At 44.9% G+C, this 69,579-nt stretch overlaps 2 protein-coding genes and 1 long non-coding RNA gene across 5 annotated transcripts in view; 2 read left to right on the forward strand and 1 right to left on the reverse strand.

The window, feature by feature from the left end:
• The window catches only part of LOC308578263, a 20,424-nt gene extending 14,607 nt beyond the window's left edge, over positions 1–5,817 (reverse strand). The window contains exon 1 of one of the 3 annotated variants that reach the window (XR_014003845.1): positions 5,740–5,817. This is a non-coding gene — a long non-coding RNA (uncharacterized lncRNA). Of the gene's footprint in view, positions 1–4,536; positions 4,590–4,774; positions 4,905–5,739 lie in introns of those variants that run through there. The other 2 variants (XR_014003846.1, XR_014003847.1) reach the window with 2 other exon arrangements.
• A 24,290-nt stretch (positions 5,818–30,107) lies between these two features.
• Positions 30,108–54,678, forward strand: LOC308578171 (proliferation marker protein Ki-67-like; the record flags this gene model as incomplete). Its single annotated transcript, XM_081178428.1, has 12 exons — positions 30,108–30,220; positions 31,844–31,925; positions 32,024–32,139; positions 33,790–33,859; positions 35,646–35,724; positions 36,565–37,860; positions 41,652–41,881; positions 44,359–44,977; positions 45,728–45,858; positions 47,657–47,849; positions 53,331–54,431; positions 54,662–54,678. Exons 1-12 carry the CDS (start codon positions 30,129–30,131, stop codon positions 54,676–54,678), a joined length of 4,026 nt encoding a protein of 1,341 aa, XP_081034554.1. The 5' UTR covers positions 30,108–30,128.
• A 1,574-nt stretch (positions 54,679–56,252) lies between these two features.
• Positions 56,253–60,079, forward strand: LOC308578330 (uncharacterized protein). Its single transcript, XM_081178606.1, has 2 exons — positions 56,253–57,242; positions 59,703–60,079. Exons 1-2 carry the CDS (start codon positions 56,345–56,347, stop codon positions 59,837–59,839), a joined length of 1,035 nt encoding a protein of 344 aa, XP_081034732.1. The 5' UTR covers positions 56,253–56,344; the 3' UTR covers positions 59,840–60,079.
• The last annotated feature ends 9,500 nt before the right edge of the window (positions 60,080–69,579 follow it).

A 69,579-nucleotide genomic window follows, 5' to 3' on the forward strand; every position in this document is an offset into this window, starting at 1 on the left:
AGCGAATGCAGGGAGGAGGCAGGCAGGAAAAGCCCTCAAGAGCCCCACACAAGCTTCGCGCGGCTCTTGCGGGCTTTTCCCCAAGAGGGAGAAGGGACTGACGCCGCCAGTCAGTCCCTTCTCCCTCCTCTAGAAAAGCCTTGCACAACCTCTCCAGCCGGGGGGAGGCTTCGCAAGGCTAAAGAGGAAGCCAGGGCAGCGAGCGCGATGCATCCCGTTCGCTGCCCTGGCTTCCTCTTTAGACTTGCGCGCCTCTCCAGCGGGGGTGGTGGGGGTGGGAGGCTTCGCAAGGCTAAAGAGGAGCCAGGGCAGCGAGCGCGATCCATCCCGTTCGCTGCCTGGCTTCCCCTTTAGACTTGCGCGCCTCTCCGGGGGTGGGGGTGGGGAGGAAGCCAGGCAGCGAACGGGATGGATCGCGCTCGCTGCCTGGCTTCCCCTTTAGACTTGCGCGCCTCTCCGGGGGTGGGGGGGGGTGGGAGGCTTCGCATGTCTAAAGGGGAAGCCAGGGCAGCGAGCGCGATCCATCCCGTTCGCTGCCTGGCTTCCCCTTTAGACTTGCGCGCCTCTCCGGGGGTGGGGGGTGGGTGGGAGGAAGCCAGGCAGCGAACGGGATGGATCGCGCTCGCTGCCTGGCTTCCCCTTTAGACTTGCGCGCCTCTCCGGGGGTGGGGGGGGGGTGGGAGGCTTCGCATGTCTAAAGGGGAAGCCAGGGCAGCGAGCGCGATCCATCCCGTTCGCTGCCTGGCTTCCCCTTTAGACTTGCGCGCCTCTCCGGGGGTGGGGGGGGGGTGGGAGGAAGCCAGGCAGCGAACGGGATGGATCGCGCTCGCTGCCTGGCTTCCCCTTTAGACTTGCGCGCCTCTCCGGGGGTGGGGGGGGGTGGGAGGCTTCGCATGTCTAAAGGGGAAGCCAGGGCAGCGAGCGCGATCCATCCCGTTCGCTGCCTGGCTTCCCCTTTGGACTTGCGCGCCTCTCCGGGGGTGGGGGGTGGTGGGAGGAAGCCAGGGCAGCGAGCGCGATCCATCCCGTTCACTGCCCTGGCTTCCTCTTTAGCCTTGCGTGCCTCTCCAGCCGCAAGAGATCTACCAGAGGTAGATCTTAACCCTTGCCTCACCTGGGAGCTTCTCTGGGCAGGAATTCCCTCAGCTTAAGTGAGGTGGGGGAAGTGTGGCAAGTAGGGGGGTACCTACCTAGACACTGAAGCCACATGTCTCTCAGATGAAAATTGGGAGTGGGCATTGTGTGAAGTGCTCTGATGGTGTTTCCTGCTTGGCAGGGGGTTGGACTCGATGGCCCTTGTGGTCTATTCCAATTCTATGATTCTATGATTCTAAGTGGCTGTGGATCTCCTGCTGCAGAACTGTAGGACTGTATAGAGTTGGGAGGGCCACCTGAGGGTCATCTAGCCCAGCCCCCTCACAATGTAGGAATCACAGCTAAAGAACGCCAGGCAGATGGTCCCCCAACCGCTGCTTAAAAGCCTCCAGTGGTGGAGACCCCAAACACCTTCCGAGGTCATAGAATTGCAAGGTTGGAAGGGAACCCCAGGAGTCATCTAGTCCAGCCCCGGTGGACAGCGGGCGCAATCCATCCCGTTGCACAAGACTAAAGATGCTGTGCAAGGCTAAAGAGGAAGCCAGGGCAGTGGGTGCCTGCCCTGGACTGCCTTGTCTTCTTCTTTAGCCGCGCTGGAGAGGTTTAGCTCCTGGCTGGAGAGGTTGCGCGGCTATGGATCCCGTGCGCTGTCTTGGCTTCTTTGCTCTTTGGGGCTGGTGGGGGAACCCGGGCTTCCCCCGCAGCCCCAAGAAGCTCTGGGTGAAGCAGACAGGCTGCGCACAGCCTGTCCGTTGCTCTTTGTGGCTGGGGGGAGGGATAATATTTTTTTCCTTGATTTCCCCCTCTAAAAACTAGGTGCGTCCTGTGGTCCGGTGCGTCCAATAGAGCGAAAAATACGGTACCTCATTCTCGAGATACTGAAAATATGTGAAAATATAATTCAGATAATTACAATTGTATGGTCAAAATGATTTGTTCCTACATGCTGGAGTGGTCGGACTAGGATCTGGGAGACCAGGGCTGGTATCCCCACTCAGCCATGAAGCTCACAAAGTGACCTTGGGCCAGTCACTGCCTCTCAGTAAAACTTACTACATAGGGTAGCTGTGGGTATTAAATGAGGAGGAGGAGAACCATGTATGTCAACTTGAGCTCCATGGAGAAAGAGATGGAATAGAAATGCAATAAATAAAATAAAATATCCTATTGTGATGTCCCTTATAACTGGCTCAAAGGTGCAACTTCCAAAAGCATGTTAAAGAGCAACTCTACCATGATAAAATGATGTACATTGTCAGCTATTTACTCAATTACTGTACACCCTTGCACATGACACAGTAGTAATTCCAGAATGGTGTATTTGTATAACTGGGACTGAAAAGTTATACTATTTTGAAAATAACTAGGTTTTACTAAGTTGACCACTCAAACTTTACATATTGTAATCTAATGGCAAATTGACACTGCAATCCTAACCATGTTTCGTCAGAGGTTAGTCCAATGGGAACTGGATTCAGTGGGGCTTAGCTTACTCTCAAGTAAATGGGGTCAGGATGGCCTAAGCTGGATCGTGCCAGTAGCTTTGCCACTTCAGAGTAATTTAATTCCAAAGTGAAGCTAACATTAACAAAGCTGTTTACACTGAACTACAACACATTTGAAGTGACTAAACATCATAGCCACATGAAAACAGCAAATGAGGCAAACTATAAAAATTACAAAAGCAAAGCACAAATGTCAAGAGATTTTGCTTTTTGAAAGATCTAAATATTAAAATGTTATGCCCTGCAGCAGAAAAGAAAGTATGACCTTGCTGAGCCTTTGCTTCCTTTGTGTATATATTCTGCTCACAAAAACTTTATTAACTTGATACTAGACCATATATTCTACAAAGGCAAACTACTGGAAGTAAGTTAATATGCAGCATATAAATTGCAACGTATATGCTATTAATTTTCAGTATCAACTACTTTTACACAAAAATATATATAATTCACACATATATCACCTCCTTACTAAATCATCAATATACAAACACCCAGAGGTGTACACAGGGTCCCTTGTGCCCTCCCCTGAAAAAAATAGCCTTATCGCAATACCACATTAGAAATTACTAGATTTCACATGACTCAAGTACTCAAAATGTCTGGAGTGAGGGTGAGGCGAGGCGAGGCAAGGAAGTTCCTTATAAGTCCTGTGGGGTTCAGTGGGGTTTACTCCCAGGTACCCTTAATTAAATATGCAGAAAAAATTAGCATACGGCACGTGGGAGGGAAAACAGCACTTCTGCAGACCATGCATACAGTTTCTGTGTAACAAGTGTACAATATTATACATTACTGGCCATGGGTGGAGTATCCTGTTTTCTCTCCTCAACACTCAAAGACATTTAGGTGTACACATACACTGTACATACTCATTTTGTTTCATTCATGTGTACAGAGTTTAGAATCTATAACTATCTCAATCACCTTTTAAATTTTAAAGCAGTTTTCCTCATCTGCTTTTGATTTTCACTTTTCCACTTTTTTGAATCTGATGACATAATGGAAAGTGGAAGTGGAAGCAGCTCAGACAAGACTAATGTAAGACGATACAGATATGAAATCAAAATGACTGCAGGTTTTATTCAGATTGAGGTTGGGGAGAAACCCTCCTCCAGGAAGCCTAATTGGGAGGGAGGATTGGTTTCTCTGTATATAATATAAATGTAAGAACGTTATCAAACAGCCCCCACTGGAGGCTTGCAGTGCCACATCACAAACCTGGATTTGAATGAAGTCAGGGCAGTATAGAGGAGCAAATGTGAAGGCAAGCTGCACAACAGCAGCATGGGAGTGAGGAAGGGAGGCACACTGAGAGGCAGAAAGCAGTGGTTTAAAGTTGTGGAAGTTTGAGTAAAGCAGAGATGGAGAAAATTGGGAAGAAAATGGTAACTTTCAACACCAGCAGAAATTTTAGTAAATTAGGGGTGGAAGGTTTAAAGCAGCCACTCCCCTCCACCCCTTTCAGTGTTTTCTCCCTTCTTGTTATCCTGAAACTTATCCCTTTTGCATTCCTCAGCTGTCTCATTTGAGAGAGATAAAGGATGTGGAGTCCTCAAATATTCTATAGTATTTTTTTGCAATGTATTTCACTCCTGGTTCTGCATGAAGTTCCAGATTTGATGTAGCAACTTAGAACAGATATTTTATTAGCAAGCACCCAAAATATACACAACATCCATCAACTGAGTCATCAACCTTCTCAAACTCAACAACCTAACTCACAAAATTCTGCTCATATTAAAAAAAGAAATGTGATGAAATTAGAACAGCCAGCCCAAAGGTTCAAGAGGCCCTACTCCTTGGACCAGAAACTAAGAAACAAAAATCTTTGCATTAAGACTCTTTTGAGATGGACATTTCTTCTATTTTGGTGGAAAGCGTACGAGTATGCTATTTATAAAATACTTTTTCTTTCAGCACCACTTTCACTTACTGCATCAGAAGGAGCTTCCCAATTTAGATAAATATTGAAACTAAGTAACAAAGGAGTCCACTTCCCATTCACTTCCCATTCATATATTGTCCAGGGAAACAAGAGGCTACTTTGTAAAAGAAAAAGAAAAGAAAACAGAAAAGAAAAAGTCAAACCAGCACACAAAGGCACAGGAAAATACTGTAATTATATTAAGCACCGGTATTTGATGGTAGCAGGAAGGATTATATATCTATACCTTTAGAAATTCAGAAGACTCCCATGCATCCCCTGTTGCATAAATGTAGAAAGCATTTCTTTATAAATGTAGAATGTATTTATACGTACTCTTCTTTCTGAGCTAAAATTTCAAATATTTGAAATAAACCAGGTATGTTTTAGACGTATCTCTTTGTAAGTAAAAGTAGCTAATTTTTTCTGACGTGTCGTTTACGTATGATTGAAAAGCTGCAGGAGTTCACCATGGAGTTCACCACTGCAGCGATCTTGCACAAAAAAAATGCGGGGAGGCACGGACGCGGGGGTGAAGATGCGAACAAGTGTACAGTGGGACTGCATAGGAGAAAGGGTTTTTCAGAAATGGGAGTTGGGATGGTGAAAAGCAAGCTTTAGCAGTTGCATGGGCTTGGGACGGGCTGCGTACAAAAGAGATGCTAAACTGGAGAACTTGAGGGTTACTTGTGTGGAACTGCAATTGTCAAATCCTGTATCATAGGATCCAACTCCTAGGGACCGAGGGGTCTTCTCCCCCCGTAAAACATTTGACGGCTGTCCCCCCCCCCAGTTGATGGGCATGTGCGTGCCCGCGTCATGTGCTGAGCGGGGCTTGCTTGGCCCCCCAATATTTCAGTCAAGTTGCCACACCCCTGTCATGTGTAGTCACGTGGGTGCCCCCCATCCTCCATTAATTTAGGGGGCGTGTCTGCCTTGGCAAGTTTTTCCATTTTCAAAAAAAGAAAATAGGGTAGGGGGAATAATAATAATAATAATAATAATAATAATAATAATAATACCGTAATAATGTATTACTTATACCCCGCCCATCTGGCTGGGTTTCCCCAGCCACTCTGGGCGGCTTCCAACAAAACACTAAAATTTCTTTTTCTTAAAATTCAATCATTGTACTTGGAAGTTCTTCAGCTACTTCATAAGCACTCAAAGTTGTCATTATATCCCCCCTGTTGTGCTATTTTTAAGCAGCACCTCAGAACAGAGGAGGAACGGCACCCTCATAAGCACGCCCATTGAGAAGACTTGAGTTCAGAGGCGCTTACTCGCAGGTAAGCGGCATTACGGCTGTCGTTGCGCCATATTTATGCTTCCGCAGAAACCATTCGGAAGTAGTCCCCACGCAGCCCGCTCCCCCCCGCCCCCCAGAAAGCTCATTTCAGTGTGGGAGTGGTGGTGGGGTAAGGAACATTCTTATATTTTATCGGTCTTCCAGGGCAGGGGACAACTAAGTTAAAAGAAAAGGCGGCAAAGTTTTGCGTGGCGGAGAGATACAGACCTGGAGTGAGGAGAGTTTTACGTCGGAGTTACGGACGTGACGACGTCAGAGCGGGGATTTCAATTAAGTGGGGAGTTAGGCGCTCGCGCGCACGCGGGTTTGTTACTCGGTTTGGACTGTTAGGGGGGAGAGAAGGGGAGAGCGAGAGGGTCCTGCGTATCCTCGTTGGCGGAGGACGCGCGCGCAGGTAAGGGACGTTCAGCCCGTGTGGGGAACGGGGGGGGGGCACGACCCAGACTCTTATTGCGGGGGGGGGGGAGAGAGAAGTTGGCAATGGGGGAAGGAGCATTCGCTGCCCACGGTGCTAAGGCTTGTTTGGGGGCGAGCGGTTGTGCCGGCAAAGCGAGTGAGTTGGCCCAACGGCCTCTTCTTTTTTAGAAGCGTCCCCTCTGTGCTGTTCGTAGGAGAGAGAGGCGTTGGGGGAAATGAGGGTGTCATTGAGGGGAATCAGTGAGATTTGGCGGCAGGGGCCCCTTTACCTTTACCTTTAGTTTTTCCCCTTAGAGCCTTCACAGCCAAGGCCGGATTTAGGTTTGATGAGGCGTTAAGCTACTGACGATAATGGGGCCCTTTATATGTCCAGCTGTCCTTTGTCAACAACAAATTGTCGCTGTTTTTTTGTGTTGAATATATGCTACATGGTAATTTATGGACCTAATAGGTATCTAAAGCCATTTGCTACTGTTGCTGTATATAGGTTGTATTTCATTTGTGTTGTTTTATGGAAAAAGGTAAAAGGCGGATCTACACGGATCCTCGTGAATTCATATGATTTTTTCATTCAAATTAAATAAAACCACCATGATACTGTAGACCATGTCTTACTCTGTAGAAAGCATCAAAAAAATCACGCATCCACTGTTTTGGGGGGGGGCGCAGGGGCGCAAAAACATGGTTAAAAAACACGGATCCTCATGGATCCTCATGATTTTTCCACTAGATCAGCCCACAGTCACCATCAGATCAAAGATCATGGCCATGGGCACAGCATCCACCACAAAAATCACGGATCCACGGCTTCCTAGCAAAACCGTGGCCCAAAAACGTGGTTTTGAAGCACGGATCTTCATGGATCTACACGCTTTTTGCATCGGCCCAACCCAAACTCACCGTCAAATCACATATCATAGTCAGGGGCACAGCCTACACCACAAATAACTCGGATCCACGCCTGCCTGGCCATGCCCCGGCCCAAAAACGTGGTTCCGAAGCACGGATCCTCATGAATCCTCATTATTTTTGCACTAGATCAGCCCAAAGTCACCATCAGATCAAACATCATGACCAGCAGCACAGCATGCAACACAAAAATCACGGATCCACGACTTCCTGGCGAAACCGTGGCCCAAAAACTTGGTTCCGAACCACGGATCCTCATGGATCTTCACACTTTTTGCATTGGGCCACTCCAAACTCACCATCAAATCACACATCATTCCCAGGGGCACAACCTGCCCCACAAAAATTACGGATCCATGGCTTCCTGGCCACTCCGTGGCCCAAAAACGTGGTTTTGAAGCACGGATCCTCATGGATCCTCACCCTTTTTGCACTATATCAGCCCAAAGTCACCGTCAAATCACACATGATTTCCAGGGGCACAGCCTGCACCACAAAAATCACGGATCCACGGCTTCCTGACCATACCGTGGCCCAAAAACGTGGTTTTGAAGCACGGATCCTCATGGATCCTCACGCTTTTTGCATTGGGCTGCCCCAAACTCACCGTCAAATCACACATGATGTCCGGAGGCACAGCCTGCCCCATAAAAATCACGGATCCACGGCTTCCTGGCCACTCCATGGCCCAAAAACGTGGTTTTCAAGCACGGATCCTCATGGATCCCACGCTTTTTGCATTGGGCTACCCCAAACTCACCTTCAAATCACACATCATTCCCAGGGGCACAGCTTACACCACAAAAATCACGGATCCACGGCTTCCTGGCCACTCCATGGCCCAAAAACTTGGTTTTCAAGCACGGATCCTCATGGATCCTCACCCTTTTTGCACTATATCAGCCCAAAGTCACCGTCAAATCACACATGATTTCCAGGGGCACAGCCTGCACCACAAAAATCACGGATCCACGGCTTCCTGACCATGTTGTTGTTGTTTAGTCGTTTAGTCGTGTCCGACTCTTCGTGACCCCATGGACCAGAGCACGCCAGGCACTTCTGTCCTCCACTGCCTCCCGCAGTTTGATCAAACTCATGCTGGTAGCTTCAAGAACACCATCCAACCATCTCATTCTCTGTCGTCCCCTTCTCCTTGTGCCCTCCATCTTTCCCAACATCAGGGTCTTTTCCAGGGAGTCTTCTCTTCTCATGAGGTGGCCAAAGTATTGGAGCCTCAGCTTCACGATCTGTCCTTCCAGTGAGCGCTCAGGGCTGATTTCCTTCAGAATGGAGAGGTTGGATCTTCTTGCAGTCCATGGGACTCTCAAGAGTCTCCTCCAGCACCATAATTCAAAAGCATCAATTCTTCGGCGATCAGCCTTCTTTATGGTCCAGCTCTCACTTCCATACATCACTACTGGGAAAACCATGGCTTTTACTATACGGACCTTTGTTGGCAAGGTGATGTCTCTGCTTTTTAAGATGTTGTCTAGGTTTGCCATCGCCTTTCTCCCAAGGAGCAGGCGTCTTTTAATTTCGTGGCTGCTGTCACCATCTGCTGTGATCATGGAGCCCAAGAAAGTAAAATCTCTCACTGCCTCCATTTCTTCCCCATCTATTTGCCAGGAGGTGATGGGCCCAGTGGCCATGATCTTCGTTTTTTTGATGTTGAGCTTCAGACCATATTTTGTGCTCTCCTCTTTCACCCTCATTAAAAGGTTCTTTAATTCCTCTTCACTTTCTGCCATCAAGGTTGTGTCATCTGCATATCTGAGGTTGTTGATATTTCTTCCGGCAATCTTAATTCCGGCTTGGGATTCATCCAGCCCAGCCTTTCGCATGATGAATTCTGCATATAAGTTAAATAAGCAGGGAGACAATATACAGCCTTGCCGTACTCCTTTCCCAATTTGGAACCAATCAGTTGTTCCATATCCAGTTCTAACTGTAGCTTCTTGTCCCACATAGAGATTTCGCAGGAGACAGATGAGGTGATCAGGCACTCCCATTTCTTTAAGAACTTGCCATAGTTTGCTGTGGTCAACACAGTCAAAGGCTTTTGCATAGTCAATGAAGCAGAAGTAGATGTCTTTCTGGAACTCTCTAGCTTTCTCCATAATCCAGCGCATGTTTGCAATTTGGTCTCTGGTTCCTCTGCCTCTTCTAAATCCAGCTTGCACTTCTGGGAGTTCTCGGTCCACATACTGCTTGAGCCTTCCTTGTAGAATTTTAAGCATAACCTTGCTAGCATGTGAAATGAGTGAAATTGTGCGGTAGTTGGAGCATTCTTTGGCACTTCCCTTCTTTGGGATTGGGATGTAGACTGATCTTCTCCAATCCTCTGGCCACTGCTGAGTTTTCCAAACTTGCTGGCATATTGAGTGTAGCACCTTAACAGCATCATCTTTTAAAATTTTAAACAGTTCAGCTGGAATACCATCACTTCCACTGGCCTTGTTATTTGCAGTGCTTTCTAAGGCCCATTTGACTTCACTCTCCAGGATGTCTGGCTCAAGGTCAGCAACCACACTATCTGGGGTGTACGAGACATCCATATCTTTCTGGTATAATTCCTCTGTGTATTCTTGCCACCTCTTCTTGATGTCTTCTGCGTCAGTTAGATCTTTACCACTTTTGTCCTTTATTATGGTAATCTTTGTACGAAATGTTCCTTTCATATTTCCGATTTTCTTGAACAGATCTCTGGTTCTTCCCATTCTGTTGCTTTCCTCTATTTCTTTGCATTGCTCGTTTAAGAAGGCCTTCTTGTCTCTCCTTGCTATTCTTTGGAAGTCTGCATTCAATTTCCTGTATCTTTCACTATCTCCCTCGCATTTTGCTTGCCTTCTCTCCCCCGCTATTTGTAAGGCCTCATTGGACAGCCACTTTGCTTTCTTGCATTTCTTTTTCATTGGGCTGGTTTTAGTTGCTGCCTCCTGTATAATGTTGCGAGCCTCCACCCATAGTTCTTCAGGCACTCTGTCCAGCAAATCTAAATCCTTAAACCTGTTCCTCACTTCCACTGTGTATTCATAAGGGATTTGGTTTAGATTGTATCTTACCTGTCCAGTGGTTTTTCCTACTTTCTTCAGTTTAAGCTTGAATTTTGCTATAAGGAGCTGATGATCTGAGCCACAGTCAGCTCCAGGTCTTGTTTTTGCTGACTGTATAGAGCTTCTCCATCTTTGGCTGCAGAGAATATAATCAATCTGATTTCGATGTTGCCCATCTGGGGATGTCCATGTGTAGAGTCGTCTCTTGTGTTGTTGGAAAAGCGTGTTTGTGATGACCAGCTTATTCTCTTGGCAGAACTCTATTAGCCTTTGCCCTGCTTCGTTTTGATCTCCAAGGCCAAACTTGCCTGTTGTTCCTTTTATCTCTTGATTCCCTACTTTAGCATTCCAATCCCCTATAATGAGCAGAACATCCTTCTTTGGTGTCACTTCTATAAGGTCTTGTAAGTCTTCATAGAATTGGTCAATTTCAGTTTCTTCAGCACCAGTAGTTGGTGCATAAACTTGGATTACTGTGATGTTAAAAGGTCTGCCTTGGATTCGTATCGAGATCATTCTATCATTTTTGAGACTGCATCCCAGTACAGCTTTCGCCACTCTTTTGTTGACTATGAGGGCCACTCCATTTCTCTTACGGGTTTCTTGCCCACAGTAGTAGATATGATAGTCATCCGAACTGAATTCGCCCATTCCCGTCCATTTTAGCTCACTGATGCCCAGGATGTCAATATTTATTCTCCCCATCTCATTTTTGACCACATCCAACTTACCCAGGTTCATGGTTCTTACATTCCAGGTTCCTATGCAATATTTTTCTTTACAGCATTGGACTTTCCTTTCGCTTCCATGCATATCCGCAACTGAGCGTCCTTTCGGCTTTGGCCCAGCCGCTTCATCAGCTCTGGATCTATTTGTACTTGTCCTCCGCTCTTCCCCAGTAGCATGTTGGACGCCTTCCGACCTGAGGGGCTCATCTTCCAGCGTCATAACTTTTATATGCCTGTTGTCTTTGTCCATGGAGTTTTCTTGGCAGGGATACTGGAGTGGCTTGCCGGTTCCTACTCCAGGTGGATCACGTTTGGTCAAAACTCTCCACTATGACCTGTTCATCTTGGGTGCCCTGCTCGGCGTAGTTCATAGCTTCTCTGAGTTCTTCAAGCCCCTTCGCCACGGCAAGGCAGTGATCCATGAAGGGGTTCCTGACCATACCGTGGCCCAAAAACGTGGTTTTGAAGCACGGATCCTCATGGATCCTAACGCTTTTTTCATTGGGCCAACCCAAACTCACCGCCAAATCACATATCATAGTCAGGGGCACAGCCTACACAACAAAAATCACGGATTCCCAGTTATCTGGCAACACCATGGACCAAAAACATGGTTTCGAAGCACGGATCCACATGGATCATCATTATTTTTGCACTAGATCAGCCCAAAGTCACCATCAGATCAAACATCATGTCCAGGGGCACAACATCCACCACAAAATTCACGGATCCACGGCTTCCTGGCCATACCGTGGCCCAAAAACGTGGTTTTGAAGCACGGATCCTCATGGATCATCACACTTTTTGCTTTGGGCCAACCCAAACTCACTGTCAAATCACACATCATGTCTAGGGGCACAGCCTGCACAACAAAAAACTCAGATCCACGGCTTCCTGGCCATATTGTGGACCAAAAAAGGTGGTTTTGAAGCACGGATCCTCATGGATCCTCACGCTTTTTGCACTAGATCAGCCCAAACTCACCATCAAATCACACATCATGGCCAGGGGCACATCCTGCACCACAAAAATCACGGATCCATGGCTTCCTGGCCACTCCATGGCTCAAAAACATGGTTTTGAAGCACAGATCCTCATGGATCATCACCCTTTTTGCATTGGGGAACCCCAAACTCACCCTTTATTCACATATCTTGTACATAACCACAGATCTGAACACAAACATCATGGTTCTACTGCTTCATGGCCCTGGCCAGATGCTACCCTGGATATATTGGCCAATTTTTAGGTGGGTGTGCTGGGATGGAGGAAACGGAGTCGGCTGAATCTCTATCCTTTAAGGATGGGCGTCCAATGGCTGGGCCAGAATGATTTCAGTTTGTTTTGCCAGCTCCCAGGTCTTCATGGGGCGCAATAGTCACCTGTAGCTGCCATCAGGAGTCCTGGTGTGATCCTGGATGCTTCTGTCTCTATGGAGGCATTGGTCACAAATGTAGCCAAACTGGAATTTTTGAATCTATATCAGGTTAGGAGATCGGTACCGTACCTGTCCCTTTCCAACGTAGCCATGGTGATCCATGCAGTAGTCACCTGCAGACTAGACTACTTTAACTTGCTGTACACCTGAGCCGGGGAGTGCAGGGTATAAATGTGATAGAGAGAGAGAGAGGGTGAGAGAGATAGATATGCAGGGCTACCCTTGAGACTGCTCCAGAAACTCCAAATGGTCTAAAATGCAGATGCATGAGTTCTTACTTGGACTTTGTGGAGAGCCCACATTCAGTTGGTTGTTCATCAGCTGGATTGGCTCCAGGTGGAGTATCGAATCAGGTTCAATGTTTTGGTGCTAATCTTTAAAGCCCTAAACAGTCTGTGACCTTTCTTATCTGTGGGAATTATCTTCCAATACACCCCCCATGAGTGTGACGCTCATCTAACAGCAACCTACTGGTGGTCCCTGGCCCAAAACATATCCAGCTGTCCTCAACCAGAGCCAGAGCCTTTTTGGTGGAACGCTTTGTCTAATGAGAACCAGGGCTCAGTGCAATCTATCTCAGTTCTCTCACTTGTCATGGTGAGTGGGCTTGCACATTCCTATGACCCTTGTGAGTGAAGCCATTGGGAATCTCGTACTCCCAGCAGGGTCACCCAAGGTGGTAAGGTCAAAGAAAATTAAATATGCTCAGAGTCCTGTAGTGATTTCATGCTCTTTATTGCAGCTTGTAAAACAGTGATTGAATTTCCCCCAAAACCTCAGGCTTTTATATACATTATTTACACAATGAGTCCCGTCTGACTAGCTGATTCTGCTTCCCTCCTGGAGCCTGATTGGTCTTTTCCTGCAAGCCAATCAGTTCTTGCATTCTAGGAACCTACTTGCCTATTGTTCTAGGATCCAAGCTTAGTACATAACAGGGAAGGAGTTAGACAAAGAATGATCCAAGAAGTCCTCAACGGCAGAACAGGCGGGTGATAACAAGCAGTGTGTTACAACGGCTCTGAAGGCGGATGAAGGCTGCAGCAGATAGGATCCACCAGTTTGTCATGACTACTCATGCCATCAGAACAGAGCCCTACTGCGAAGACTGTGCGTTGGTCAGCGTGCACTAATCTACACACATAAAACAAATTCACGCACAGGCGTCTTCCAAAAACCAAACCCAACCTCCCCAAACCCTCCCCCCATGGCCATCACTAAATGGCTACGGGGGCAGGAATGTGAAGCCCCTAGTCATGAACCGACACATGGGCGGTCAGCCGTTCTGACTCAAGGAATGAGGCCGTTGAGCAGCTCAGCAGCTGTATCCATGACTGAGCAGCCCTTTTTAGGATCCACTATGCTCACCCCGAAAAGGGGAAGGGGCTGGAAACGGTGCCCTAAACATAGTATGCCTCCCTTTTTCCCTGACTGGATTACCACGCCCAGGTGGAATCTCTTTTCCCATAGTTTGAATCCATTATTCTGCATCCTAGTCTCTAGAACAGCAGAAAACAAGCTTGCTCCCTCTTCAACATGACATCCCTTCAAATATTTAAACATGGATATCATGTCACTCCTTAATCTTCTCTTCTCTAGATTAAACAAATCCAGCTCCCCAAGTCTCTCCTCATAGGGCTTGAATTCCAGACCTTTTACATTTTGGTCACCCTCCTCTGGACATGCTCCAACTTGACAATATCCTTCTTCAACTGGACACAGTATTTCAGGTGTGGTCTGACCAACCAACCAGAATAGTGTGGTAGCATTCCTTCACTTGATCTAGACACTATACTCCTATTGATGCAGCCCAGAATTGTATTGGCATTCTTAGCTGCCACATCACACTGTTGACTCATATTCAGCTTGTGGTCGACTAAGACTCCCAGATCCCTTTCACAGGTACTGTTGTCAAGCCAAGTGTCCCCCACCTGTGCATTTCATTTTTTCTATCCAGGTGCAGTACCTTACATTTCTCCCTATTGAACTCCATATTGTTGGTTTTGGCCCAGCTCTCTAGGCTATTCAGGTCATTTTGAATTCTGACCATGTCCTCTGGTGTATTAGCAACCCCTTCCCAGTTTGCAGTCATTTGCAAATTTGATTAGCACACCCTCTATTCCATCATCCAAATCATTTATAAAAATAGTGAATAGCACCAGGCCCAGGACAGAACCTTGTGGAACCCCAGTAGTCATTTTTTTCCAGGATGAAGGTGAGCCACTGATGAGCACTCTTTGGGTTCAGCCCATCAACCAATTACAAATCCACCTAACAGTAGCTTTGTCTAGCCCACATTTTACTAGTTGTTTTGCAATAATATCATGGGGGACCTTTTCAAAGGCCTTACTGAAGTCAAGGTAAGCTGGTACAAGGGAAAGCAGGATTGTAATTACCGTAAAAATTACTGATTACTTTGGATCAGCAGTTTCAACCTAACCCGCTATGTGGGGAGAGCCACGTGTTCCTTTGGAAGGCAAGTGGAATACAGTGTGATATACTGACAGCTGTTTTAAAAGATGTAACTGTGACTTAAAATCCAGTATCAGGGGAAAAAACAAAAATAGATGGTCCCTGTGTGGATAGTCATGTTTGCATGATGGGGCCACCTCCAGTGACCATGTGGCCTGATATAAGAGGGTTCTAAAATCAGTCCTGAAAGTAGACTGATTGAGAATGACACACGCATAGCTTTTGCTCTGCCATTAACAAGGTGAGCTGAAGCAAATTCTTGCCTCCCTTTGGGCTTAGCAATATTTCCTACAGCATTCTTGTTGAAGGGCATTGGAGAGTTAGGTGAGGGTCACTTTTCTGTTTTTTCATCAAGCTCCCAGACAAGAATGCTACAGCATCAGCCCCAAACACTCAGTCTCATAACAAAAAATACTCAACGGAGTTAGGGCTGAGGGTAGGGGAAGTACAATTATGATCTTTCCAGTCCTCTAGAAGCTGACCCTTTTGGTCATTTTGGTCATGGAGCCAAATATCTGTTTCCAAGTTTAAAGAGTCTAAACAAGTAAAGAACAAGCTTGCCCTTTACATGCAAAAGCCCTGAAATTCAGCCCATTGGGCAATGATAGGCTGGGAGGAGGGAGGTAAGGACTAGCACCTTCTCTGCCCTCCACCTCCAACAGCTACACCTGAAAGTTTCATGATGGGGTTCGATTTGAGAAGCTGAATGTTTATAAAGGCACTTAGCCAATTTCTGCCACGGAAATTCTGAACAGAAACACTCTGCAGGTTCAGCCCCCAAAAGAAACTGCTCTATGGTCTCTGTGTTGGGAAATGGGAACAGATCTTGCTCATCACCAACCTTCCCTCCACAAATCAGTATCACTATGAGGCTGAACTGAACAGCTTGCTCCAGAGTTTTAAGAGATACGTTTCTGTGGTGTAGTAGTTAAGAGCGGTGGACTCTAATCTGGTGAGCTGGGTTCGCTTCCCCGCTCCTCCACATGCAGCTGCTGGGTGACCTTGGGCCAGTCACACTTCTCTCTGAACTCTCTCAGCCCCACCTACCTCACAAGGTGTCTGTTGTGGGGGTGGAAGGGAAAGGAGATTTTTAGCCACTTTGAGACTCCTTCAAGTAGAGAAAAGCAGGATATAAAAACTAACTCCATAAGTAAGAATTCTATGGAAAAGGACCATCCCTGCCATGATGATGAAAACTATATGTTTGGATTTTGCTGTATTATACCAACCTGTGGAATATGACAGTTCGCAGTTTCAAAATCTATTTGGCCACAGTGGATTGACAGTCTGGACACACAAAAACCTCTGGAAGATCTTTTGAATCAATGCCTATGCGAAAGCAGTGGTACCAGTCCTTGCAGTTTCCTTCACAGTAAGCCATAGTTAGGTCACCACTGGGCCTCCTGCACCCTTCCTTCAAGAAACATAGTGACCAGCAGCCTTCAAACAAGGATATCTGAGCAATAGGCTAGTGTATCCTTCCATCCCTCTGGGCATGATCGAGACACAGTAATGTAACTCTCGTTCAAGATTTGTCTCTTCTTGGGAGGAACAGCATCAATTTCCACTTGAAAATATTTGTCTTGTCCTTCAAAATAGGTTTTCCCACAGTACTGTATTATTTCTTTTGCAATCCAGGGTCTAATGGCAGCCATATCCTTTTGTATGAACTGTAATTGGGCAGCAGAAGCAATCAGATGGGCAATGGTACATGTGAAAGGACCGTAGTCACTGGAATTACGGTACCTTGCCTGGGTATATCAGTTGGTGCAAAAAATGATCAGCTGCAAAACTATAGGGATATTTTGAATCCATCTCATACAGACATGCTAAGAAGGATGTTATTGCATCAATCACAGAGTGGTTCAATCCATGTTTGGAATCTAGATAGAGCATGGTCTTCCTTTTAAAAATGATTACTATCAGTTTCCAGTGGACTTCTCTGTCATTTACTGGAATAATCAAAACATCTTTCTTTAGCACTCCAAATCTCAAACAGTTCTTCAGAGCTTGCACTGGCAATCTTTGACATATCTGCATGAAGTGGCAAGTACGGTAAGTGGGAAAATTGTTCCATTGTGACCTAGCTCTTTGGCCATGATCACCCTGGAGGCAAGAAAGGCATCTATTATGCGATCATTTATCCAGTTTGATCCTTTCAGTGTGTTTATGTCATAGTCATACACACAGATGTTGCCAACTGAACCCAAGTCCCATGGTTTGTAGACTGAGTGTGGGGAAGGTACAGTTGTGCCATGGGGGAACTGATGTACAAATCAGTGATTTGTCCAAACACTTCTCACTTTGTGTTGAGAATATGGGGCTGCTATCAAAATAATCAATATTGGTCACTGTCAAATCCTCTTTCCCACCTTTTGGCGTGGAGGTCATCTGAGGCTGAGTGCTTTCCAGGTGTCTCATAGTCAGTTGGTGATCTTAAGGAGTCAACCCCCTCAGCAGCCTGCACTGAATCAGATGCTGGAGCTACTGTTATCTTTTCCTGCAGTCTGGGGAACTTTCTTCCCGATCTACTCTTCTGTCTTTTATTTCACTTCAACTGTGTGAGCTGCAACTGGCAAGGCTTCCCTGGTTCTGGTGGCATGCCGATAGATTTTGTGGCAGCTATAATATGGTAACAAGTCCTGGATGATGTCCTGTACGGACTGTGCATGCATGGCTGCCCGTATGGTCGCCAGGAGAGCGGCTGCCCATACAGCCTGTACGGCCGCCGTGAGAGGAGCTGCCTGTACGGACGCTACGCGAGCAGCAGCCTGTACAGTCACCGTGAGAGCAGCTGCCCGTATGGCCCATACGGTCGCTGCGAGAGGGGCTGCCTGTACAGTTGCCGCAAGAGCGGCAGCCAGTACAGCGACCTTACTGTCACTCTCCCCCCAGCATGGCACCCTGGGGCACCATCACCCCGCTGCCCCTTCATATGCCCCTGTAGTCAATCAAATGTACTATGAACAATCTGAAGTCATGCTGGGCACAATTCACCACTAATCCTGTTCTTTTTCTAAAAACACGTGGTGGACTCCAGGAAAGCTGTCAGCAGGCAACATGATTCCCATGGGCACCACGTTGGAAACCCCCTATTTCAAAGTTTGCACTGACAAAATCTGTTCTCAAAAAAACTTGCAGTTAAACCTCCATTTATAATTACTACCCCTGCAAAGCAACCAACTTTTGTCCCAAAACCATTTGTAGCTGAATTGACGCAAGACAGGTGATTGTTTTTCATGGTTACTTTGGTGGTCTCCATCTAGTTGGTTTGATAATTTACATTCACAGGTAAGATCATCACAATCTCTGCCTTGGACATTCTTGAGGTTTAGCAGTGTCAAAAATTTCCAGGTGCAGTTCTTCACAGTGGAAGCTATGAATATGAATGTCATTTTATTTCAATGTTCTTGCTAATGCAGAACCATTTCAGATAGCGTTTGTATTTCGGTCATTCCATAGACATTGGTGTGATCTTACAATATAATTTGGTGGAGTCCATTTAACAATCATGCCGATCCATGAGGATTAAAGTATTTAATATAGTGTTTGTTCCTTGGCTGTGCTCTGTGGTTTTTGTGGTTCGTTCTGTGGTCATATACATCAGGTGTGATTTGATAGTGATTTCAGGGTGACCAAACATAAAAAAACCCTAAGGATCCATGGGGATCTGTGCTTCATGAGAATCTTTTTACAGCATGGCAGTGCCCCAAAGTGATCTGGCCATGAGCAGCATAGGTGGTTGGGTAATGAATATGGGGCGACCCAGAGAACTGTGGAGCCGTAAATTTTAAAAATATATATATATTCAATTTTATAAGGATAAGGAAGTACAGAAAGGGAAACGGGGGAGGGGATAGATAGATAGATAGATAGATAGATTAGAAATTTAAAAGACCTATAAAGATTATCAAATCCTACAAAGTACTACTACTACTACTACTACTACAAATATATTTGTACCCTGCCCATCTGGCTGGGTTTCCCCAGCCACTCTGGGTGGCTTCCCAAAAAATGAAATAAAAATACATTAAAAAGTCACACATTAAAAACGTCCCTAAACAGGGCTGCCTTCAGATGTCTTCTAAAAGTCTGGTGGCTGCCTTGACATCTGGTGGGAGGGCGTTCCACAGGGCGGGCGCCACCACCAAGAAGGTCCTCTGCCTGGTTCCCTGTAGCTTTGCTTCTTTCAGTGAGGGAACTGCCAGAAGGCCCTCGGTGCTGGACCTCAGTGTCCGGGCTGAACGATGGGGGTGGAGATGCTCCTTCAGGTATACTGGGCCGAGGCCGTTTAGGGCTTTAAAGGTCAGCACCAACACTTTGAATTGTGCTCAGAAATGTACTGGGAGCCAATGTAAGTCTTTCAGGACATGTGTTATATGGTCTTGGTGACCACTCCCAGTCACCAGACTAGCTGCTGCGTTCTGGATTAGTTGTAGTTTCTGGGTCACCTTCAAAGGTAGCCCCACGTAGAGGACATTGCAGTAGTCCAAGCGGAAGATAACAAGAGCATGCACCACTCTAGTGAGGCAGTCTCCGGGCAGGTAGGGTCTCAGCCTGCGTACCAGATGGAGCTGGTAGACAGCTGCCCTGGATACAGAATTGACCTGTGCGTCCATGGACAGCTGTGAGTCCAAAATGACTCCCAGGCTGTGCACCTGGCCCTTCAGGGGCACAGTTACCCCATTCTGGACCAGGGAGTCCTTCACACCAGCCCACCCCCTGTCCCCCAAGAACAGAACTTCATTATTGTCAGGATTCAACCTCAATCCACTAGCTGCCATCCATCCTCCAACCGCCTCCAAGCACTCACACAGGACCTTCACCACCTTCACTGGTTCTGAGTTGAAAGAGAGGTAGAGTTGGGTATCATCCACATATTGATGGACACCAAGCCCAAACTCCCTGATGATCTCTCCCAGCAGCTTCCTGTAGATGTTAAAAAGCATGGAGGGGAGGACGGAACCCCGAGGCACCCCACAAGTAAGTCTGAACACTCATCCCCCACCACAACTTTCTGGACACAGCCCAGGAGGAAGGAGCAGAACCACTGTATAACAGTGCCCTCAGCTCCCAGCTCCTCTAGACGGTCCAGAAGGATGTTATGATCGATTGTCGCGACCAAGGCAGTTTCAGTCCCATGAGGAGACGTGAATCCCAATTGGAAGGGATCCAAATGGTCTGCATCCTCCAGGCGTGCCTGGAGTTGTTCAGCAACCACCCGCTCAATCACCTTGCCCAAGAATGGAAGATTTGAGGCTGGGCGATAGTTGGCCATACTGGCCGGGTCTGAATATGTTTTTTTAAGAAGCGGTTTAATGACCGCCTCTTTCAGCTGGTCTGGGAATGCCCCCTCACAGAGGGAAGCATTCACCACCCCGCAGAGCCCATTGCCCAGCCCTTCCCGGCTTGCTTTTATTAGCCAGGATGGGCAAGGATCAAGGAGACAGGTGGTTGGTTTCACGCATCCAAGCAGCCTGTCCACATTCTCGGGGGTAACGGATTGAAATTGATTCCATGCAACTTGACCAGACAGGGCTCTAGCACTCGCTCGCCCTGACCCTGCTCCCACGGTGGTGTCTACCTCCTTCCGAATATGAGCAACTTTATCTGCATAAAAATTTGAAAAATCGTTGCAGGAGGTCTTGGGGTCTTTACAAGGCCCCGGTGGTAAAGGTGGTTCCATTAAATTGCAAACCACCTGAAAGAGTCTCCTGCTACTATTTTCTGTAGATGCTATAGAGACGGTGAAGAAAGTCTTCTTCACCATTGCTATCGCCACTTGGTAGGCTCGACATTGAGCTCTAACCTGTGTCCGGTCCAATTCAGAATGAGTTTTCTGCCACTGGCACTCGAGCCGTCTCAGCGATTGTTTCCTCACCCGCAGCTCCAAAGAAAACCACGGGGCTGTCAGGGCTCCATGCAGTCGGAGAGGGCGCTTCGGAGCCAGACAGTCGATAGCCCTGGTCAACTCCACATTCCGGCAGGCCACCAGGGAATCAGCTGAAAGGCCATCAACATGGGATAAAGCATGCCCTACCACTCTCTGGAAACCATTTGGATTCATTAAGTGGCGGGGGCGGACCATCCACATTGGTCCCACCTCCCTGCAGAGGAGAAGGGTCACGGAGAAGTCCAGTTGCACCAGGAAGTGATCTGACCATGGCACTTCTTTTGTTTCACTTTTACCTAGTGATGACACTAGGTAAAAGTGAAACAAAAGAAGTGCCATGGTCAGATCACTTCCTGGTGCAACTGGACTTCATATCACCCATGTCACTATTGGTGAACACTAGGTCTAAGGCATGTCCGTGACTATGAGTTGGGCCAAACTTATTCAGGGACAGCCCCATGGAGGCCATGCTTTCCACGAAGTCCCAAACAGCCCCTTGTAAGGTCATGTTGGCATGGATGTTAAAATCCCCTAGGACAACCAAACTAGGTATCTCCAGGAGAACATCCGCAATGACCTGAAGCAGCTCGGGCAGGGAATCCTTGGTGCAGCGGGGAGGTCAGTACACCAAAAGGAATCCTGTACTGCCCCTATTGCCCAACTTCCAGAACATGCACTCAGAGAACTGGGTCTTTCATATGCGCAGAAGCGCCAAATTGCACCAGTGCCTGTGCAGACGTGGCGCTTCAGGATGCGAATGCTGTGGGTTGCGGACGTGCCTCAGTCACGGGTTATGTCTGCAACCCGAGGTTCCACTGTACCAATTTTGTTTTAGGGCTTAATTTGCAGTAAATTTTATTCCTTTATTCATAATTGTTCTCACTGTTCTACTGTGAACTGCTCTTAAAATTTTTGCATCCATTTTGTCATATAAGGTTTTGCTTGTTCGGGCTTGGTGTCATATTTGAGTAATAGTTTATAAATTTTACCCAGAAGGTAGAACTCTGTTATGATGGACTCAGATTCTATCTTTTCACTGATTTTCACTGTATGTTTGCCATACAGTCTTTCTTGAATCTGGATATTAGTTGACAGTATGTAAGCAGTTTCATATTTTTTCTCCTCTTTAATACTTTGGCATGTATTTGATCTGTTCTTGAAGATGAACCATATCTTGGTACAATATATACCGTATTTTTCACTCTATAGGACGCACCGAACCATAGGAGGGGGAGAACAAGGGGAAAAAAATTCTCCCCCTCTCCGCTCAGCGCCCCTTCAGCGAAGCGGGATGAGAAACGGAGCCCCTTCCATTTCTCCTCCAGCTTCACTGAAGGGGCACTGCGCAGAGAGGAAACATTGTGCAGTGCCTCTCCAGAGAAGCAAAGCCTGGAGAGCAAGAGGGATCGGTGTGCACTGACCCCTCTCATTCTCCAGGCTTCAGGCGGCTATCCGCAAGCCTTCGGAGATCAGCAGGAACTTGCGCTGTACTCCAAAGGCTTCAGGCGGCTATCCCTGAAGCCTGGAGAGCGAGAGGGGTCGGTGCGCACCGACCCCTCTCGCTCTCCAGGCTTCAGCGAAAGCAACGCGTAGCCTCTGGAGCGTGGAGGGAGCGCTCCCTCTGCGCTTTGGAGGCTTCGTGTTGCTATCGCTGAAGCCAAGGAGCCTGCATTCACTCCATAGGACGCACACACATTTCCCCTTAATTTTTGGAGGGTAAAAAGTTGTCTTATAGAGCGAAAAATACGGTAGTCATATATTCTCCTATCGGCACTAATAATAATATTGCAGTGGTGACATTAACAGTGCAGGTAAGGGGATTTTTGTGATTTTTGTAGTGCAACTCATGATTTGTGAGTTGTGCCCGTGGCTATGATGTGTGATTTGATGGTGAGTTTGGGGAGCCCCAATGCGAAAAGAGTGAGGATCCTTGAGGATCCGTGCTTCAAAACTACCTTTTTGGGCCATGGCGCTGCCAGGAAGCCATGGATCCATAATTTTTATGGTGCAGGCTCTGCTCCTGGCTATGACGTGTGATTTGACAGTGAGTTTGGGTTGGCCCAATTCAAAAAGCGTGAGGATCCATGAGGATCCGTGCTTCAAAACCACATTTTGGGGCCTTGGAGTGGCCAGGAAGCCGTGGATCCGAGTTTTTTGTGGTGTAAGCTGTGCCCCTGGACATGATGTGTGATTTGACAGTGAGTTTGGGTTGGCCCAATGCAAAAAGCGTGAGGATCCACGAGGATCCGTGCTTCGGAACCACGTTTTTGGGCCATGGAGTGGCCAGGAAGCCGTGGATCCAAGTTTTTTGTGGTGCAGGCTGTGCCCCTGGGAATGATGTGTGATTTGACAGTGAGTTTGGGGTAGCCCAATGCAAAAAGTGTGAGGATCCATGAGGATCCGTGCTTCGGAACCACATTTTTGGGCCATGGAGTGGCCAGGAAGCAGTGGATCCAAGTTTTTTGTGGTGCAGGCTGTGCCCCTGGGAATGATGTGTGATTTGACGGTGAGTTTGGGGTGGCCCAATGCAAAAAGTGTGAGGATCCATGAGGATCCGTGCTTGAAAACCAAGTTTTTGGGCCATGGCATTGCCAGGAAGCTGTGGATCCGAGTTTTTTGTGGTGCAGGCAGTGCCCCTGGACATGATGTGTGATTTGATGGTGAGTTTGGGGTGGCCCAATGCAAAAGGAGTCAGGATCCATGAGGATCCGTGCTTCAAAACCACGTTTTTGGGCCATGGAGTGGCCAGGAAGCCGTGGATCCGAGTTTTTTGTGGTGTAAGCTGTGCCCCTGGACATGATGTGTGATTTGACAGTGAGTTTGGGTTGGCCCAATGCAAAAAGCGTGAGGATCCATGAGGATCCGTGCTTCAAAACCACGTTTTTGGGCCATGGAGTGACCAGGAAGCCGTGGATCCGAGTTTTCTGTGGTGCAGGCTGTGCCCCTGGGAATGATGTGTGATTTGACAGTGAGTTTGGGTTGGCCCAATGCAAAAAGCGTGAGGATCCATGAGGATCCGTGCTTCAAAACCACGTTTTTGGGCCTTGGATTGGCCAGGAAGCCGTGGATCTGAGTTTTTTGTGGTGCAGGCTGTGCCCCTGGAAATGATGTGTGATTTGACGGTGAGTTTGGGTTGGCCCAATGCAAAAAGCGTGAGGATCCATGAGGATCCGTGCTTCAAAACCACGTTTTTGGGCCTTGGATTGGCCAGGAAGCCGTGGATCTGAGTTTTTTGTGGTGCAGGCTGTGCCCCTGGAAATGATGTGTGATTTGACGGTGAGTTTGGGTTGGCCCAATGCAAAAAGCGTGAGGATCCATGAGGATCTGTGCTTCAAAATCACGTTTTTGGGCCTTGGATTGGCCAGGAAGCCGTGGATCCGAGTTTTTTGTGGTGCAGGCTGTGCCCCTGGACATGATGTGTGATTTGACAGTGAGTTTGGGTTGGCCAAATGCAAAAAGAGTGAGGATCCATGAGGATCCGTGCTTCGGAACCACGTTTTTGGGCCATGGAGTGGCCAGGAAGCCGTGGATCCGAGTTTTTGTGGTGTAGGCTGTGCCCCTGGGAATGATGTGTGATTTGACGGTGAGTTTGGGGTGGCCCAATGCAAAAAGCGTGAGGATCCATGAGGATCCGTGCTTCGGAACCACGTTTTTGGGCCTTGGAGTGGCAAGGAAGCCGTGGATCCGAGTTTTCTGTGGTGCAGGCGCTGCCCCTGGACATGGTGTGTGATTTGACGGTGAGTTTGGGTTGGCCCAATGCAAAAAGCATGAGGACCCATGAGGATCCGTGCTTCAAAACCACGTTTTTGGGCCACGGTATGGTCAGGAAGCCTTGGATCCGTGATTTTTGTGGTGCAGGCTGTGCCTCTGGACATGATGTGTGATTTGACGGTGTGTTTGGGGTGGCCCGATGCAAAAAGCGTGAGGATCCATGAGGATCCGTGCTTCAAAACCACGTTTTTGGGCCATGGAGTGGCCAGGAAGCCGTGGATCCGTGGTTTTTGTGGTGGATGCTGTGCCCATGGCCATGATGTTTGATCTGATGGTGACTTTGGGTTGATCTAGTGCAAAAATCATAAGGATTCATGAGGATCCGTGCTTCGGAACCACGTTTTTGGGCCAGGGCGTGGTCAGGCAGGCGTGGATCTGAGTTTTTTGTGGTGTAGGCTGTGCCCCTGGGAATGATGTGTGATTTGACAGTGAGTTTGGGTTGGTCCAATGCAAAAAGTGTGAGGATCCATGAGGATCTGTTCTTGAAAACCACGTTTGGGCCACGGTATGGCCAGGAAGCCATGGATCCGTGATTTCTGTGGTGGATGTTGTGCCCCTGGACATGATGTGTAATTTGAAAGTGAGTTTGGGCTGATCTAGTGCAAAAATCATGAGGATTCATGAGGATCCGTGTTTTTTAACCATGTTTTTGCGCCATTGCGGCACCACGAAACAGTGGATGCGTGATTTTTTTGGTTCCTCCTACAGACTAAGATGTGGTCTACAGAAGCATGGTGTTTTTATTTTGTTTCAATATAAAAATCATATGAATTCATGAGGATCCGTCCCACGGATCCATGTTTTTATGGTACTGCAGCGTGGCAAAGTGTTGGATCCACGTTTTTTATAGTCCAGTTTGTAGGCGTGCCTTCTAGGTGTGATTTGACACTGCATTTGTTGGAATTATTTTTTAAAAAGTGGAGGATCCATGAGGATCCGTATAGATCCGCCTTTTATGCAGACCCTTTTTTTATCTTATAGTTTGGAAATGTACATCCAGTTATTTCCCCTTTAAATTTTTTGGGGGGCCCCAAAAGAGTGGGACCCTAAACTATAGCTTGTTTAGCTTATACGTAAATCCGGCACTGTTCACAGCACAGGCCTGGCTAACTTGGTGGTGAGAGCTGCGAATAGGTCGTTTCCCCTCGCATTAGACCACTGTTTTGTGGGGAACGGGGCATCTCCACAAGACTAGTCGCGAGGTATGTTTGAAAAGCGCGCCTTTCTCGCCTTTCCGGAGCGCGCTGCATCCACAGAGGATCTCTCTTATGGAAAATCGGGTTCCAGCAAAACGCTGCAGGGTGGCTTTGCACAGAATAAATATTCGTAGTCGGACTACAACTCCCATCAGCCTCAGCCAGCATAGTCTGGCATGATGGGATTTGTAGAACAGTTTGGGGAGGGGGCACTTCGTTGGCTACATCTGATTTACCTTGTTTGATTATATCTTTTGGGAACAATTGCATAACTGAGTTGGCAATCCCAGCACACCTGACTTTTCAATGTCTTTGTTGCTTATTCTTCTGAAACTTTTTTGCTTCATGTAATTCTGTTGAGACCATTTTAAATTAAATGAGCTTTCTACAGAACACGGTATTTCTACTTTTAAAAAGGTGCCACCTGCCTCTTTGCTGTGGTACTGTATAAAAATATTGTAACTATGTTGGTATCCATACCACACATTAATGTATCTACAGTTACCATCCTAAAGTTTCTGGGGTTTTTTAAAAACGAAAATGTTTCTGAAGGAAATGTACTTGTTAGTAAACCAATCACATGAGGTGGAAACATGGAACAAAATAGTTGCAAAGCCAGACTATTATTCCAGTTGTGTATGCAGATGAAGCTGTTTCACAAAAAGCAGGCTGTCTCATTGTAAGTACAACTGTTTGTGTGAAAGTGTAGTTGCTGATTTGTACAGCTCCTCTATTATGTACCGTATTTTTCGCACCATAGGGCGCACCGGACCATAGGGCGCACCCAGTTTTTAGGGGGGGAATTCAAGAAAAAAAATCTTTTTTTCCCCCCGCAGCCCCAAAGAGCAGCGTACAGGCTGCACACAACCTCTCCCTGCCCGAGGGGTTGCGTGCAGCTATGGATCAAGCCAAGGCAGCGAGCGGGATGGATCCCGCTTGCTGTTTTGGCTTCCCCTAGCCCCGTGCAGCCTCTCCCTCCCGGGAGAGGCTGCGTGGGGCTAAAGAATCCATAGCCCCGTGCAGCCTCTCCTTGGCAGAGGGGTTGCGCGCAGCTATGGAGGAAGCCAAGGCAGCGAGCGGGATGGATCCCGCTCGCTGTTTTGGCTTCCCCTTTAGCCCTGTGCAGCCTCTCCTTGGCGGAGGGGCTGCACAGCGCTTTCCTGGCTTTACTGGGAGGCGGGGGGATTCCCCCACCTCCCGCAAAACCGGCAGAAGCCGCGCGCCTTTTAAAAGGGCTGCACGGCTTCTCCTGGCTTTCCTGGGATGCGGGGGGATTCCCCCACCTCCCGCAAAACCGGCAGAAGCCGCGCGCCTTTTAAAAGGGCTGCACGGCTTCTCCTGGCTTTCCTGGGAGGCGGGGGGATTCCCCCGCCTCCCGCAAAACCAGGCTCCCCCCCCGCCAGCCTTCTAGCCAAGTTGGGGGACAGCGGGAAGGGCGCGCTGCGCCCCTGCCGCTGTCTCCCGAGTTTGCGGGGCTGGCGACGGGGAGGAGCAGGCTTCTCCCCCCGCCAGCCTTCTAGCCAAGTTGGGGGACAGCGGCAAAGGCGCGCTGCGCCTCTCCCGCTGTCCCCCGAGTTTGCGGGGCTGGCGACGGGGAGGAGCAGGCTTCTCCCCCCGCCAGCCTTCTAGACAAGTCGGGGGACAGCGGCAAAGGCGCGCTGCGCCCCTGCCGCTGTCTCCCGAGTTTGCGGGGCTGGCGACGGGGAGGAGCAGGCTTCTCCCCCCGCCAGCCTTCTAGACAAGTCGGGGGACAGCGGCAAAGGCGCGCTGCGCCTCTCCCGCTGTCCCCCGAGTTTGCGGGGCTGGCGACGGGGAGGAGCAGGCTCCCCCCCCGCCAGCCTTCTAACCAAGTCGGGGGACAGCGGGAAGGGCGCGCTGCGCCTCTCCCGCTGTCCCCCGAGTTTGCGGGGCTGGCGACGGGGAGGAGCAGGCTCCCCCCCGCCAGCCTTCTAACCAAGTCGGGGGACAGCGGGAAGGGCGCGCTGCGCCTCTCCCTCTGTCCCCCGAGCTTGTGGGGCTGGCGGTGGGGCTCTCCTGAAGCCTGGAGAGCGAGAGGGGTCGGTGTGCACCGACCCCTCTCGCTCTCCAGGCTTCAGCGAAAGCCTGCATTCGCACCATAGGACGCACACACATTTCCCCTTCATTTTTGGAGGGGGAAAAGTGCGTCCTATAGTGCGAAAAATACGGTATACAGATTGTAAACGTTATTGCTTTGACAGTACTGTATGGGGTAGACAGTAAAATAGATGCATTTATATATCTGTATAGTACAGTACCTGGAAATCAATTAGTGATTCACATGAGGAGGAGACATGTGGTTTCAGTGTCCTATGGATTCAAGTTAAACTGCTCATGTACATGACAGACTTTCACTGACAAATTATTGGAATTGATTAAGAGGACTAGAATAACTTTATATGTAGAATGATTAAGAGCATTGTTAGTGGATTATTGCATACATACTACAAATAGGCCAGTTGCTATGCAGAAGAATAAATTTAATCTCATCAGAAATTACAATATTAAAAAACTGTTGGGGGGCAATTCCAGTCTCCCAGGACATTGTAAATGATAACAAACTGGCCATCCTGTAATAAGGATACTTTATTCAGACTTGCAATGTGAAACTATATATCAAGAGTTTCCTTTTTTCACTTGTGGGCTGAAGTAAGGCAAATATGTTTTTTAATTAATTTAAATGAAGTTGCTAAGATGGTATACAATTTGTGTTAGAAATTCGGATATATATTTTTGGCAAGACAGCTCTAAAGTTTTATTTTTCAAACAATGGGCTGTGATCAGTTAAACATCTGGATAGTTCAAATGACAACCTGGAGCTTTGAGAACTTGAAGAAGAAAAGTCCACATGTGTATTGGCTTATTCCAACTTCTTTTTATTAATGGTAACTGCTCCTGCTCAGGCTGCAGTCTGAGAAGCATTTTGTTTCCAGAAATTCATTCCCAATTGTGTAGATAAAATATAACCAATAGAATTCTACAGGATGGAGTGTTACTGTATGAAAACAGTCTAGATCCAAGGATCCCCAGACATGCACTTCCAGATGGTGGAAATGCCTAGTGCCTGGTTAATTTTGAGCACTGTATACAATTCATAATAAAAAACGGTAGAACATCCATCATTAAACTACCAATATAACACCTCTTATAACTCAGCAACAGTAGGAGCAGTTGACCTCCAAATGCCAAGCAGAGTAAATGACATAAAGACACCAGCAAAGAGGACCAACGTATTTCTAGTGGAAGGCAATTCTGTAATCGGGGAGCCATAACACAGAAGCCATAACATGAGTCCTTTCCAGAAGCAGGATGTTGGAAACCACAGAATGGGATGGTGCTGTTGTTCTCAAGTCCATTTTGTGGGTTTCCCACAGGCATCTGGGTGGCCACTGTGATAACAGGATGCTAGATTAGGTTGTCAATAGGCCTGAAGGCCTGATCCAGCAGGCTCTTCTTACCGTCTTGTTGTTTGCGTCTTGGTTTTAAATAGAACTATAAGAAGGACCTTTCTGTCAGATCTCAAAGCACAGGCTGGCATATAATGGGGAAAGGTGCTCTTTTAAGTATCCAGGCCATGCAGGACAATACACTAAAGTGAGCACCTTAAATTGGGCAAACACGTAACCAGCACAACTGTTTCAAGAGTGCTGTCACAATATTGTATCCAGTTTTGATACTGAATAGTGAGGTGGGAGCATTTTTGCACCAATTGGAACTTCTGAACTAGCTTCAAGGGCAGCTCTATGTAAACATATTGTAGTACTAAATGAAATGTTAACAAAACATACAAGTTAATTGGCATACAAATGCCAGGATATCTATTATTCACAACTGATTCTGTGAACTATCATTGTTATTTATGTAATTTTCACTGTCTCTATTTTCCCTGCATTCTTTCTGGCCACATTATACCCATCCACCCCAACAGCACCCATGTGTGCAATATTTTGACAGTTGAGGATCTCACTCTGTGCATCTGATGAAGTGCACTGTATTCCATGAAAGCTAATGCCATAATACATTCATTAATTTTAAAGATGTCTTGTTCAAATTACTTGTACGTCTATGACTTTGATCATGTTACTGAGAAATGACTTGAATTTTTTTTAGCAGCTAGTGTTAATGAGCAGCAAAACAGTATACGTGTACAAATAGTACACTTGTATGTGTCTCCTGTATTATATAATGTAATTTGCATTATATGTTGTAGCTATAGACCTGATAAGAGGCTTTTACATAGTTTCATGATAATCTGGGTTTAAGAAAAGTGTAAGAAAATTGTAATTCTCTTGGTGTATTGTCTTAATAGAAAGGTGCTCATCATATATTCTAATTAGGTAAAGTTTTATTGAGTTCTCAATGTTCAATCCTTACAGGTAGGAATTACAGATGAGAAAATGCCACTTTTTGGGAAAATTGTTGTCATTAAAAAGAATGGGAGTGATGGAACTCATTTTCCGCTGACTAAAAACTCTTGTTTGTTTGGAAGGTAAGACTTATTTATTGGAAGGTATTTTGAATGTTGGAATTTAATTGTCTGAACTGTTCTTTTCACAAAGGGAAACAGTAAAATCTTTGCTACAGGAAACTCCCATTTACATGGAGGTTACGTTCCAAGGCACCACATATTTAAGTGAAATTACATATATTGGGGCACCATTGAAAAAGCCTGCAACCACCTGTTAAACTTCTAGAAACGCTTGAAAAAAAGCCAGAAATCCACCCAGCTCCACAATCACTCTCCAAATCTACTTTCTTAAACTCTCAACTCTCCATAGGCGTAAAAGGCTCCTGGGACTGCACTTGCAAAGGCTAGACTCCATTTTTGCTGTTTTCACTCTTTTAGGGCCGTATTTGCTCCTTTTTGTGCCCCTTTTGGGGATTTGCGCGTACCTGCTTGCACTTTAAAACAGCAAAACTTAAGATGTCAATTAAATTGTCAATATGCCTAAGCACTGCATCAATGTGCACATTTTAGGTTTGCACACTGGTGTAAATTTGACCTTTTTGAGAGCTAGTAGATAGGAATTTGTCTTTACTTTTGGGTTTAAATTTAATTTTTCTTCACAGTTTTGAAACTCTCAAGTGAAGCTATAATATTTTTGTGGGCAAAAATTGTTAATAGCATGCTTTCAGTGGGTCAAATGAAAGGAGCAACATTCACTTGCTATTGGAGATATAAGCATCTTTGCTGTTCTCGAATTAATGTCTCGGGATTGTCTGCTTCAAGTTCACCATACATAAAAGTCAATAGAGAGAGCTCTTTTTCAACTTTAGAGAAATTTTTGAATTGTACAACCTGCTCTGAAAGGTTGAACTTTACTAACTCCAATAGTTATTCAACCTTTCTGTTTTACATAAGCAAGTGATATCGGCAACATCTGTGTTTATCATTTCATATCTTTGGAGGGTTTTATTGGATGCAGGTGTTGCTCTGGTTTAGAGTATCTTTTCTCCAAGTATCTACGTGAATAGGTACCAGTGGCCAAGTGCATATTTAATGAAGGCAGGGGAAAGTTTATGGCAGAGGTAGCCAACCTATAGCCTGTGAGCCATATATAGTTCCCCAGGAAGTTTTTTGTGTCCTCCCTTTGCAACCTTCCAATTTGTCCATTAAAAAAATACTATTTCTTCATCGACCAGTTCTACAGGTCCCCTGTTCTGATCCATAAAATGTATTCTTTCCTATGTATATATTTATATTTTACAGAATTTAATAAATAATAATAGATTATCAAAAAAGGCTTTTAAATAGTATTGATAGAATATAAAAGCTTTTTGAAGGCAGCTTGCGAACTGCAATTCTAGCCATGGACACATTTACACTTTGGGCATGCTTGCTTTGGCATGCAGATATCATGGTTCACCCTGGACCAGTGTGGCTCTAGACCCTGAATTGATTAGCCATCTCTGGTTTATGGCATGCCAACAGTAAACATTAGTGTTTTTTTCCAGTTAAAACAAGTTCAGTTTTCATAATACTACATAGTTTGTCTTTATAATTTTTCTAATATTTGAATAGTAGCATTATGGCATTTTTTATATTAAAAACCCCTTTATCTCTGTGTAATATACAAATGTTAATCTGAAAACTGCATGATTATATTTAAAGGAAAAGAGAGTGTGACATCAGAATTCAGCTGCCTCAGGTTTCCAAAGAACATTGTAAAATCGAAGTCAATGAAAATAAGGAGGTATGCATTCTTATTTTTATTTTTTTGTATTGATTTGTTGTGTGTCTCTTGGACCTTTCTTAATTGACTGAGCTGAATATTTTTAAATCTATTTTTAGGCAACTTTGTTTAACTTAAGTCCTGCAAACCCAACAGAACTCAATGGAAATATTTTTCAGCAGCCTACGTACTTAAAGCATGGAGATGTATTCACTATTATTGATCGTTCTTTCAGGTAGGTAACAATGCTATACACAGCTATGGATCTACTTAAATAAAATTACTCTTGTCACGTTGCCTAGGTTGGGTCAAGTCACTGGAATTTTTAATGAGTTTATTTTATGTTCAGGCAACTCCTTTGTGCAGGGGTTGCATTTTGAGTCATATTGTGTGTAAGCCCATTCCATCCCCTTCTGGGTCAGAAAATGGCATGCATGGAAGGCCACACATCAATTGGACGCATGCAAAATGGTCACCACCTGTATTTCACAACTTTTATATACTGCTTGATTGTAGTAAAGCCTCTAAGCAGTTATAAAAAAGAATACGTTAAAATTATCAGTACAAGACAGTTAAAAACAGGTATTTAAAAGCATTAAAAAGATAATTAAAATCAGTAAACAAAGGGAGATTAAAATGCATTGCATCATTCAACTTGTCTGCGTAGGCTAGCCTAAACATGTTTTAAGCAGGCATTGAAAATATTACAGTCAATACTCCTATCTGATATTAGTAGGTAGAGAGTTACAAAGTATAGGTGCTGCAACACCAAAAAATTGTGGTTTTGTAACTGCGGAATGAGTGTTATGTACGTTGTGCTGTGTCAGTTCTGCCGATAGAAGTGGTTGATGGGGAGTATATGGGGTAAAGTGATGCCACAGGTAAAGTGGTCCAAAACTGTTATGGGTTTGTATACTAATAGTGACACCATGAACTTAGCCTGGTAACAAACTGGCAGCCAGTGTAGATATCTGAGCAGAGGTGTTATATGTTGATAGGATCCCAATCATTTCAGCAACTGTATTGCAGCATTCTGCATTAACTGCAGTTTCTGGGTCAGTAAAAGTGAAACTTACTTACAGTGCATTGCAGTAATCCAGCTTTGAAATCATTAATCCATGAACTACTGAGGTTACCTGGGCTTCCATTGACAAAGCTGGATCCAAAAGCACCCCCAAATTGCATACCAGCTAATTCAGCTGAAGTGTGACCCCATCCATGGCACGTAATTGATCAGTTTATTGCACATGGGATCCAGACACCTATAGTGCCTCCACCTTGGCAGGATTCAACCTCAGCTTACTTTCCCTCATCTGTCCCACCACTGTGTCCGGGCACAGGTCCAGGCTCCATGTGGCTTCTGGTGGCTTTGTATAGATTTTAAATAGCACTGGGGGATACAATTGTACCCAGGGGTACTCCATAACATAACTGTCAGAGATTCATAAAGCACTCTTCTGGTGCTGTTCTCAGGACTGCAGTAATGGAAGCCCAGTAACACAGTGATACCAGTGTCCATTCCACTGAGTCATTTCAGGAGGATACTACGGGAAATGGTATTGAAAGCTGCACAAGAGTCAAGAAGCAAGAGCAATGTCACAGTCCCCTTGTCCTGCTCTCTGTAAAGGTCAGGTCTCAGGCAGCCAAAACTGACTCTGTCTCATAGCCAAGCCTGATCCCAGAACTCATCTCCTTTATTCACCTCCCTGACTACTCAATTTGTTGCTACTTACACTTCTTGTTTGGCTCTATGACTGTTAAGGCTGGTGCTTTCTTTGCATTATCCAGCCCAAAGAGTTTTCAACAACTGGTATGCAGCCAGGGTATTTAGCTCATCAGTGGGATAAACAAATCAATATTAAGCCTACCTAATACCTTTAAACAGGTTTGAATATCCACCTTCATTACTTCCACGGAAGAGGAGTTCCAGGTCTCAAGAGAATGAAACATTACAGGTAACTCCATGAATACAAGGAAATGCACCTTTGCATTTTGCTGGACTGAATGAAATATGTAGCTATAGGTTTCCATATTCCCAATCTCCTTAAGTGGGTTTTTTACCTGCAGATGTAGGGTCTCCCTTTTTTATGTGTGGATGGCAACTGTATTCACAGAAACGTTTTAATGTCAGCACTCTTCTCTCCAAAGTAATATATTACTGAGAATGTATGCTTTTAATAGATGTTTTGGAAGCATTCTTTTAACAGCACATTTTCATATCATATTTTTTTAATGATTATGCAAGAACAACTGTATTCAAAGATGATAGATTATTTTCAAGATAGCTGTTACTCCTAGTTTAGGGGGTGAAGATAAATAAACAGCTGAAGCTTTTTCTTAAGAATAAATGGAACTAGGCTAGAGGTGGTGGGTTCTAGTGAAATCTACTCAGTTAAATTATTCGATACCATATAAATATTTACTTCAAAAATAAACCAATTACCGTATTTTTCGCCCCATAAGACGCACTTTTTCCCCTCCAAAAATGAAGGGGAAATGTGCCTGCGTCTTATGGGGCGAATGCAGGCTTTCGCTGAAGCCTGGAGAGCGAGGGGGGTCGGTGCGCACCGACCCCTCTCGCTCTCCAGGCTTCAGGAAGCTCTGCGCAACCCTCGGGAGACCGGCTCAGCTCTGCCCGGGAGCCGGGGGCGAAGCTCCGCCCCGCTCCCGGTGGCTGTGCAGAGCTGCCTGCGGTCCTGGGACCAGCGCAGCTCTGCGCTGCCATCCGGAGCGGGGCGCTAAGTTCCGCCCCGCTCCCGGTGGCCGGGCAGAGCTGCCTGCGGTCCTGGGACCAGCACAGCTCTGCCCGGCCACCGGGAGCCGGGGGAGAAGCTCCGCCCCGCTCCCGGTGGCCGTGCAGAGCTGCCTGCAGTCCTGGGACCAGCGCAGCTCTGCGCCGCCATCCCGAGCGGCACACTGCAGGCAGGTCTGCACCGGCACCCGGAGCGGGGCGCCAAGTCCTGCCCCGCTCGGGATGGCGGCACACAGCTGCCTGCCGTCCCGGAACTGCAGGCAGGTCTGCACCGGCATCCGGAGCGGGGCGCCAAGTCCCGCCCCGCTCGGGATGGCGGCACACAGCTGCCTGCCGTCCCGGGACGGCAGGCAGGTCTGCACCGGCATCCGGAGCGGGGCGCCAAGTCCCGCCCCGCTCGGGATGGCGGCACACAGCTGCCTGCCGTCCCGGGACTGCAGGCAGGTCTGCACCGGCATCCGGAGCGGGGCGCCAAGTCCCGCCCCGCTCGGGATGGCGGCACACAGCTGCCTGCCGTCCCGGGACTGCAGGCAGGTCTGCACCGGCATCCGGAGCGGGGCGCCAAGTCCCGCCCCGCTCGGGATGGCGGCACAGAGCTGCCTCCCGTCCCGGGACTGCAGGCAGGTCTGCGCCGCCATCCCGAGCGGGGCGCTAAGTCCTGCCCCGCTCGGGATGGCGGCGCAGAGCTGCCTGCCCTCCCGGGACTGGTGCACTTCTCCCCATCGCCAGCCCCACAAGCTCGGGGGACAACGGGGAGGCAGAGCGTGCCTTCCCACTGTTCCCCGACCTGGTTCTTCCAGCCCCGCACCTGGGGGGGGGAAATAAAATTTTTTTTCTTTATTTCCCCCCCAAAAAACTAGGTGTGTCTTATGGGCCGGAGCGTCTTATGGGGCGCAAAATACGGTAATACTTTCCATAGGCACAATTTTGTGAACTTCTAAAACAAATAAAACATTCATTGATCTGATACATTGTGTACAAATTTACAGGTTCTTCATATTCTGCAGGAAGAACAGGAGGAGTTGTTGCACTGTCGGAATTCAGAATCTAAAAGTCCTCAGATTTCTGGTTGGTAGTTATTTTAGCTTATTTACCACTGTTAGGCCTTGAATGGTAAGAAAATGTAAAGCTACATAAACAGATACGTAGTAGTTGAAATCAAAGCATTTACTGGGATTCTGCTGTAGGAGGGAACAGATGAAGCAAGATTTGGTGAATTAGTTTCTCCTGTAGGGATGAATGTGATCCTTGATATGGGTTGTCTCCACCCATCTCTCCAGTAACAGGAAGCAAAATATTTTAGAGAATACACCTTGTGGGCTGAGAAAACCCCTTCCAGTTCTATTTCCTGCCAGTTCCACTGCAGGTTGTATTGTCAGCTGATCCAGGCATGGCAAAAGAGAAGAAGCGGGAACTGATATTCAGACAGCCACTTTTTTTGTTTGCTCTGGATTATGATTAGAGTTCACAAGTAGATAAATCTTAATTTTATATTACAGATTATGCTGATGTTTGTCAGTGTACACACACACACACACACAGAGAGAGAGAGAGAGAGAGAGAGAGAGAGAGAGAGTCTATTGCATACACGGATAAGTTTTAAGAATCCATTCACTATGGGCATGCTATTCTCAGTATCGGTTGCAAAGTAGCTTCATATGAGTGCATTTGTGAATGTCTGAGCTGTATGTTGAGGACTTTTATGTTAAATCTTATTTTATATGTAGAAGCAGGTGTTGTTGATTTTACTTAATTCCTCAAAAATATATTTGCCCTATGATCAGAACCTTAACTGACTGTAGAATTTGGTAACACTGTTTCATCTAACTTAAGCATTATACCAAAAATAGAAATACTTTTAAAGAACACATTGTTTAAAAATGTATTCTTTTAAAAATCTCTTCTTAGAAAAGAAACTTGACTGGGAAAATCGGAATACTAATGAAAGTGACAAGACAAAAATTCAAGAATTTATTACTGGACAGTATGGCACACCCCAATCTACATACAAAACCTTCAGTTCAGAAAGGAAAAACGAAATGTCTCCCTTTAGCGAACTTTATGAATTAGTGAAGCACGAACCTGATACAAAAATAGCAGAGAAAGATGTTAGCAATGAAACATTTCTGCAGTCAAAAGAAGAACACTTAGCCAGAAAAGATGGTAATGATACCTTGGAAGAAGCTGCATCTCAGATACCACGCAGGATATCTGAAACTGGTCAAACTAAGAAGACTGAAGGTGTAATTTGGAATGAATTTGAACATTCTCGTTATATTAAAAGTCAAGAAATAAACAGTGTGATATCAAATCCAAGATCTCTTGAAAGGAACAGATCCAAAAGATCATCTTTGGGTCTTCAAGGTTATGCTGCAGAACGGAAGCAAGAAAGTGAAGGCACCAATCAGTTAAATTTCAAGAAAGCAGAAGAGAATGAACTAGATGGAACTGAAGGAATTAAAAATGCAAGTAATGATACAGATTTAACAGCAAGTAGACAAAGTGCAAAGTATTTCCATGAATCATGTTCCATAGTATCATTGGAACCTGCAGATAGAGCAGGGCGCCCTGAAAAGTCAGAAGAAGAGCCAACAAAGACAGCTGGTGTGGAAATCAAAGCTAACTTAACAGATACTTGCAGATCATTTGTAAGCATTTTGTCCATACCAAAGTCTAATAAGGAGAGTTTTCAAACTTATTCTAGTCCACGTAAGTTTTTTAAAATAAAAGGCAAGAATGAAGTGCTGGCCATAGAACCAATGCATACTCTGAAAGCAACAAATGAGATTGGTATGAACAACACACAAAAAGATAGAAACTCTGGAATCATTGCCTATTCATTTCGCTGTCGTAACAGTAAAAGCCCCCGGAGGAGCATTAAGCAAAATGAAGACTTTTTAAATGGGCGTTTTTCTACAGAGCAGATGCATATCAATTCAGAGGAGTCATTAGAAGTTCCTGTAGATACTTCTGGAACAGGTTGCATGTGCACACCTAACCAGCCACCTGAAAAAGAGGGAAACTGGCTCCAGGAGGAGGAGGAGGATGATAAAATAAAAGAACCAACAATGAAGGCCCACAACCAGAGTTTTGATAATAAACACTATATACCAGGTCATGAAAATAATGTACCAGTGCCAGCAGAGGGTGAGACTGCTTCAGAACTGAATGTGACAAGCGCATTTATTATAAAAAGAAAGTCAGGTAAATACTTGCAGTACAAGCCTAAGACTATCATTTTGAGATTGTTTCAGAAATTTGTCATGACTTTTTCTTGAACTTGTAATTTTGCTCTCTTTATGTAGTTTTATTCAAAGTCTGTTGGTTATTCTATTTATAAAACTTGTATGAATACCAAAGGAATTTGGTTACTACGATTAAGAGAAGTACAGTGCACTAAAAATAACCCCAACAGATTTTTCTCAATTTTTATCTCTTACTAGTTCTGTTTTTAAAATCTTACTTTAACAGAAAGTATCCTTACTATTTTGATACTGAAGTGTCATCATACACTCATTTTCTGACTATCAGTCTTGTATTTAGGTCCAAGAGACCTCTTTAAGGGCATACTGGGGGGGGGGGATGATTTACTTCAAAGTGACTATGGTTTTGGTTTTTTTTGTTTTTTTTGGGGGGGGGGTTTAAAAAAACACAACTTTATTTGTGGCGCTGTTGCAGAGGTCTCTGTCTTTACAAAAAAAGGGATACAGGAGGGTTTGCCCGTTTTCGAAACCCGAGTGGTAAACTCCCACCCGTCAATTACACCTTGGGAGCCTCTTCTGGTTTCTTGGCTCCTGACGGAGTGATTTGGGCATGCGCCTCAAAGGTGACAGGGATCTGGATTTCAGCAGACTGAATGGCCGGCTTGGGCAAAGGAGCCTCTATCGTCAACATGCCATCGGGGGAAAGGGAGGAGCGGACTGCAGCAGGGTCGATACCAGGGGGCAGCGTGTATTTTCTTGTGAAACATCTGGAGATGAACCCATGATCGTCCTGCCTTTCTTCATGCTTGCCTCTGTAGGCCTTTAAATATGACCTGAACCAAATTCTGCCTCTCATCCCTGCTACTGAATGGGTGAAGTTTCAGACTTGGCATAAGCCAGCTTCCCTTTTTTAAAAAAGATGGGGGGAGGGACGACATATGTTTAAAAAGAACAGATATTTAATGCTTAATATGGATGAATTGGTTAGAGTGTGGTGCTGATAATGCCAAGGTTGCAGGTTTAATCTCTGGATGGGACAGCTGCATATTCCTGCATTTCAGGGGGAGTTGCACTAGATGATTCTTCATGATCATTTACAGTTCTATGATTCTATGAATATCTGTAGGGAAATCACTGGTCACCCCAACCATCAGCATGCCTCTTGCCCTTCGGTCGGCGCCAGAAGGGAGGGAGCCTTCTAGGCTGGATGGCATGAACAGCTGTAACTTTTTTTTTTTTTTAAGAGTTTTTAAAATATTTTATTAAGGATTTTCTTGTTTTACAGAAGTGTAGTGCCTCATATATATTTTTTCCCCATGTAACATTTTTACAAATCCGTTTCATTTGTTGAGGCATTAGGGGGAGAAGAAAATAAAAATAAAAATAAAAATAAAAAAAGGAGAGAAAAAGAAAGGGGGGTGGAGAGAGGGAAGATGGATAAGGGTGGGATTGGGTGGCGGTGTTTCTATTATGTTTAATGTATGTAGAGTTTGGTGTCAGCGTGCTTTTGTTGTTCACTTGTGTTCCTTTGGTGGTGAGAGAGGTTGGGGTTGGCCTAGGGTGTGATTGTTTGCTTGTGATTGGCTGTGGTGATCTTGGTTTTCGTGTGTGAGTGAGGTGGGTGGGTGTTTTGGATCAGGTTAGCCATATTGATTTGTATGCTGTTGGTGGATTATTGTCATTGTCCTGTTGGGCTGTGTGTGTGATAAAGGGGAGCCATACCGGGGTGAAGGCATCTTCTTCTGTTTGTCCCCGTGTCAGTTTCAGTTTATTAGTTAATTTTTCTAGTAGGGCTGTTTCCCATACTATTTGGTACCATTGGTCCATGCTTACTCCTGACAGGTCTCTCCAGTGTCTGGTTATGGTGTTTCTGGCTGCTGAGAGCAGGTGGGTTATGAGTTCTTTGTGGTGTAAATGGGCATTGTTGTCTTGGAAGATGTTTAGTAGGGCCAATTCTGGGGTGGTGTCTATTACTTGCTTAGTTATTTTACAAATTTCTTGTATGGCTGTTGTCCAGAACAGTTGGATTTTGGGACACTCCCACCACATGTGGAAGTATGTGCCTGTGGAGGTGCACCCTCTCCAGCATTTTGGTGAGGTTCCTGGGTGTATTAGCGCTAGTTTCCTTGGTGTTAGGTACCACCTGTAGGTGAGTTTCAAAGTGACTATGGTTTTAAAAATAGGCTTCTGTTGGTATCACCAAGAGTTTAACAAAAACTATTCGGAATATGTGACCTGACAGTGTTAAGAAAAGAGAAAGCAAAACAGAAACAGAAACAAATGCCTAAGTTTCTGTTAGGGATCTTCTACTGGAGCGCAGTAGAAGGAGTTTCAGTATAACCCTATAGAACATTACAAATATGAAATCAGTATTGCAGATTTTAACTATGAGTATGTTAAGTCTTCTGTCAGGACAAAACAAACCTGGAGCAGAAATAACCCCCTAGACCAGGGGGCAGCAAATTTTTTCAGCAGGGGGCTGGTCCACTGTCCTTCAGACCTTGTGGGCGACCGGACTATATGGGGGGGGGGGTGAACGAATTCCTATTCCCCACAAATAACCCAGAGATGTATTTTAAATAAAAGCACACATTCTACTCATGTAAAAACATGCTGATTCCCAGACCATCCACGGGCTGGATTGAGAAGGCAATTGGGCCGGATCTGTCCCCTGGGCCTTAGTTTGCCTATCCATGCCCTAGACTAAAAGTTAATCAGGGGGGTCCAAAAGACCTGCAATCTTTTGTGACAGGTTTTTGTATGCACAGAAAAAAATCTCCAGTGCTCTTGAATTGGTGCAAATACATAAAAGATGAAATTTTAGTTATCACTCCAGAAAACAATGAATTAACAATAAATAATATTCAAATTATACTGACACTCAGTATGTAGTAACCAATTCACAGAAGAAAAAAATCTTTTTCATCACTTAACTATCTTCTTGGTCATTATATCAGTTTCTGTGATGTTCCTTATTTTAGCCAACTACAAGTTTGAATAGGATACCTCATTCTCCATTTGGTTCCAATAATAATATTTGTTTATTATTATTGTTTATTAGCAAGTTCCATGTCAGCTTTCACACTTTAAAAGTATTTCATATAACCTAAAGCATCGTCATTGCAGGTAAACGTACAAAATACCTCAATATCAAGGCAATTTGAAAACTTATATTTTTACGTGTTTTTGGACAAATCCAATAGATTTCATTAATTAGTCTATCCCTGCTATCAAGTAATCCTGCTTATTTAACATAGTAAACAAAAATCAACAATAGCCTACCTTTACATTCTGAAACCACCAAACCTCTTGCTGATCATGAGGTCAGCAGTGCTACGGGGTGAGCTCCCATTGCTCTATCTCAGCTCCTGCCAACCTAGCAGTTCAAAAGCATACAAGTGCGAGTAGTTAAATAGGTACCACTGCAGTGGGAAGGTAAATGGCATTTACATGCTCTCTGGCTTCCGTCATGGTGTACCATTGCACCAGAAGTGGTTTAGCCATGCTGGCCACATGACCTGGAAAAGTTGTCTGCAGACAAATGCTGGCCCCCTCGGCATGAAAGCGGAGGTGAGCGACGTACTCCATAGTTGAAGCCAACTGGACTTAACTGTCCAGGGGTCCTTTACTTTTACCTTTTACTCCCTTTGTGATTGGAGCTAAATATTTATGTTGGAATTCAGAATAACTTTCTTCTGTCTTTCTTTTAGATAAATTACCTAAAATGAATCAACCTTCTGATTAGCTTTGTAACTTGGTATATTGAATTTGGTATGTTTTGCTCTTTTGTAGAAGTTAAGAAATCACCTAAAAAGCGGAAGGACGAAGAACCTGACATATTAATTCAGCCTCTTGGAAAGAGAAAGAGGGTGTCCTTTGGTGGGCACTTGAGTCCTGAACTGTTTGATAAATGCTTACCTCCAAACTCACCACTTAAAAGAGGTGCAACTCCAGCACGACTGAGCTTGCCATTTGGAAACTCGCCTCGAGCGGTTTTGAAATTTAGACAATCTCGAATCAAGGTAAATAATTTTCTGTACTGAAATGCCTCAAAAGCACCCAGATCAAGTCTTCTGCTTCTCATTCTTCGTGTGTGTGTGTGTGTGTTTCTAACAATCCTGTACATGCATACTTAGATATAAGTCCCATTGGGTGAAATCCAACATTGTGTAAGAAAACTCCTTCCCCTGTTGCTCTGTATGCCCCCCCCCCGCACCAAATCTCCAGAGGGTCCAAAGACTTTGAAGCAGGATTGGTGGACACATGAGAGCTGGGGTGCAGGGAAGAAGGCCCCCTTGAGAGTAAATTTGTTCTAATGCCACAATATAATTGGATATTATCCATTCCTTCCAATGGGGCTTACAAGTAAGTAGGTATTGGATCCCTGCCTAAAAATTTTTAATTCAGAAGTTGTCAGGGTAAATGAAGTGTCCTTGAGACAGGTTTATGATCTTGAATGCAGGGAAATATTATTTCCAGCGTGGGTTGAGCAAGTTCCAGTTGCTTGACCATTTGCTTCAGAGGTCTTGTTCCCTGACAAATGCTAGCAAGGGAAGACTTGTTTCCACCATGGGATGAGTGGGGTCTAGCCCCACTCCCTTGTTTTCACCTGCTGTACAATAACTCTTGAGAACTGGCATTTTTATTAAAAGTTGGATTATGAGTAAAAATAAATAAAATTGCAGCAAGGGACAACATGACTCCATCGTGGGTTGGAGCAAGTAGTTTGATGTTACTGTTCTGTATTGTGGTTTTTCTATTTAGTAGTTGTAGTGATTGTATTTCATTTTATCATGTTGTGTGCTGTCCTGTGCTTCGTTTGAGGAAGGCCTCTCAAAGATAAGTGTTTTATCTTATTTAAAAGAAATGAGCAGAAAAGATGTCTACTTGAATGAATGCAGTGCATTCTCACTGAATAAAAGTTCTTAATTTTGGCTTGACAGTGCCCTTTAAAAAAGGAGGAGGAAAGCTCTCATTTAAGGAGAAGGGCTAGGACAGGTTTGAGGAACCTCTGGCTTGCAGGCCAATCTTGGCTTGACAGGCTTCCCCATTGGCCCACAAGTGAGGGAGGCAGTTGGCCAAACCAGCTTAAGTCCCTTCCGAAGCACCCAACAATCAGCTGGTTGTTGGGAGCCTTTGAAGCAGTGCACAAAGCAGGAACCCAGTGGCTGATGCAAAGCGAAGATGTTCCTACTTGGTTCAGGTGTCATGTCCCTCCTTTCATTTCAGCAACTGGATTTACAAAGAAACAACTATTGAAATGATGTGGAAAAACACGTCGCTTTTAACAGTGCCTTGCTGCCTGCTAGTGCTTTGAAGTCTTAAATTTGGGGTTTCAGAGCACCAAATCCCTTGACATCATTTGTGATTTCAGCAGGAGGATGGCCCCGCACACTTGTAAAATTTGGCCTGCTAGACTGGCCTGTGGATCCAAAAAGGTTCCTTTTCTCTGGGCTAGGACATGATGTGTGTCTGTGTGGTTTCTTCCTAGGCCTCTTCATGTGTCTGGCCTTCCAGATTTTGGTGGATTATAGCTCTCATCATCATTAACCATTGGCTCTACTCACTGGAGCTGATATGAGTTAGGCCAGAAGTCGCCAAACTTTGAACCAGTGAGCCCATCTTAAATTTGGAGAAAGTGCTGTTCTTGCTAATCACAAAATGGCTGCCGCGGGTTAGCTTTTTATTATAAAATGGCTGCTAAGTCTAAAAGTATGGAAAAAGAGACATAATTATAGAATGATGCAGACATGCCACCCCATTAGTGAAGACATGAGCACATGCACCAACCACTACTGCATTCTCTCCCAGGAAGAAGCTCTTTATACTTTAATCCTGGCATCCAGTGACATGTGGACATGTTCATAGGTGTAGCTGGCTAAGTGCAAACAAACTGAGCAAGAAGAGCAAGCTATTTCTTATGTATTGTGGATTTTTGATGAGATACTTACTGAGGTATTTCATGGGTGCCAAAGGGGGGTCCTGCTACCTGCAGGACACCAAAAGGTTTCTTATCCCTATTTACCCAAGAAAGAAAGGTTAATTGAAAAGGAGCACTTAACAGTTTGTGTGTCAAAGTATGTAGCTCTAACTTCACATGCTTTTCTGTAGATAATAGGGGCACGGTTGCCAATGTAGATGTCCAAAATAATTTGTCTTAACAAACCAGCTTGTGCAGATGTTATAGTAAGGAGATGCACTTGAATGAAGTACCAGTTACAACTACTTAGTTCCTGGGCAACTACTGAAATCTGTAAGTGGATATTTATACTTCAAATTGCTATCCTGTACTTCCTCTAAGGATCTCAGGACAACATAGAGAACATTTTATCTATTCAACCACTGCAGTATGATACGGTTGTAAACCTAAGTGGTACACTAGATTCCCAAATTCAGGTCTCCTCAGTTTAAGTTCTGCTTATGTGCTATGCCACATTTGATATCTCATTAGAAGTTCTTTGTATTAACTTTTTAAAAAATCCCTCTTCTTTCTCTACAGAGTTTCCCTGAAGGGGTTCAGCATGAGAATAGTTCATCTAAGAATGCTGCCTCACCCTCAGCACGCAGGTCTCCAGTTGCCTCGCCCACAGCACGCAGGTCTCCGGTTGCCTCACCCGCAGCACGCAAGTCTTTGGTTGCCTCGCCCACAGCACGCAAATCTTCGGTTGCCTCTCCCGCAGCACGCCGGTCTTCAATTGCCTCGCCCGCAGCACGCCGGTCTCCGGTTGCCTCGCCCGCAGCACGCAGGTCTCCAGTTGCCTCACCTCCAGCACGCAGGTCACCGGTTGCCTCGCCTCCAGCACGCAGGTCTCCGGTTGCTTCGCCCCCAGCCACTTTTTCTTTTGATGCACCCCAAAGAAGAGGTCGCTTTTCAGTTTCTCATGTTACCAGCCCACCTTCAGAAGCACAGGATGCTCTTTCCAGTCAGATGAACGGAGATGAAGAAGAGTTCACTGAAGTAAAGACATCTGAACCTACTGTTCAAGAATGCAAAGCTGCTCGTTCAACAAAGAGGAGCAAAAATGCTACTCCAAGAAGTTCTTTGTGTAGGAGAAGTGGAGTAATGGGTGTAATTCACTCTAAAAGGCAAAGTGGGGCTTCCAAAGCCAACTTGATAGGTTTGTCATTATTGCTTTGTTAGTGTCTTTTGATGTTCCACAAAACAATCAGATACAGCATATAGTATTCTAAAAGACTGCAGGGTTTACCAGCCTTTTTGGATCAGTGGGCACAGTTTGAATTTTGATAGAGTGAGGGTGCCCATCACAAAATAGCTACTATGAGAGATGTGTGGCCTAACACCAAATGGCTACAATAAGGAGTATGGTCTAACACAGAATTAGAGAGAGAGCCACCCTCAAATCTTATGCTAACCATGGGAAGTCATTTAGGTCCTACTAATCCTGATTGTGGAGATAACACCAATGCTGTAACGGGACATTACTCAGTACCAGGACAAATATACAAGGTGGTCACACCACACTCAATTTCATTTCACAGAAATTGCTCAAACTTGGGCCCCCAGCTGTTGTTGGCACACAACTCCCATAATCCCTAGCTAGCAAGACCAGTGGTCAGGGATGATGGGACCAAGTTTGAGAAACACTGGCTTAGAAGATACATGCACATTTTGTCCCCTATTTGTGGGAGGGCTAGACAGTTGTGGGTTTTTTAATTAAAAAAATAAAGCTTGGAATTGGCACATGTCCAGAGGTACTAATGAAAGCCTTCATGGGCATCAGGCTGACAACCCTGGCTTAAAAATGCATTAGAACAAATGAATCTACAAATCTAGAAAATGTTGGTTTTATTAAAAATGTGTTTTAAGCATAGAAATAACTAGCAATCTTGAACAATTATCATTCCAGTTGCAAAGTCTTGGGCAGATATAGTGAAACAGGGTGTTCCAAAATCTCAAGTAAGCAGTGCTGCAAAATGTGGTCTTAAAAGATCAGCCAAGAAGAGGTCAGCCAAGAAGAACTCAACAAAACCATCAAAGGTAATTCTCTAGCAGTGATCAAAACTAATACCCTGCATTTAGTAAATATATTGAAGCATTCCATTTTCCAGTCATTAAATGCCAGAGTCTGGAATTCTTTGAAACCAGGGATGGGAAGGGCCTTTAGCTTTTTGATAGATGGTCTGTATCCATGAAGTACCAGTTTCAGTCCCTGGCACTTCTAGACAACTTGAGATCTATTCCACCAAGTCAGAATAGACATCACTGGGATGGATGGACCAATAGTTCTGCTTTGTATAAGGCAGCTTCAAATGTCCTCCACCTTGCCCCCCCCCCCCAATAATTGCATGGAATTCCAGAGCAAATGTGCAGATCAGATTCTTTCCCCCTACTCTGAGTTTGGAGATGTGTTCTCTTGGTGTGCATGCCTTTTGGATAATGAAACCAGCCTGAATTACCACATTGGAGTATATATGAGTAATATAAAGCACAGCAGTTTGTAAAGTAGGTTAAAACTAGGCTTGGGAAAATTATGGATAAGTTGATGTTGCTAATGTTAATGAGTATGCATCATATTTTCTTTTGAGAGAGGATATGGTAAAATGAATGGAGATGAATTCTAGGTGCATGATGAGAGCAAGTAGAAAGGCAGCCAATGTCTGGTAGATGGAGCAAGACCATGTTTTGTCCACAAACCAAAGTGGCTTGCCCACACACTGGGCCACAAGCAAAAAGAAATAATGTTTTAAGAGCTGTGTTTGCTACTTAAAAGCTTGTAGGTTAAGTAAAACAGGCTGAATGATCTGTAAGAACAATGGCTTCTAGCCAACATTGTCTGCGCACATGCAAAGCAGATCTCCGCTTGAGAAACAGGACTACATCTTACTGTTTGTTGTCAAACAATTACCAAGTACCCAGTATCCTGAAAGTAAATGGGTAGACACTTCTAAAGCATTTCCAACGTAATATTAGCTTTTTGCAATGAGAGAAAGAGCCAGAAGATACATATGTGGAGAGGAAATGTAGCCACAAGTGAAAAGTTTTCAAGTGCCTTTCACACAGCTTTCCTCTTGTATTATAATAATTCAAACTATGAATTACTATTTGATTACTTTAGGAATAAAGAGAGTTTTCTATATTCAAACTACTACAATTACAATTAAGTCCTTTAGAATTCATGCTGCTTAATGTAATGTAGTTAGTTAACAGCATGTAATGAACCAGGAAGGTTCAGTTCAAACTTTAGTTCAGCCACGAAATCATTGGATCAGCCATACTCTGTCAAGCATCTAATCTGTAATATGGGTGTAATACTCTTGTAGCCTTACAGGATGTTAAGCAGTTTGAATACCATTCTGTACTATTATTCTCTTATTATCAAACACCTCTATATTAAATACATACATAAATGGACTTTATCAAATAAGATATGCAAAATTGGATTTCCCATGCTATTCTTGCAGTCTTTTCTCAGTACTACTTAAGTAAAAGGATGGAAATGACTTAGAATTGGCAAAAGCCACCCTAAGCAACAGTGCAACAATGCACTGAGAATTTTTAGTATGTTGTTGGGGAGGCAAGATGTGACTGGCCAGATGTGAGCTCTATGTTTGTAGTTTCTGCTGCTGCCAAGCAGCAAAATGTTTCAAGAAGGAAAAATGGATGAAAGCTCTGTCTGCTTTTTTTTGCTTGGATTTATTGTGCATGCTGGACTTGACATTCAGAATTGTATCCAACTTTGAAGTAAATGGTAATTGAGCTGCGAGCACCAGGACTTACATGCACTCTGAGCCTCAGTGATCAGACTCAAAGGTTTAATTGTATATTTTGTTTTCAGAACAATGTTTCCATGCTAAAAACGCCAATAAGAAAAGTCCAGGGTCACTTTACTACAGGATATGCAAATTCCCCTGCTCCAATTGTGATTGGAAAAGCTCATACCAGTATTGTGAATGCTGCTGTACAAGTCCCTAAAGTGATGATCAACTATCCTTTGAAGAAACATGATGACTTAAATGAAAGTTTTACAGGTAAATTGTTAGTGTTTTGGTGAAATGATTTTTTTTCTTGTACAGTACCAAATATTTTGCAAGCCTATAAGGAGTTCACTTGCATCCCATGGAAAATGGTTGGATTGGTCATATAAAGAACTTGGTTGGTTTTACTGTCTGAAACAAACACATGCTGTTCTAACAAAATCAAACCTAGTTTGTACAAAGTAGCATTCTGTTTAAGTCAGTGACGGGCCAGAAAGACCTATGTTTAAATCTCTGCTCATCCATGAATCTTACTTGGTGCCCTTCAACTAGTCAATATATCTCAACGTATCTATGTTTTTGCAAGGATAAAGCTGTAGTAATGGAGAAAGTGCATGTATGTCACAAAGTTCCAAGTATATTTCGTAAAAAACCATTGGCTGCTAGTGCCATCTTAAGATATATTTATCCTATCACATGAGGAAGTTCACATCCTAAGATGGCACTTGCTATAAGACTTTCTTATGGCTTTGATCCACAGAACTGTGAATGGAAGGATAAAATAGATTGGTGCTGTTTTGTTAACTTTTTAAGAAGACCTGCTGGAGCTAACCCAAAGGCTTTCTGGGCCAACATACTGTTTCCCGGAGTAGCCAACCGGATCACTATGGGAAGCCCACAAGCAGGGCAGGATGGCAATAGCCTTCTTGTTTCACTGCAGCATGCTACTCTGATATGCTCCCAGTCCTCTAAAAGTGTAAGGTTAGGACTGGACTAACCCTAGGTGATATTGAACCCAGCAAGACGCTCAGAGCTGTAGGAATGCACAACCTGCAAGGAGCAGGGGGAGCAGTCTGAGAGAATAATCTTGCAAAGCCCTTTTGGGCCTTTGCTAAGATCAAAGCTCCCAATTGAGTATCCTTGGGCACATCCAGATTACCCTAGTTCTAGCTCTGGTTCATTCTGCTCCCAGGCATGAGGAAGTGACAACAGATTAGGAGTTAGTTGCTTTTCCTCACACAGCACATCTGTTAGTCAGAAACAGTCACCGCATGATCAAAATAAGCTTTCCGCTTGCATTTAACTATTTTTATATGCAAATCTGGGCAGATTTAATAGCTAGCATTTTTTAAATTGTATGTAAAACCTATAGTGTGTGTTTGTCTGTAGTACAGCATTAGGTGTACAGTAAAACTTTAAGAAATAAAAGCTGCTCAGTCTTATCAATCCCTAATTGCCAGAAAATTATATTGCGAACATGCATACAGGAAAGTGATGAATATAAGGCACTAAGTGGTTTTTAACATTGGCAACTTACCCATTCTTGACTATAGTAAGATTTTTATCCATGCCAATTTACCAACTCTCAGTTTTGCCAACAGATGGCACTGTGATATTATTTTAAAGGTAGGTCAATATCTAAACCAAGTGTAATACAGTAGTGATACCATCATATAATGGTCCAAAAATACGCAGTCATTTCATCATACTAATACTGGTTTTAAATGCCCCCGAATGAAAGTTGCTCTTTTGCTAAAATCCCTATTTACCTGTTTAATCTGGAAGCATGTGAATTTAGTAATTTCTCAAACTCATATTAGTCTTAATTATGAACTAGTCTTTTAATTCCGCCCTCTCCCACCCCACAATGATGGGTTTTTAAATTTAGATTAGATTTGCTTAATTCTGTTTTGCTATTCTCAGCAACGGGGGAAATGGGTATGCTGGGTACTGAAGGTCCATTTCTAGTTAGAAATCATTCGAACTAGCTAGTGAGATCTTGTAGTGAACTCAGTGCTTGTAGTGTAGCAGCATATATGCAGAGCCCTAATAAGGCCCTTTCCCCAAGTGTTTCAAAATATATAATACTGGGGGTTTGAATTGAGCACAGGTGTCCCGCTGCCCTACTCTTCATGCTGAGCCAGTCAGAGAACCCCCTCCCAGCAGAAAGCCACAAATAGGGTGTTCCAAGGGGTAGGGCTGAGATAGCCCAGAACTGATGGATCCCAAGCCAGTCTTGCAGCTTTCATTGGCTAGCACTGGGCCCAATCAAGACTTGATGCAGGGATCAGGTCCGAACCTTCCCTCTTCATTATATTTTTAAATTTTCTATACTTCAATATAGAGAAGAAAAGAGGTGTAGTTCCTCTGTTCCTGCCTGATTTTTGTTGACAGTTGCTGCGTTTTTTTACGGAAGCACAGCTTGCCAGAGTGAAAGAATCTTACTTCTTGGAGACTGGGAAGGAAATCAGGATTTTACATGGAAGCATAGGTGCTCGCTTCCCTATTGCAAGAATGTATGTGGGTTTATTGAACCATGCAATATAGATTTATAGAATACTAGTATAATTTAAAGTTGAAAATGTCTTCATGGCATCTTTCTTTCTTTGCCTACTAATCGGTAAAGGTAAAGCGACCCCTGACCATTAGTATCTGTTCATTTCTGCTTCCCTGGAGAAAATGAGTCCTTATTGAAAGGGTTTATGCTCTGCTTCCAAGGCATGTGCTCCAGCAACATTGGTAGGGCTTCTTGTGTTCCTGCTGCCATCTTTCAGCATGGGTACCTTCTCTTGCATTTGGTAAAGGGGCCCCTGACCATTAGGTCCAGTCGTGACCGACTCTGGGGTTGCAGCGCTCATCTCGCTTTATTGGCAGAGGGAACCGGCGTACAGCTTCCGGGTCATGTAGCCAGCATGACTAAGACGCTTCTGGCATGGAAACGCCATTTACCTTCCCGCCACAGCAGTACCTATTTATCTACTTGCACTTTGATGTGCTTTTGAACTGCTAGGTTGGCAGGAGCAGGGACCGAGCAATGGGAGCTCACCCCGTCACGGGGATTCAAACCACCAACCTTCTGATCGGCAAGTCCTAGGCTCTGTGGTTTAACCCACAGCGCCACCCGTGTCCCCATCTGTAAAGGTAGCATGTAATAAATCATTAGCGGGAAGAGGAATTGATACATCATCAACAGCTATCACAGTTTGTTCAGACTAATGGGTGATAAACTACCATGTGGCTGTAAACTGCCATGAACATTAATGTTTGAAAATCTTGTGTGATGTTGTAGTCTGGGATTGCACTGTATATAAGACTGTTCTTCTGGGGAGCAGTCAAGCAAAGAGAATGAATTCTTAATAGTTATGTTTTCCCTTGCTCCCAATTGCAAACAAACTACAGTGGTACCCCGCAAGACGAATGCCTCGCAAGACGGAAAACCCGCAAGACGAAAGGGTTTTCTGTTTTGGAGGCGCTTCGCAAGACGAATTTCCCTATGGGCTTGCATCGCAAGACGAAAGCCCATAGGGAAATGCTGGCGGTCGGGAGCAAAGACTTTCGCCCACAGCCGGCCTTCAGAAGAGGACCTCTTCTGAAGGCCGGCGGGGGGCAAAAGTCTTTGCTCCCCCCCGCCTGCCTTCCCCCCGCCTGCCCCGGGCGATCTTAAAATGCTGGCGGGCGGGAGCGAAGCGTTCGCTGCCGACCCCCAGCATTTTAAAATCTCCAAGGGACAGCAGAGAAGTCTCTGTCCCGGGGAGATTTTAAAATGCTGGGGGTTGGGAGCGAAGCGTTTGCTGCCGACCCCCAGCATTTTAAAATCTCCCCGTGTCCCGGGGAGGTTTTAAAATGCTGGGGGTCGGGAGCGAAGCGCTGCCGAGCCCCAGCATTTTAAAATCTCCCCGTGTCCCGGGAAGATTTTAAAATGCTGGGGGTCGGCAGCGCTTCGCTCCCGACCCCCAGCATTTTAAAACGCTGTTCCGAAGGGGGGGGGGGCGGGAACACCTGCCCCAGCCGCCCCACTTCGGAACGCTGTTCCGAAGCGGGGAGGGGGGGCGGGGACACCTGCCCCAGCCGCCCCACTTCGGAACGCTGTTCCAAAGCGGGGAGGGGGGCGGGGACACCTGCCCCAGCCGCCCCACTTCGGAACGCTGTTCCGAAGCGGGGAGGGGGGGCGGGGACACCTGCCCCAGCCGCCCCACTTCGGAACGCTGTTGCGGGGCGGGGGGCGGGAACACCTTCTGAAGGCGGGCAGGGGGCGAAAGTCTTTGTCCCCCCTGCCTGCCTTCCCAGGGGCTTTTAAATCGCCCCGGACAGCGGAGAAGTCCTCCGCTGTCCGGGGCGATTTTAAAATGCCGCCCGCCAGCATTTTAAGATCGCCCCAGACAGCGGAGAAGTCCTCCGCTGTCCCAGGGTTTTTTAAAATGCTGGGGGTGGGAAGAAAAGCCCTTGTACCCCCCCCCCCAGCCTTCAGAAGAGGTCCGGGGACAGACTGTCCCCGGACCTGGTCTGAAGGCGGTTTCCCTAGGAACGCATTAATTGATTTTCAATGCATTCCTATGGGAAACCGTGCATCGCAAGACGAAAAAACCGCAAGACGAAGAGACTTGCGGAACGAATTAATTAGGTCCAGTTATAGAGATTAATTTTTTTAATGTGTGGGCATCGAAATCTGTTGTCATTGTACCGCTTTATGTGCACCTTATGTCCTAAAGCACACAATGGCAATAGGAAAGCGACTGATTGAAAATGGGATCCTTATTTTACTGGTGTTCCAATTTGATGCTTGCAGTATATCTGAATGGGACACAGCTGGTGCTGTGGTCTAAACCACTAAGACTTGGGCTTGCCGATCAAAAGGTTGGCGGTTCGAATTCCCGCGACGGGGTGAGCTCCCGTTTCTCCATCCCAGTTCCTGCCAACCTAGCAGTTCGGAAGCACGTCAAAGTGCAAGTAGATAAACAGGCGGGAAGGTAAACGGCGTTTCTGTGCGCTGCTCTGGTTTCGCCAGAAGCGACTTAGTCATGCTGGCTACATTACCCGGAAAAACTGTCTGTGGACAAACGTCAGCTCCCTCTGCCAGTAAAGCAAAATGAGCGCCCCAACCCCAGAGTCGTTTGCGACTAGACTTAACTGTCAGGGGTCCTTTACCTTCACCTTTTTTAGAATATCTGAAAGGGTAATGGATGAAGCTGACTTGCATGATTTTTACACATTGATTCTTGAGTGTATAGATAATGCACATTAGGTTGTAAGTGTGGGAGCTCTGTGCAAAGGGTTCTTTTGAACAAACAAGCCAGGGCTCATCTAACGGCACACATTGGATTTGAATTCCAGCATAGGACTACAAGAACCCATCACTAAGTAATGTTTAGGTGAAATCGTGAGCCCATTCTAAATGTAACTTAGTATTTCTAAGGCTATGTGTGGCTAAGAAGTGCTTAACTTGGTTGCATTTTATTCATCTTGAAGCATTCTTCATAATTACAACAAAACTTGAATAATTTTATTTATGAGATTCTGGAATATGAAGGTTTGGGAAAGCACTGTAAAGTGGCATAATCTGCAAATAGTGGTGTATTGTTAAAGTTAAGAATGATTAATAGCACAAGATATAAATATCACGTGGCAAAATATAAAAGCAAATTTATGAAGCAATGTAGTATTCCTCTGGGACTTCTTGGCTAATAAGTGTGTTTACTACTCTTCACAATCACCATATCCTGAGAAATAACATTGAATGTGCTTTTCTTTTTTAAGAGTCCATGAGAAATGACTGTGAAAATAAAGAAGCAAAACTGGAATCATCACCTAAACGAATATCTCCTTTGCCAAAACCAAAGGACAACAGTAAAAATATTTCAGAATTAAAAGACAAGTTGGGACATGTTGCATGTAACACATTTAGTGAATTAAAATCAGAAGCAGTGATAGAACCTGTTGAAATAAAGTGTGTTTCAGAAAGCCATCAGCTAAAGGGAATGGACTCTGAAAACGGACACAAAATTGATTTTGTGAAAAAAACAGTTGCAAATTCTGGGGCAGTAGATATAGAAATCATTGGACCATTGCCTTCAGCTAGAAGAACTAGAAGAGGGGAAGCTGATGAATCCAGATCCGTAAAAGAACATGATGCAAAAAATACACAGAGGCATACAAGCAGCACCCAGAGAGCAGAATCAGTCAATTGTGTGCAGGCTAATGAAAACTTTGACCAGAACATCACTGAAATAAATCTAAAGCAAGAATCTGAAAGCAACACATCTGCAGTTGAAAGTGAGGGGGGAAAGGCAGCTCAACAAACTAAGGCAAGTTTAGAATTAGAAGAAAATGCAGAAATACAAGACAAAATAAAAAACCAAAAATTTGAAACTTCAGGAGTGGAAAGCGCTGAAAATGTCATACTTAAAAGAAATAGAAGAGGAAAGGCTGCTTCAATACAAGCAGAATTGTTTACAACAAACACAGATGTTAATGAGGCTAAAAAGGAAAGTCTAAGACACACAACACCTAAAACACAGGTTTTGGAAAAGACTGCAACAGATGTTAAAGAAAATAATGTTAGGAGAAGGAAAGGGATGAAAGTTCATCTTCTGTGTGATAATTCTGTATCACTTGGGGAAAAACATATGCTTGGAGATAAGGATGGTGCTTATGAAGAACAAAAGAGTACTTCCATTGCGTCACAGCCAGGCATGCAGGAAATTCAAAATGAAGAGAATCCTGATGAAGCGCAAAAGGTGCCATTGGAAAGTGTGCAAACTCCTGAGGAGCATAGTCCACCAAGAAGGCAGACAGTAGCACCCAGGAGAGGAAGAATCAAGCGAGCCATTTCCCAGGAAACAACTACAGAATGTGACAGTAAACAGACAGTTGATACAGAAGACCAAAATATGCTTGTCACTGTAAAAGAGAATCGACCAAAAAGGGGCAGGGGAAGAAGAGCTGTTCCTGAATGCCAGATATCACCTCTTTTGGAAAACGTTGCTCTTACAAAAGAGAGTCCAACAGTGGACAGCTTTAGTTCTACCCAAGGAAAATGTTCTTTGCAAGAAACTCAGACTAAAGAGAATCTTGATGAAATGCCTAAGATGCCCTTGGAAAGTGAGCAACCTCTTTTAGAGCACAGTCCACCAAAAAGACAGAAGATAGCAAAAGGAAACCCACCGAGGAGAGGTAGAAGCAAACAAACCATCTCTCCTGAAACACTCACTGAATGTGACAGTAAACAAGCAGCTGATACAGAAGACCAAAATATGCCTGTCACTGTAAAAGAGAATCAGCCAAAAAGGGGCAGGGGGAGAAGAGCTGCTCCTGTATGTTCAGTGACATTGCCTCTGGAAGACATTCCACTTACATATGAGGGCCCAACAGCAAACAGCATTAGTTCTGCCCCAGGAAAGTGTTCTTTAGATGAAGTTCAAAAAGAAGAGAAACCTAATGAAACTGAGGAGGTGCCTTTGGAAGGTTTGCAGACTCCTGCAAAGTATTGTCCAGCAAGGAAGCAAAAAGTAGCAAAGAGAATGCTGCCCAAGAGAGGGAAAACCAAGCAAGACATTTCTCAGGAAACATCCATAGAATGTGAAAGTAAACAGACAGCTGATAGAAAAGACCAAGCCATGGTTGTCACCATAAAAGATAATCAGCTGGAAAGGGGCAGAAGAAACCCACTCAGGAGAGGTAGAAACAAACAAACCATTTCTCCTGAAATACTCACTGAATGCGACAGTAAACAGGCAGGTGATACAGAAGACCAAAATATGCTTGTCACTGTAAAAGAGAATCAGCCAAAAAGGGGCAGGGGGAGAAGAGCTGCTCCTCCTGTATGTTCAGTGACATTGCCTCTGGAAGACATTCCACTTACATATGAGGGCCCAACAGCAAACAGCATTAGTTCTGCCCCAGGAAAGTGTTCTTTAGATGAAGTTCAAAAAGAAGAGAAACCTAATGAAACTGAGGAGGTGCCTTTGGAAGGTTTGCAGACTCCTGCAAAGTATTGTCCAGCAAGGAAGCAAAAAGTAGCAAAGAGAATGCTGCCCAAGAGAGGGAAAACCAAGCAAGACATTTCTCAGGAAACATCCATAGAATGTGAAAGTAAACAGACAGCTGATAGAAAAGACCAAGCCATGGTTGTCACCATAAAAGATAATCAGCTGGAAAGGGGCAGAAGAAACCCACTCAGGAGAGGTAGAAACAAACAAACCATTTCTCCTGAAATACTCACTGAATGCGACAGTAAACAGGCAGGTGATACAGAAGACCAAAATATGCTTGTCACTGTAAAAGAGAATCAGCCAAAAAGGGGCAGGGGGAGAAGAGCTGCTCCTCCTGTATGTTCAGTGACATTGCCTCTGGAAGACATTCCACTTACATATGAGGGCCCAACAGCAAACAGCATTAGTTCTGCCCCAGGAAAGTGTTCTTTAGATGAAGTTCAAAAAGAAGAGAAACCTAATGAAACTGAGGAGGTGCCTTTGGAAGGTTTGCAGACTCCTGCAAAGTATTGTCCAGCAAGGAAGCAAAAAGTAGCAAAGAGAATGCTGCCCAAGAGAGGGAAAACCAAGCAAGACATTTCTCAGGAAACATCCATAGAATGTGAAAGTAAACAGACAGCTGATAGAAAAGACCAAGCCATGGTTGTCACCATAAAAGATAATCAGCTGGAAAGGGGCAGAAGAAACCCACTCAGGAGAGGTAGAAACAAACAAACCATTTCTCCTGAAATACTCACTGAATGTGACAGTAAACAGGCAGGTGATACAGAAGACCAAAATATGCTTGTCACTGTAAAAGAGAATCAACCAAAAAGGGGCAGGGGAAGAAGAGCTGTTCCTGAATGCCAGGTAACAGCTCTTTCTCCCCTCAAAAATAACATTTTACCATTGCCATCCTCAACCAAAAGCAAAGGTGCTGTGGAACAGCCAAGTGAGGCTTTGGAAATTGCAACTGTTGCAAGTGAGAATCTGCCACGTAGAGGCAGAAGAAGAAAAGCAGATGAGGCAATTGCAGCAAGCTCAGTTTCTGCAAGTAAAAAGCCCATATTGCTTGATACTGGGAATCAAGAAGACATGCCAGAAGTTTTAAAAGGTGTGACAATAGATAATGTTTCCAAAAGAGGTAGAAGAAAGCAATCGGTTCCTTCTGAAATCTCAACAGAAAGTAATGGCCAACCAGTAAGTGACAACAGAAAGGTCTCTTTTGTAAAAGATAAGAAGATGTCTTTGGAAAGTAGTTCAGTTTTCCAAAACCAATCAAAGGGGAAGAGAGTAAAAAGAACTCCATCACGGGTACACCCTTCTCTCAAAGTAAGCATCACTCTAACATCACCACCTCCAGACAAAGGTGAAACTGCCAGTGAAAATGATGCAACTGGAAAAGGGAAACTTGAAAAATGTGGCAGAAGAAACAAAATTAAAATAGTGACACCTTTCATGTCTGTCAGAAGAAAGCACAACCTTCCTGAAAAGGAAGATTTTCAGGAAAAACAAAATGTAGATGTTGGAAAGCTAGCTATAGCCAATGAGAAAATAAGCAGAAGAGGTAGAAGAGTTGATGCACTTGTAGCACCTATTTCTGCTTCTCTCAGAACCAACCGTAGATTGAATGCAGGGGGTGATGATGCTCCTAAAGATCGACAGATGATTCTGAAGAACAAATCAAAATCTAAAGCAGGTATGTCCATGGTTTTTTCCTCCTTATTTCAGAGTTCTTAATGTTTAAGATTCTAAGCTTTCGATTCAAAATTAATGGAAAACCTTAAAGCTTTGGTGAAAAGTTACAGTAGCACACCTGAAATTTAGATACCATCAATTTCATTTCAAAATTTCTTTGTTGAAGATGCCATTGGCAATGTAAATCAGGGTGAGCAGACTTTACTAAAACTCTGAGGTCTAACAATGAGAACCAGATGTAAATGACATACAGATGAATTAAAGGAAAGTATGCCTCTGAACACATCCAGAGCTTTGGAATTAGGTTTCTGTACCAGAATTAAAGGGAGCAGACAGGCCTTTCATAACCCAAAGTCCACTTCTAGTTATATACCTTCATCTCAGCAGCCTTAGGTGGAAAGGGCTAGGAAGGGTGTTGCTATCACTAAACAAGTGGGAATAAAACTTTGTTGTTAGTTTGCTGCAAATCACCTAGAGATAAAACTCGAAAAACCATCCCATTATTGAAGTATATAGTAGGAGTGTGACTGATCTTCAGAAAGGTTCCAGTTTATAGTATATAGTGAGATGGCCACCGGATTCACATATTTCTTACGGAGAATTGAACTTCTGGATTCATAAGTGGGATATCTGGAAAAACTGGTGTTCTCCCTCTTCCCATAACTTGCTTAGCTGTTATTTAAAAATAGACTTTAAAGTTTATTGGTTTTTCCTGTTTATGAAACCTATTATTACTATTATTATAAATAACTACTATTATTAGTAAGAGTTCCCTAATGTCCTGAATGCTGTCGTTTATTTTGTATGGGTGGGGGAAAGAACTGTAGCCTAGGGAAAGCAAATAAACAGGAGACCTCTAATGCAGATATGTTTACAGAGTAACTTATATAAAGTCATTAATATTTAATAAACATTAACCATGTTAGGTGAGATCCAAAGGGCTATGCACAAAACTTGCATGTAGATCTTAGTACTTCAGAATTCCTCTTATGAGAAGCTACTCCTGGAAGTGGGATGAGATGAAGAACCCACAGTCAGGAGCGGTTTCAGAAATTTTTGTGCACAAGCCTTCGGGAATCTTTGAATCCACCATCATTAGTATTATTATTATTAAAATTAATATACTGCCCTATACCCAGAGGTCTCAGGGCAGTTCACAGAACAAAATAAGAATATAAAACCACAAAATATATTACCAAAATAAAAACTAACTCACCCCCACAAAAAAAAAAACACATTTTAAAAGGACATAGGATGTCATTCTTCATAGTTCTATAAACCATTTGTCCACTGAGGAGACAGAATAATTTTCTGCCTGCAGTAGCTGCCTGTTTGGCTTCCCTTTCTAACCACATTACCAAGGTGGATTGTTTTGAATCAGCAATTCAAAAAGCATGTTGAAAGCAAATTTTCTATTTATCATGTATTTCAGGTGCGCGGGAAATTTTCTAAACTCCCATCAGCCCCAGCAAGCCAATGGCCTGGGATGATGCAGAATTCAGTTCAGCAGCATCTGGAAGGCTAAATGTTCTCCACACCTGATATATTTCCTAAGCAATAATGCCAAATCTATTGCTCTGCTTTCCTTTGAACCACATCAGTGAAGCAGGACCACACTTGTCTAAGCTTGTTTCCTGAGGAGGTCACTTCAGTGCTGCTAATGCAACGATTTGACTTCACCCTTGGAAGGTGCCCTTCATTGTCTCTTGAGACAGATGGACGCCAACAATAACAGCAGCATATACTTTCACATTTCCCATTAAAGGGAATACCTTTAAAATATTTCTAATTAGATAATACTGCTGTCTTGTGATCAGCAGCTACAAACAAAACTGAAATGTCCATAACTGATAGGTTGAAGCAAAGTCTGCTTGTTACTACACAATATAGAACATTTAATTTTTATGAGTTGAAATAAAATGCCTTCTTTGGCAGCTTGAATGTCAATATATCTGAGGAATCATCTTGCTGTACTTAGAAAAGTCTCCTTTGATTCAAAGGTATCTAGCATTGATTTGGTTTAGAGATGAACTGTGGGGCTAACATGCTTACAGATTTTTAAAATAAGTAATGCTTAGAATTTACTACTTACTATTTTTTAAAGTTATCTGCTATGGTCTGAAATAGCTTTCAATAGGACAATATTAAATTTCCTCCATGTGAACTTTTTGGAAGCAGTGATCCTGAGGTGGGTTTGAGGGATCCTGCACCTTGCAGCCAATTTCCTTAACTGTGGCCTTATGTGAGAGATAGGACTCCAAACATCTACCACAGGGTTTCCCTTAGTTATAATGTCAAGTCAGTTTGGAAAGAGTGAATAACTGCCTGGAATGAACTGCTCTGAACAGAAGAAAGATATCTTGATAATTAGAATGATATATTTTTATCTAATCTTGCTACTAAAGAGAGAATATCAAAAAGTTTGGCCTCAAATCATCTTTCTTTTTTTTTTAACAACTAGAAAGCATTGAAAAGACACCATTAAAAAAAGAAAAAAAGAAAACAGTGAAAGAAGAACATTCCAAATCTACAGTTAAGCCTGCTGGAGAAACTGAAGGCAAGACAAGAGGGAGGAAAACAAAAAAAAAAGTTTTGTAATTTTTGGTACTGGGTTTGTGTAGTTTTTTTCCTTCAGAATAAATGGACATATATGGGTTGTAAAGTATGTTTTGCATTTAGAACCTTACTTTGTTTCTGTAACTTCAGTTCATCCTTCAACATTGATGCTTTCCCATCTGTATATACATTTTCATATATTTTACAGGGCTTTTTGTTTAACACTGTATTGTGTTAAGATAGTTTTAATTCAGGTGTTAATTGTTATCTGATGTTTACATTAAACCATACTGTCAGGGAACTGCCATCGGAGCATCAGGCGGTGGAGGGTCTCAGGGAGGAAGAAAGAGACTCAACAGCTGAGGCAGGAACCAGCAGGGGGAGGAGTGGATCTCTGAGGGAATGCGAGCAGGAGGGAGGGCTCAGAGACGCTTCCAGCGAGAACAGTGGGGAGGTATCTGAGTCTCCCATAGGGAGACCCACACCTCGCCGGAAACTGTCACGCCGTGAGTCCAGGAGACGCGTTTCCGTTAAGGAGCTTCTTTGCTGGAAACGCTTCCGCAGACAGCCACTGTCAGACTCTACGAGTGACTAAGAGCAGACATGTTTGTGGAGCTCTGTCACACACAGAGGTTTGTGGAGTCGCACAAACTCTGAGGGAGCACGATTTTACGCACAAGCAGCTAATCATCCCATTACAGCAGTCTGACAGTCTCTGTACGCTGCCTGTGCAGGAGAAAGCATCATGAGCGAACCAGCCGGAACCGGAGGAGCAGGAGTTGGCGCTGGTCCAAGCTTGGAAGAAAGGTACCGAGCGTTGGAAGTCCAACTTGCGCTGCAGACGGCGAGGCTTGAGGAGAGAAGGGCTCAGGATGCAGACAAGAAGGGGAGAGCCACTCAGTTCCCCAGAAAGGTACCAGGATTGGTGCAGAAGTTTGGGGGGGACCCCAAGGATTACCATGCCTTTAGGACAGAGATGCAATATGCCATTAATGTGCAGTTCGATGAGTTCCCTGATGAGGAATCGCGAGTTGCTTTCGTAATTGGGCATCTTGAGAAAGGGGCGCGGGACTGGGTTCGACCCCTAATGGCAACGCACAATGACGTCCTAAAGGACACGATGAAGTTCTTTAGAGCAATGGATATCATGTTTTCCAGCGATATTGAGGAAGGGGTGGTGCGCAGACAGCTAATGGCTTGCAAGCAGGGAAGCCGATCTGTCCGTGAGTACTGGACTGAGTTTACCATGCTGATTCACAGACTGGGTTGGGATTTATCGGCGGCACCTATTCAGATGCTATTTGAAGAAGGTCTTTCTTCGGCTGTGAAAGACGAGCTGTCCCGGAGCCCCAGGGCGGTGTCTATGGATCAGCTGACCAAATCTGCGCTGACCATAGGAGCGCGTCAGGAGGCAAGAGCCTTGGAGAGGCGGGAAGGGAGAGGGGAACGTTGGAAGGAGTTCCGCATTCCAGACATTCCTGAGCCAGCTTTCCCGCCGGCAGAGCCGATGGAAATCGGAACAGCGCGCGCGCGCGCATTTTCAAAACCCAGTGAGGGGGTTAAGAAGGAGGGAAAAGGCGCCCGGAAATGCTATCTCTGCCAACAGCCAGGCCACTTTGCCAGAGTCTGCCCCCAGAGGAAGGAATGGCAAGGGATGGTGGGAGCTGTTGAGGGAGGAGAGCAGGGAGAAACGGAGCAGGTAAAAGCCAACGCCTGGTTGCCACAGTCGGGGCACTGCAGCCAGGCCAAAGAGCAGTGAAAGTGCCCGTGCCAGAAGCTCCTCAACCTGCTCTAGTTATTGATGTGTCGCTAGAGCTGCAAAATGGACACCCCCTAAAAATAAAGGCGCTGTTGGACTCAGGCAGCTCCTGCAATTTTATGAGCAAGGAGTTTGCTGCTGAACACCAGATACAGACGATCCCTTTAAGCAACCCCCTGCAGGTGACCACGATCGATGGCAGGGAGTTGTTGGGAGGAGGAGTCAGCTTGCAGACCGTCCCAATGATAATGAGGGTGGCAAGGCACACAGAACTGATAGCGTTTAATGTGGCCACCTTGGGAGGCGCTCCCATTATTTTGGGAATGAGCTGGCTAGCGCTACATGATCCGCTGGTGGGCTGGCATCAAAGAGTGGTTTCCTTTGGTTCAGCACATTGCTTAGAACACTGCAAAGGGGAAAAGGGTTCAGCAGGGGCCCAAGCCACCCTAGCAGGGACTGAAGTAATGGAGAAGGTGAAGGTACCACCACAGTATGCAGATCTCAGCGACATGTTCAGCGAGAAGGAAGCTGATCAACTACCCCCTCATAGGCCCTTTGATTGCCAGATCAATCTACTCCCTGGAGCACAGCTTCCTGTGGGCAAGTTGTATGCCATGTCAGACAGAGAAATGCAGGAGTTGCGAGAATTTATTGACAAGAACCTGAAGAGGGGCTTCATCAGAGAGTCCAAAGCAGCGGGGGGTAGCCCAGTGTTTTTTGTGGATAAAAAGCACACGGACAAGCCGAGACTTGTATGTGATTTTAGGAGGTTAAATGCAGTGACTGAACCAGTGACTTTCCCTATGCCCAGGATTGATGATATTTTGACCAGGGTGAGGAAGGGAAAGATTTTTACAAAGCTGGATCTAAGGGGGGCGTACAACCTGATACGTATAAGGAAAGGGGATGAATGGAAAACCACCATGTTTACCCCTTTGGGGGCATTTGAATATCTCGTTATGCCTTTTGGATTACAAGCAGGCTCAGCGTGCTTTCAATCTTTTATGAACCACGTACTGGGTCCTTTGCTCTACAAGAATTGCGTTGCCTTCCTAGATGATGTGTTGGTGTATTCGGAGAATGAGGAGCAACATGTGAGAGACGTCAGAGAAGTGTTGAGCAGGCTGCAAGCCAACAGGCTGTGGGTGAAACTGGAGAAGTGTCAGTTTCATACCAAGGAGGTGGAATTCCTGGGGTACCGCCTGTCAGACAAGGGATTGGCCATGGATCCCGGTAAGGTGCAGGCAGTGCTGGACTGGAAAACACCCAAAACCAAGAAGGATGTGCAGAGGTTCCTAGGGTTTGGAAACTTTTATCGTAAGTTCATCCGAAACTTCGCCCACCTGACGGCGCCCATTACGGACTGTCTCAGCAGTAAAAAGAAGTTTGTATGGACGGCGGAGGCGGAGCGAGCGTTTGAGGAACTGAAGAGGGCCTTCGCCTCGGAAGAACAACTTCTGCATGTGGACTTACAAAAGAAGCTGAGGGTCGAAACAGACGCATCTGACAGAGCCATAGGGGCGGTGCTTCTTCTGCAGTCGGGGAAGGAGGAGTCAGAGTGGCGACCGTGTGCCTTCTTTTCGCGAAAGCTGAACAAATCCGAGAGGAACTACACGGTGTACGACCGGGAACTTCTTGCTATTCATGAGGCTTTCCGGAAATGGAGGCACCTGCTAATTGGTGCACAACATAAGGTGCAAGTGTGCACGGACCATAAGAATCTAGAGTATTGGAGAACTGCGCGAGTGCTCAACCAACGGCAGTTGAGATGGGCCCAGGAGTTCTCCAAATTTAACTTTGAGATTTGTTACGTGCCAGGCCCAGAGAACGTTAGGGCGGACGCTCTCTCACGCAAACCTGAATATTTGGAGGGGGAGGGAGCACCCGAAGAGACCCATGTCATTCCAGAGGACCGCTGGGTGTGTGGGGCGGCATTGGTGGGGCAAAGGGAGTTGGTAGAGGGCACGGTGCATGATGAATACGCCCAGGACAAACTCCGGGGTCTCAGGAGGGAGGGAGACAAACCCGGGGGTTTTGAGGAGAGAAACGGGGCATTGTACTACAAGGGAGCGTTATATATACCCGAAGGGGAATTGAGGGAGAAGGTACTCAAGCAACTGCACGATAGCCCCACAGCAGGGCATTTTGGGCAACACAAAACCATGTGGCTGGTTACCAGGGAATTTTGGTGGCCCAAGGTCAGGGAAGATGTGCGGGAGTATGTGAGAGGGTGTGAACAATGCCAACGAGCCAAGGGGGAGAGGCGGGCACCGGCAGGTTTATTAGAACCACTACCCACACCTGAAAGACCGTGGGAAGCAGTGGCCATAGATTTTATGACTGATCTGCCAAGGTCTAGAGGGAAAACAGCCATCATGGTTGTGGTAGACCTGTTAACTAAAATGGCCCACTTTATAGCCTGCTCACATGCGGTCACAGCAGAAGAAACAGCCAAATTGTTTGTAGAAAATGTGTTTAGGTTGCATGGCGCCCCCTTGAGGGTGGTTTCAGACCGAGGGAAACAATTTACTTCCAGGTTCTGGAGGAAGCTCATGAGCTTACTGCATGTTGAGGTTAATTTCTCAACGGCCCGTCATCCAGAAACCAACGGGCAGGCGGAAAGAGCTAATGGTGTCCTCCAGCAATATTTGAGGTGTTATGTGAATGACAGAGAGAATGATTGGGTGGAGAAGCTGGCGTTGGCAGAATTTGCCTACAACAATGCAGAGAACGTGTCCACGGGGATGAGCCCCTTTTTGGCTAATCACGGGTGCCATCCCAGAGCCTTCCCAGGGGGGGAAGGGGAGAACTGGAGCGTTCCAGCTGCAGAACAGTTCGTTGAAGAAATGGAAGCGATCCATCGCCAGCTCCAACTCAACTTAAACAGGGCTAAGGAGGAATATAAGAGGCAGGCAGACAAAAACAGAAGGGAAGGTGAAAGCATCAGGGTGGGGGACCAGGTGTGGCTGTCAACCCAAGGGTTGCCATTCAAAGGGGGTTGTAAGAAGTTAAGACCCAAAAGGCTGGGACCATTTGAAGTCATGCAGCAGGTCAACCCAGTGGCTTTCAGACTCCGGTTACCGAACCACATGAAGCTGCACCCAGTTTTCCACAGGTCATTGCTGTCACCGTATAAAGGGGACAGTGAAGGGGGGGTCACTAGGGGACCAGCAATGGAGGAGAAGGAACACAGCTACCATGTAGCGGAGATCCTCGATTCCAGGTGGAAGGGAGATCAAGTTGAGTATTTGGTAATGTGGGAAGGGGAACCGGAGTCGGAAAACACCTGGGTTAGGGCAGAGGATGTCAATGACGAATTTTTAATAGAAACTTTTCATCAGAGGTTCCCACGCAAACCTCAGCCTGTAGCGAGGTTCCGAAGGAAATACTTTGCCACCACCGACGAGGAAGAGGAGTTGGAGGGGTTCACAGATTCCGAAGAGGAGGAGGATTCAGCGAGCCAGGACGGCGATCGATGGAGGGAATTGTTCGAGACGTCTGAAGATGAAGAAGATTCTTTTCGGGGTTTTAACCCTTCACCTCCCAGGGAAGAGGAAATGGGAGGGGGTGAGGGGGGCCCTGGAGGGGAGGTGGATGTCAGGGAACTGCCATCGGAGCATCAGGCGGTGGAGGGTCTCAGGGAGGAAGAAAGAGACTCAACAGCTGAGGCAGGAACCAGCAGGGGGAGGAGTGGATCTCTGAGGGAATGCGAGCAGGAGGGAGGGCTCAGAGACGCTTCCAGCGAGAACAGTGGGGAGGTATCTGAGTCTCCCATAGGGAGACCCACACCTCGCCGGAAACTGTCACGCCGTGAGTCCAGGAGACGCGTTTCCGTTAAGGAGCTTCTTTGCTGGAAACGCTTCCGCAGACAGCCACTGTCAGACTCTACGAGTGACTAAGAGCAGACATGTTTGTGGAGCTCTGTCACACACAGAGGTTTGTGGAGTCGCACAAACTCTGAGGGAGCACGATTTTACGCACAAGCAGCTAATCATCCCATTACACATACCTTGTCTTAAAATAGTATCCTTTTATATTGTTCCAATCCCTGGTGAATATAACTGCTAAAAAAGCATGTTAGACTATTCTCTGTACGCTGGCAACATTCAGTTAATGCTTTAGAAAGGATAAGGCAAGGATAGCTGCATTGTTATCCATAGCTTAGTATATGTACAATCCCTCTACCCAACTACCAGCTATGGCACTTTAACAACTCTAGGAGAACAACAATCCATATATAGTAGTGTTAAACAGAACTGATTATACTTGGCCCCTTTCTTTCCACATAACATAGTCATTAGGGCTTGCCAGGATGGGAAACAGACCCTTCTCTTTCCCAGGCCACATACCTTTGAATCATGATTGTCACTTTCTCTTCAGTTCCAGTCCTTCTCATGGTTGGTGGTATCAATTCAAAACTTAAATATTTAAGGTTAAGTGCCTGGTACCTATAGTTACAATATCCTAATTGGCAGGGCTAGGAAAGTTCTGCTTGAGCTGTTAACAGGATAACTTGAACAGTGCAGCTGGCATTAAATTGAACCAAACAGTAGTCTAGTACTGTAGAGGTCTTGTCCTTTTTCTTATTGCAGCATTCTAAGGACACCTTTCCTAAGCTCCCACCTCAGTTCAGTTGTCAGTACTGTATATGATTTCAGTTTTGTATAGATCTCATAGTAGCTGCTTTTCTCTCCTCCCCACCCAACATGAATTCTAAGCTGCCTGTGAATTGCCAAGCCAGCAATTGGAGGATAATAAAGTTTACAGAAGCTTATGTGTATGCTAGCCTTTTGAAATAGATTCAGTTTTAAGGAATAGCACTATTTACTGCTAATGCCTAGAATTCTTCATGTTTGATGAAAAATGTCTTATTTTGAAGGTTCCAGTGAGAGAGAGATTCTCCTAGTTGAGTGACATACCCTGCCCTCAACATCCCTGCATGAATACTACCCTTCTTGCTATCTTCAGCCCTTCTAGTTCCCTCTTGTTTTATTTCAGTTTTAAATACTACTGCTCCAAGAACAGAACTTCAACTCTCACTGGATGGCACAGAATTTGAGGGTGGACTTTCTTGGTTGGTGTAGGCGTGCTTGGTGATGGACCTTTGAAGATGCCAAGTCACAGGCCTAAGGTGTATTCACCTGACACTCATACATGATGCTGCCCACCTTGTTAATTCTTTTTTAAAATAATTTTATTTTCAAAAATAAGGGAGAGAAAAAAAGAAAGAATAAAGTTACATCAAAATGTCATACACATTCACATATCGAAATTACTGAATCTCCTGACTTCCATCCCATCCATGTATCCTCTTAATTCTGTTTTCATCTGCATATCAATACTTCTCCAAAAAAATTATCTTCCTAAATTATCTGTAGATTCTATTACATTACAAGTGTATTTAAAAACCTGCTAATGTTTTAACCTGTTTGCAGTGGCTTTGTATACACATTATAAACATTTCCCATTCTTTTAAAAATTTCTTTTCTTCGTGGTTCCTGAGCTTCCTAGTTAATTTTGCCATTTTGGCATACTACATCAACTTGATCTTGTAGCATACATGAACAGTTTCTTCTGATCTATCATTTCCCAGATTTTTAAAAATTACATTACATTTCCAGCACATGATAAAAGGTACCCTCTTTTTCTTTACATTTCCAGCATATATTGGTACTTGTTTTATACATTTTTGCTAGTTTTACTGGGGTTAAGTACCACCGATACATCATTTTCATATAGTTTTCTTTCAATGAAGAACATGCCGTGAATTTCAGATCAGTTTTCCGTAGCCTCTCCCAATCAGTCATTTGTATATTGTGTCCCACATCTTTCTCCCATTTTATCATCACTGATTTCACCTGTTCATCTTTAGTATCCCAACTGAAATTTGATCACTCCTTGAGGCTCTGGCATTAATATGGGGCCTGATTATGGCATGGGGAGCTCAGAATCAACTAATAGGAAAATGTGAATTTGCTGGTTTGTAATGGACCATAAAGGAAACGAAGTGGATCTGTACAAGACTGCAAATGTGTGGGCCTTCTGCTTCAGCTGGCTGGTAGTTAGAAAGAAAAAAGGCAGAGCTGAGAGTTGAATGATACAATCTGGAAGCTAGAAAAAAGATTCAGGCTGGGAAGCCAGTGCGAATTTGATGCTTGGTTTCTGTTTAATTCAAGGCTGTGGCTAGGGAAAAAGCCTGACCCCTTGGGATGTTAATGTGTGAATCAGTCTCTCACAGGCTCATGTTGTATATATGTGTAAATAAGCCATACATCCTAAAGTCTTCGTTGTGCCTCATTCCAAGGAAGCCAAACCCTGGGGAAGCACCTGGAAGCCCTAGAATCTTGCACTGCTCAGAGATTGGGGTGGCATGCAGCAGTGCCTTAATGCTACAAAAGAAAGCCACGAGCAATGGGAGATGCCTGGGGACTTGGTTGGAAAGGGCAAACACAAGATTCTGGCTACAGTTTGGTAAAGATGCACAATCAAGCAAAACTGCCGTAGTTTTTTCTTTAAAAGCTTGCATCCGGATAGCTGTGCCTGCTGACTGAAAAGTGCCCTAGCGCCTGCTGCCGCCTTTGCCTGATAAGATTGGCATTCTATTTCTAATCTTTTCAAAACTTGGCAGGGTTAATGCCTTGAGGGAGTATTAAAAACCCTGAAATCTTCATGTCCTTTGGACCAAGGACTCCTAAGTTACACAACCATGTCAGTTCAAAGGACAGATCATCAAACGATGAAAGGCAGACTCATTAACCCACCGAACTTTTGACCCAGGATTTCAAGTTCAGAGAAATTGAAAAGCCCCCACCCACCGCCCCATGCCATTGCCTCTCCAGTTCCTAGTATAAATTGTCTACTGCTTTGAGTAGAATTGTGAAGTTACAGGGTATCCCAACCTTTTATTTCCATGTATAACAGGGCCAGGTCTACCAGAAATAAAAAATCTGTTTACAAGCAAGCAGTTACAGCTTCTGGATGTGAAAAGGATAGCTAATTAACTTGCTTTCATGCTACACATGGATAGACTAACAAATCTGATGTCAGTGGATCTGGTCTGAGTATGTGGTAGGATTCTGTAGTATGAAATTAGAAAGGTGGGACTTATTGCTGCACTTCAGTGGAATCTGAAAATTCTGGTACCATATGTTACTGTGTTAATAGATTTCTTATCTTTTATCCCTTTCTGTATAGATAGATTTGTGCAAAGAAATGTCAGTGCCAAAGGAGAATTTATTTTTTCTTGTTTATTTCTATACTGTGCTTCATCAAAAGACCCAAGAGCAGGCTACAACAATGAAATAAATAAAAATATAACAGTACAACGCAATTAAATAAACATCACTCAATTGTCTACATATTACTGTACAGGCATTCAAAGAGAGGGGTTTTTATCGGGCACCTAAAAGAACTATGTTGTTGTGTTGGCATCAGCTGGACTTCAAGGGGGCATTCAATAACTCGGGTGCTATTTGCAAGAAAGTGAGTCACAAAGTCCCACATTTCACTGAGTGATGGAACTAATAGGGTTTCTCCAGCAAATCTCAAGTTGCAGGCAGTATGATATAGGAGGAGCCACACCTTCAAGTAATCTTTTATATTGTGACTTTATATTGGAGCAGATTGTTACTATTTATGTTTGATATTATTATTATTAATAATAATAATTATGTGTGTTGGAAGCTGCTCAGAGTAGCTGGGGCAACCCAGCCAGATGGGCGGGATATAAATAAAAAATATTACTAATTGGGCCCTATCTAAGATGCGAAGGGATTTAAACATTACTTTTGGGATAACTTTTAAACTCCACCCTTCGATGAGTTTAAGGCAGGGGGTCAGCAAACCTTTTCAGCAGGGGGCCGGTCCACTGTCCCTCAGACCTTGTGGTGGGCTGGACTATATTTTGGAAGAAAAAAAAATGAACGAATTTCTATGCGCCACAAATAACCCAGAGATGCATTTTAAATAAAAGCACATGTTCTACTCATGTAAAAACACGCTGATTCCCAGACTGTCCTCTGGC

The sequence above is a fragment of the Podarcis bocagei genome (assembly GCF_964188305.1).
Source record: "Podarcis bocagei genome assembly, chromosome: W".
In the NCBI taxonomy this organism is placed as follows: domain Eukaryota; kingdom Metazoa; phylum Chordata; class Lepidosauria; order Squamata; family Lacertidae; genus Podarcis; species Podarcis bocagei.

What these genes read in the sequence shown, in the direction of transcription:
- LOC308578330 (XM_081178606.1), top strand. Translation starts at nt 56,345, where the DNA reads ATGCTTGTCACTGTAAAAGAGAATCAACCAAAAAGGGGCAGGGGAAGA. An exon ending in CAAATCAAAATCTAAAGCAG is followed by an intron (nt 57,243 to 59,702) that starts GTATGTCCATGG and finishes TTTAACAACTAG; the next exon opens with AAAGCATTGAAAAGACACCA.